Here is a 72,089-nt window from a genome sequence, read left to right on the forward strand (position 1 = left end):
AATTTTTGTGGACCATTTTATATTGGTCCAAGATTTCTAAATTCAACTTCATGCACTTATATGTTTAATTTCGTTGATTAGTATGGAACCCTTTTTTTAATATATATGTTCAAATCAACCATTATCCACTGAACATTTTGATACATATATGTTTAGTAGAGATAAAAGAAGAAATGAATAAAATGCATATATATATATATATATATATATATATATACCCTTGATTATGCATATTATTCATTTCTTCTTTTGATTGTTTAGCTCTTGTTCAACATATGCAGTGGTTACATATCTTCGGACTAGGTTTTGCACATGCATATCTCAATGAAGTCGGATATCTATAGTTTTGGTGTTTTACTATTGGAAATTATCAATAACTTGATCCACCTTAAACAAGTAGGGTACTCCCTTCATTTGTTAGGGCCTCTTAAGTTGATCAATTTACTGAAGTGTCCTTGCTTATTTGATGTTCATATTCTGAACATAGGAAATTAAGGTGCTTTGAAAGATATTCTTTATGAGGTAATTGTTGTCTGATGGGAGACCTGTAGAGTTAATGGATCAATCTCTTGGTGAGACATGACCATGAAACCAAGTTTTGAGATGTCTCCTTGTTATTTTATTGAAATTTAGGTTTTTATGGTTCTGCATTTTTTCATGAGTTTTTAGGGTTTGTTGTGCTATATTTTTGCTAAACTTACTAGAGGGGAGTTGAAAGAAATGTGAGCACCCATGTTCATTTGGTGCTGGTACTACTAAGTTGTTCTTGTCGAAAACTTTTGTTCCAGTCTTAGTGTAAGATACATGACAACGCGGGAAAATGTATTATATCCTATATTATAATGAATAGTACCCGACATCCACTATTCATGGTTATCACAAACGGTGGATGATTAACTATTGGCCAATTTTATAGCCACCCAGTTCACTTAGTTTGATGAATCCACTCCACTCAAAGCGTGGGTAGCAACTGTTAGGTAAGAGTGCCACATACGAAATATAATATCATGTTATAGACCACTTTTATATAAAATGACATTTATAGACCACTCAATTCTATTGGATTTTGAAGCAAGTCATGCATACTTGAAGCCAGATGATTTGAGATCTAGTGGCCGATAGTGAATATGATCACCTTGTATAAAAGACAAATGGTTTTATGAGATTTATCACCTTTTCAATTATTTTGAATCTTGATTACTGGGTTCAATATATATATATATATATATATATATATATATATATATATATATATCTATGCCTTTGAAATTATTTTTGTCGAGGTGATCTATTGATTGATTCTAATTTATTTTGTTGACAGATTGAGTTGCTTATGCTTTTGTGTTTGTTTTCTTCTTATTTTTGGAAACTATTTTTAATAAGTAATGATCCTATGAGACCCTCTCCTACCCAAGTGTAGGCAACCCCACCTTATGGCCGTAGGATCCATATCCACATCTTGAGAAAATGGGCTGGCAGTTATCACCCGGATAACCCATATAGACAATCTTTCTCTTTTGAGGCACACCTTACATCTGTAGTATAAGGTCGGCACGTTATACGAACCTCACCCCTTTTTTAATGAACTAAAAAACTTCATGAGGCTATCCTTCCAAACGGTTCTTACCTTCTATCTTTTTATCTTGGCATCCGAGAATATTACAATTTTTAGTACATCAAAACTTGTACCTAGATATAGAGGCTGAAGAAGACAAAACTCAGATAGACCGAGTCTTTCTAAGCATTGTCTCTTTCACTCTGTATATTTGAGTCTTTCTATCTCTAAGAAAAACCTTTAATTTTTGTTTGTGAAGTGCACTATCTTATGTACCACAATTTTTTTTGATTGAAAAATCTGTTGCTAGACTATTAATCTTTAGGGAAGTATTTAATGAATCTAGCAACACCCTCAATTGTACGAAAAAAATTAAATCTTGGAACACATTATCTAGACCGTCCATTTTCAAGATTTACATAGGCTTAGGGATCTACTTGATTTTAACCATTTTTGGAGTTTAAAATTTTATAATTGAAAATTTAAATAGATTTGAGATAATCTTAAAAAAAAATTACACCAAAATTTCATATTATGATAAAATTTAGAGGGGCATCTTAATTAAATTGTTTAAGGTTGTTATTTGTAACCTTATAGAAACCGCACCCTATACAAAATTAAGCCTTTTTGGTTTTGGAATTACTATAGGAAAAATTAAATGCCCATTGCTGGCATGAATCACCAACTACACTGAACAAATAAATAGAAGTAACACCCTCAATTGTACGAAAAAGTTTGAATCTTGCAACACATTATCTAGACCGTCCATTTTCAAGATTTACATAGGCTTAGGGATCTTCTTGATTTTACCCATTTTTGGAGTTTAAAATTTTATAATTGAAAATAAAAATAGATTTTAGATAATCTTAAAAAAAAAAAATCACCAAAATTCCATGTTATAATAAAATTTAGAGGTGCAACTTAAATGGATTGTTTAAGGTTGTAATTTGTAACCTTATAGAAACTACACCCTATACAAAATTACGCCTTTTTTTTTGGAATTACTATAGGCACAATTACATGCCCATTGCAGGTATGAATCACCAACTACAATGAACGAATAAATACACATGGAGTCAACGTTCGAGTTCCAAAGGATCGCAATCTAGGATTTCATAAATCGAGAACCTTATACTTTCGGGATCGAGATCCACTTTCTTCGTGAGCGAGCTCCATAGATTATAGGATCAGAGTCACAACCTTATTAGGTTAGGCTCTAGTTCCGAGAACGTCAGGATCGCGATCTTAAAAGTTTGGGAGCGAGGATCTAATTTGTTCAGAAACCACATCTACAATGTTACAGAACGCGTTCCGTGAGACAATGGGAGCGAGATCCGTGAAGTAAAAGGAGTGAAATCCTTTGTGTATGGGATCGAGATCCATGCTATCGCGGGAGTGAGATTTGTTTTGAATGGGAGCGAGATCCTGAAGTAGAGGAAGCGAGATCCCTGAAGTAGAGGGAGCGAGCTCCAATGTTAATAAGATCGAGAATCTTAAAAATTGGAGCGAGATCCCAAAAAAAATTAAATGGATTCCGAGCGAGATCCCAGCTCGAGAATATCGGAGCAAGATTCCGAAGCGATCTTGGTAACTATGGCTAAAAGATAACCTGCAAGGGCAAATAGAGATCGCACTCAAAGCACCCATCTTCCCCTACAACTATATCCTCTTGAAAATATGAGCATCAAAATGGCGAACCATAAATCATCATATTACCTCTGAAGCTGGATAAAAACCCTAGAAATCGAACCTAAAAGGAAGCAAAAGATGCCCTAGAAAATGTGGAGAAACTCTTCCTGAAAAGAAAGAGAGACCAATGGATGAGACCAGATATATACAAATCATTGAACCAGGGATCACTTACCTTCTTTTGCTGAAAATCAGAGCTTGTACCTTGTTTTTCTTATAGGGAAAACTACTATGGGGTGGTCTTTCCCCGTGACAAGGAAAACTGTGGAAAATTTTTTAGGCTGCTTTCACCTCTTACAGCTGAACTAAAAAGGAGAAAGTTCATGACTTTGCCGGTCTTTTAGAGATTTTCAAATGTCCCCAAGTAGATCTCATGTTAAAAGATTATCCAATGTCCTCCAAGTAGATCTTGTGTTACAAATTGATCATGAGAAGATGGGCAACCATTACTTCTATAATAAGAAGCCACTAAAAGGGTAAAAATAAGGCCCAAAGGGATATAGATACAAGAAGTGAAATGAGATAAGATTTACAGTTTGATTGAGGGTATGACTATTGATAGAATAGAATGGTATAATGGAATTTGTGTATTCGACCCAAATAGTTTAGATAAGCTTCATATGATGATGATTCTTTGTGAAACTAAAATCACAACATTAGTAGGTGTCAAATACAAACATCAACATCAGTCACAATACACGGTAGATGTGATTACATTTTCTTTCGCTTCTATTTTCTTCTTAGCATCCAATTAAATAACAATCAATTCAGAAGAATTGAGGAAAAATAAACTAGTCAAGAGAGGGAGAGCAAAAAATATGTAAAATTGGAGAGCTACAGTAAGCAACAGAGGAATAGTTCTTATCCGTCAACAATGAATGTTCTAAACAAAATGAAGAAAATCGAAAAGAGAGAAAGCCTTTAAATCTCTCATCAATCTTTCGATCACTGCATAACACGCAGGACTGGAGGAAGAGGGGCTTCAAGAACTCGAGACTTGCAATCCACCACCGAAGAAAGCAGCCGATCACTCAAACTCTCCTAAACAAAACCATTACTCTCAGAAGTGAATTCTTCCTTCTTTTCATTCTTTCTAATAATATTCAGAAGCTTAGCCTCAAGTTCTCCTGCGTCACTCCATTCATGAATTGTGGCTTTGATGAGAGAGGGATTGGATTGTAAGAGGTCCCAAAATGGGTAGAGTTTGCGGGGCATGACGTGATCACCATGGCCAAGTTTTAGAGAGGGGCAGTAGTCCCCTTTGCCGTCGCCTAAATACACGATACAACGATCACTGCCAACTATTTCGCTCTGAATTCGCTCTATGACCAAGCCCTGAAATTCATAATCAGGGACAAGTTGAGAGAGAGAGAGTTTTGGACAAGTCCAAAAGATCTTAGAAGAAACTAAGGGAGAGAGAGAGTTTGTTGCTCAATTGTTTATATATATATATATATATGGAAAACACTGTGCAACGTCTATAGGTGAAAATAAACAGTGATTTTGCCTACTCCCATCACCGTCCAAAGTTTATTGCGCAGTCACGATTGTTCGGTAGTATTTCATTTTTCATTTTTTTTACAAATCAGATTGACTTGAAATTTAGAGCGTGTATTCATCAAAAATATAGAAATCTTATAAAATTATAAAAAAAATATTTTACATGAAAAAAATTGACCAAAATACCCTCAAAGTCAATTTATTTACTGATAATGTTTTTTATATTTTTATTAGATGCGCCTCAGCAAGATGTACATACCCTCTAAATTTCAGGTCATTCCGACTTCTAGAAAAAAAATGAAAATAAAACACTACCGGACAAAAGTGACTACGCGATGAAATTTGGACGGTGATGAGGGTAAGCAAAATCACTATTCATTTTCGCCTATAGGCATTGAAAAGACTTTTCTTCTGTGTGTGTGTATATATATATATTAGTACAAGGATGTATACAATGACCTTTAATACAAAGATGTCAAAATTACGTATAACCATACGTGGTGCAATTTGATAGCTTAGGTGTGTCATATAGTTGAGAATTTTTTTTAATTTTTTTGAGTTTAGTAAATAATGTAAATGTAGCTACCCAATTTCTTATTTAATAGTCAAGATTAAATCTCACCACCTTGTACTAAAAGTAAATAATTTCATTGTATATTTTTGTAAAAAAGGTTACCTACTTAAAAACCAAACGGCAAATAGTAGTCCACATCACCAAGAAGACCATTTGGGGGAAATGATTGAAATACCGAAGGCCCTTTCTTTTATTGAAGTCCTATTTTATATTGTCCTTAGATGGTGTATTAAGTTTTGATGTAGATTAAGAGTTGAAGAGTTTTACATGGATAAAAGTGTCACAAATAATTAGGACTAACAAGCCTTGTGGCTTTGCTCGGCCTAAAAACTAGAGACTACTATAAAATGTGGGTCGAGGGCCCAAGCCATGCAACCATGGCCCAAGAGCTCGAGCTTGGCTCGGGCCACAACACAGCTTACAAGGTCCTTTGGCCTTTGTTGGGCCAACACCACCCCTATGATGGACAAGGGCATGTCTGATTCTTTGGCCTGTGCCAAGCCTATGCCAACCTTATGGTGATAAGGGGCTGCCCGGTTCTTTGGCCTGGGGCTGGCGTACAGGCCTAGGCCAGCCCTCCGGGGACAAGGGCCCGGCCAGGGCCAGAGACCATAAATACAATTCTTTCAAGAGTGTAGTAATATACCTTGCACATGTTGGGAGGGCAGATTGGGCAATTGTGTGACTTGTGACAAGGGCGGATGTTTAGCCTTCCATTATCGTCAATAAAGGCCGGATTTGTGTTAATCTCTGTGAAGCAATGGAGGAGACCATGGTGCTCCAATATACCCACTATGAAAAACGTGTTTGCATCGCTCACGATCCTCACATCGCACCTGAAATTCCATAATAAAAGAAAAATGGCCAACGTTAGTAAACATTAGAAACAAAAATAAATAAATAAATAAATCCCCAAATCGGTTTCACAAAAAACAAAGATCGACTTTTTACCCAAAAGAATTATGAGAGCGAAATATAGAATTAGTTACTCTAGGCCATTCGAGGGTGATAAATAAAAAATTTTGTTATCTCTTTATTCATTACAAATAAAAATAAAAATTAAATTGAATAAAAAAATAACCACAATACTATGAAATATTTAGGAGTTTTTAGGACTTGGAAAAATTTCTCAACCCGGAATTTATTTGGAGGACCCGTACCCACACTAGAAGGATTATATAAAAAATAAAACATTAGCTAAAAATAAAAAAATAACCTAAAAATTGATATTATTAAAAATTACCAAAAAAATATAAATATCTAATAAGAAGATTTGGGCAATAATTTATATATGAGGTGGATAAAGCTATAAAATGAAGAGTGCCGAATGAAAATAAGTGTATAAATTACTATATTAATCTTTATAAATTTATATATAAAAATTATTATATAGTATTTTAAAATAACTGTATCTGGTCTGGGGCAGCACCATATGGACTCGGACCCAACCCGATTTACTATTCGAGTCCAAGATCTAGATCCGAACCTGTCAATTAGTCGGGTCTCGGGTTGGGTCCTGGGAACCCAGCCCGATTCATGGATACCCCAAAATTTACATCAATAAAATTTTAAAAATAAAAATAAATGACAAAATCAATTTGGAGGATAAGAACCCTTCAAACAAAAAGAAAATCCACAAATTCAGGAATTACTCTGTAATTTTGAGTCCTTTTTCAAACCGAGTAAATGACAAAATTGCCTCTCTAATGTAATATGCGTCGGTTGCCCTGACGGAAAGCCCGAGGAAAGATATCACTCTTATCTAAAAAATTAGATGCATTAATAGGCCCGCCCGGATTTCATATGCGAGCTTGGGTCGCATTGAAACGGGGTCCATAAAAAATTTGTCAAAATACCTCTAAACCCGTATAAAAAAAAATTAGCTCAGTAAAAAAATTACCAAAATACCTCTGAACCCACATAAAAAAGACAAAAGGACCGTAACGAGGGTGTTTCTCGTATTAATTTAGAAACAGGGGCCTTCTAACAAAAAAATACGAATATTCGGAAGCTTTTTTGTGAATTTTGTTTTTGATTTGCCATGAAATATGAGGCAAAAACAGCTCGAGTTTCCATTTAAGAAACGGAATTTTCTTTGAAAAGAAACGAAATAACGGAATATGTGAATACCCCAAAGCGTGTGCAGCTTTAATGGCCGAAATAACGCGAGGATCGAATGGGGCCCTCTTCAAGATTTCTGCGATTTCTTCAATTGTCTTTCCCCTTGAATGGAGCTCCCCCATCATCCTATCCTGTAAATTTTACATAAAAAGAGAACCCAATGTAAATAAACGAATGCTGGCCGACATTTTGTGAATAAACAAAATTTAAAAACAAAACAAGTTAGATCCAATACATTCATAAAAACTCTTGAAAAAAAGCAATTTCAGTTTCTTGGAGTTAAGTTGACCGTTAGCAATGTTAGGCTCCATTGTGCTTACCAAAATTTTAGAATTAAAATTCGCATCTTGAATTTCAAATTTTTATATTGTTGTACACTATTAAGATATTTTTGTTAAATATATCTCTAAAATGAAGAGATTGGATCTTCTTGTATCCTCTCAATCCTCACGTTTGGGTAATACAATTAATTATAAAAGTTCTTCCAACCTCTTTTTACTTAAATAGGGTTGTTTAATAGTGATAATGATAGCATTATGAGTAATAGTTTTTTTCAAAAATGTTAATGGTTCCTCGTAAAAGCCGACTCTAAATAGTCTCCCAGGGAGGAGAGAAAGAGACAGGTGATAATATTCAAGGGAGAGGGAGGGTAATGTTCAAGAGAGCAGTGTTAGAAAGTGCTACTCGTCCAAGTAATCGGTCTTGGCCTGAGCAGAATTGCAGCAAAAAAATTTCAAAAAATTATAACAAATATAAAAATTTTCAAAAAAATAGGAATGTGCCTTCAAAGTAATATTAAAGAAAACACAAAGTAAGATTAAGAAAAACACTACAAATTAATGCTAAAAAAAGTAAGAAAAAAATAAATTTTAAAATATAAACTTGTTACTGAGAGTATTTTTTAAATAATCTAAAAATAGAACAATAAATTCTATGGCTAAAACACTTTTCAATTCGTTTTATGATGGAAAACATAAAATAAAAATAAATAAATAATCCCAAATAAATTTTTTATTTTTTATGGTGATTTTTTTTTTTTTTTAATATTTTCAAATTTCAGCTCGACAAGGTCCCAAACCCCGAGTAACTCAACGGAATAAAAACTACTCGGCAGATTTTCCTAGCCCAAGCAACTCAGCCGAGTAGCGGATTTTTCAATAACTGAGATAGAGAGACCCACATTTCGTAATCCCTAAAGACAAGGATTACAAAAGAACTGTATACCTCTTGGCAAACCAGTATATATAATAACCAGCTTTTCTCTAAAGCCAAGAACCAATACATGAAAAACCCAAAAAAATCCAATAAAAATAACAAGAAAAACAACCAATAAACAAATAATTAATAAACAAGAAAGGGCAATTACCATTGTTGGGTTCAAAGGCATGGTGCGGAGAAGCTCCTTAAAGAGGTCGTCAACACCCATCTCCTCAACCACCCAATTATCGCTGTCGCAGTCCAAAATCGTCTCGTCGAAATCGAAAACCACTACTGCCTTGGCCATTGGAAGTTTTCTGGTGATCAAAAGAGGTTTCCAGGCCACCAAAATAGGTTCTCCTACCAAGAATGATGGTTTCCAAGCTTTCTAGTTTTTGGAGAGGGGCCAGGCTCCTGAACCTGTATTTATATGTGAAATTTAATAAGAAAAATTAGAGGAAAATTAGGGGGTAAGAATATTGGGATTTTGTTGATTGATTATAGAAAGAGATTAGATAAGCCTCCCAGAAAAAGAGGAGGATAGCGAATATTAACAGCCTTAGAGCTTTCGAAAATTTGTTCCATAATATCATCACATATATGAAATACCCTAAGGGGTGATATGTATGTTGCATGTAATATATATATATAAGGTGCAGTTGGCGTTGACATACGGAAGCATCCGTAGCTGTAGAGAGGTAACGTGCACTTTTAAATTTTATCATGGTATGTAAAAATGTTTTTAGAATTATCTCAAAATCTATTTTATATCTAATTATAAAATTTTAAATTTCAAAAATAGTTAAAATCTAGTAGATCTATAAACACATGAAAATCTTGAAAATAGACGGTGTAGATAATATGTTGTAAAATGCACTATTTTTGAGACTTAAAATCTTTTTATTTTTCATGGTCATACATCTCGATGTTGAGATAATCAATCACAGGGTTTTTCAACATTAATACTACCTTTTCCGATGGATTTTTGAAGTGCATCCGTAGTTCTACATGTTAAGGTTGCAACCTTGTATAAACATTTTCCATATATATATTGGGAGAGCTTTCATGCCACCCTATCTTTTTGTAATATAATGGAATAACACTTCTATAAAATCATATTTGTGATATTTGTATGACATCAAATACTACGCACACCCTCTCTTTATCCCAATAATAAATCTATTTTTTGATAATGGCTTGGAGCCTTGCCGGTAGTATTGCCAAGCCCTATGGGGAGGTCTTCGACTACATTCTCATCAAAGGGTAAGGACCCAAATCTCCACTGACATACCACCAAAAAAAAAAAAAAAAAAAAAAACAACAATAGGTAAAATAGTTTTGGTAAAATTATAGGGATATTTATGTCAATATTCCTTATAATTGTGGAATTAAGAAACTATTACTAATATTTCATATTTTACGATCATGTCATTTTTCCTATTTTTCCCAAAAATACTCCGATTAAGAGCTTAAGTTCCGAAAAAGGGTTTTTTTTTCCCTAGTTAAGATATAAAAATCAAGGATAAAATTCTTATTTAAAGAGGTATTTCATTTGGTGGAGGTCTACAAGGTGCTTCTACAAGAGTTGATTATAACTAGTTTTTTATGCTAAAAAACGTAGGACATGGTTTTTATGAGTCCATCTGAGTTACCCCTTAAAAGTATAGGTTCGAGATGGATTTTTTGACTTAATTTATGAGGACATGTAATCTTTAACATGGGATCATGAATATGAAAAATAAATAAATTTTAAAAATTGAAATAATAATTTAATTAAAAAAACATTTGGACAATTGGTTTCAATTGCTTTTAGATGGACCACCTGTTTGTATCCATCTTGAAGATGGATGCTTTATACTTCCAGAACTGCAAATGTAGAAATGCAATCCCCACCGCATGAAATAATTTTCCAAAAACACAAGTGTGAGTTTGGTCAAAACTTGAATATTAAAGCTGATCCGTAACGTCACTTTTCCTAATGGCACGTCCGGGGTTTCCACGAACTGTAGTGCCAACATTTATTATGAGGGAGTAGTGTAGACACCCATTTTGAAAAACTAACAATTTCAATAATTTTTCTAAACCCTAGACTGCCTTAGGACCATAATATTTCAGTAAACCCCCATACCATAGATCACCATAGTCCACACTGCCTGACCTATAAATCCATAATCCTACAAAACATCATTTTTTAGTAAAAAAATCAATAAAAATAACAAAACTCTTCATTTTGACCCAAATTTTGGTAGACAGCACCACAAGAGCCTGTAAATCACCCCAGAACTAGAATTTGTCAATTTTGAGCCGATTTGATCTAGACAACACCAATGGTGCAGCCCAACCCAACTGACCAAAAATGACAATTTCCGCATGCCAACCATTCCCGGACCATTTCTGGGCAAATTCATTCAATGTGGACCCTTTTGATATGTTGACCCCAAAACAACTATTCGGGGTGGATAATCCATATGAAATTGGCCGTTACCCACTACAGCGGATTTTCAACATTTGAAAGATCATTTTAGGATAATTTCTGGGGGTGATACTTTTAGACTTCTTAGACTTTGATAAAACCGGAGAAAACCCCAATAAAACCTGGCTTTAAAAGAAACATTAATTTTAGGCCATTAAACCTACAACCTTTTAAGTTAAGAAAGCCATCTAGCCAAGCCAAGACTTGGTCAAAACCTAAAGAGAGACAAAGTGGACATACGACATAAACTCTGCCGTCCTGATACGGGCTAGGCCTCGAATCCCCGGGCTAACTATAAACACTTTTTTAAAAAAGAATAAAAATAGCATTCTCAAGGATTTTTCTTAAAAAAAAAAGAATTTTGGGTTGTCGACTTGGGCCTCCTCTCTCTCTTGAACAGATTTTGTTGTTTTACCATCTACGGCAACCATTACCATGGCCCAAATTTTCTCAAAAAAATTTCGCAATGCCCAACCAAATCTCTCTCTATCTAGGTTTTTTTTCCATTTTTCAAATTCTTTCTCTAAGCATTGACAGTGACCCACTGTTCTATCTGACGGTCTCCCTTTTTTATTCCTAGAGGCAAGGTTAGCCCTTGCTTTGCTAATCGTAGCAGTTTTGTTTTTTTATTTTGTTAGTTTTTTTTTTTTTTTTTTTTAACCCCGTCACCCAGCCACTGTTTTTTTTTTTTTTTTTCACCCCTTTGCAACCACTTAGTTTTCAGTGGGATTTCTTCTAATTCACGGATTTCCCATTAACCACAAGTTCAACAATTCATTCTCTCTCCATCTCTACCGAACATCGGGGACAATTTAGGTTTCCACTGTTCGGTAAAAAAGGAGGGCTTGTTTCTTGGTAAACCGATATGGGTAACTGTTCGGTAAGAAGGAGGGCTTGTTTCTTAGTAAACAAGATTTGGGTGTTTGTTACTAATTTGTAAGAAAAGGCCACTTCGTTTCTGTTGTGGGAATTGGTTTAGAGTTAGTTATTTTCATCTTTAAAAAAAAAAAAAGAAGCGTAAATTAGGCCTACAAATTCCTTATTTCTTGTTTCCTCTTACTTATAGATTAGTTCTTTAAATTCTTTATCTCTTGTTTTATCTTTACTTGGTTAGATTTTTTTTTTTTATCCATATCCTGCACAATTAGTACTAAATTTTTGCTTTATCCATATCCTGCACAGTTAGACTAGATTTTATCTTATCTTATCTCTCTAGATTAGACTTAAAAACTATAAAAAAACTAAAACTTTTTGTTTTATAAGGAAATAAAAATCTTCTCTTTTACCAAAAAATAAAAAAAAAACCTTTCTTATAAATATCTTTGTTTCTAAAAAAAAAAAAAAAAAACCCTCTTTGCTTAAAAAAGAATAAAGAAAAAAAAGTGGGTGTTTAAGGTCATCTTTCTTATTAAAAAATATTCATCTTTAGGCATTTTCATTAAAAAAAAAGAAAGTAAAAATTTGCTTTCCTAAAAAAATCAACACTTTTTTACGCCTCTTTGTTAAAAATAAAAAAATAAATTTTTAAAGACATCATTTAAAAAAAAAAAAAATATTACTTTTGCTTTAAAAGTTGCTCTTTTAAAGCAACTTCATTTTCCAAAAAAAAAACGAAGAAAATCTCCACTCAAAAAAAAAAATCACCTTTAAGGTCCCTCCCTCTTTTCACAAAATAAAAAGACTTGGTAAAAAAATCTCTTTGAAAAATATATATATATCTTTCACTTATGTGCTTGTAATTCAGCATTTGCCACTTCTTTCTCTTTTCATTAATGAGAAAGGGGTTAAAAATAAATAAAAAATAAAAAAAAGGTCACCTGCACTTTTCTCTCTAATTGTGCCCTGATCGAATCACCCTCGACTCAAGGGGCGCTCAACTTGGCACGAGGGGGCACCTGGTTTTACATTTATTAACATCATACATTCTTGGGGGGGGCTTACCCCTACACCTGAACTGTGCATTTGGTCGGTTAAAATCCGACTTGAAGCATACCTCACTTGGCACGACATGTGCCAACTGCTCACATTTCTTTCTTATGTGTTTGCTTGTTTGTCACGTTCTTTTCACTTGCAGGCTCTTTTACACACTACTGCATACTACTAGACACAACGGACAGGGGGAATCTATGAAACCAACAAAGAAATTTCGAAATCCCCCAAAATTCGGCATTAACATCATGAGGGGAACCTAGCATTGAGAGCTGAAGTGGTTGATATTCGTGTAACTTTAACTGTGAGCTCCCCTCCGTAATCATTAGCCTCAAAGCAACTCCACATACAGTAGGACCTGGTTGATTTCTTTAACAGGTGGCCAGGACCTACGAGGGGACTTACTTAGCCTAGCCGCATTTGAATAGTTAGGAGCCCACTCAGACCTAGCCTACCCATAAATTTAGGGCAAAGTTTTCGAGTGCATTGCTTGTCTAAGATCTCAATCCGGGTCCACACCCGGTCTGAATTTGAAACCTTCTAGGTTTGAGTCCAAGCATGTGCCTAGCCTAGCCTAGGTCCAAACCAGGTTCACACTTAGGTCTGAAATTGGGCCCCTTTTGATCCGAGCCAAGGCTCGTGCCTTACCCAACCTTGATCTGGTCCGGGTCAACACCTAGTCTGATATTCAATCCTTCTAGGTCCAAGCCCAGGCTTGTGACTAGCCTAGCCCAGGTTTGAACAAGGTTTACGCCCAAGTCCGAACTTAGGCCCCCTCTCGGTCTTAGCCAAGACTCGTACCCAACTAGTCTAGATCTCAGTCTAGGTCCTAGCTTAGGTCTAAGTATAAAGGTATTTCTAAAACTAGACGAAGTTCGTCTTAACTCAGGGTTCAAACCGAAACCCATCGACTCTAGCAAGATTCATCTACTCTAATTCTAGTTTAGGTCTAGATTCAGAGTTGTACCTAGCTCTAGACTAGGTTCACCATGTTTAGGGTTCAAACCTAAGTCCATCAAGTCAAGACTCAGGTCTTTCTAGGTCTAGGACAAGGCTCATGCCCAGTTAGGCCCAACTCTTGAATAAGGTCCAAGCCAGATTTCAACTTCAAGTCGGTCCATAAGTTCAAACAAAGCTCACCCTTGGTCCAGGCCTCAGTTTAACCTGTATTTAGTCAAGGTCTAGCTAGGTTCGAGTCTTACCAACTAGGTTCAATTAGGTTCAAGTCAAAGCCTAGTCTAAGTCCAATCCCAAGCTAGGTCCAACCTTTCTAGGCTAAGACAAGTCTAAGAGTCATGGCCCAGGATCAAAACTAAGCAAGGTCCAATCGTACAAATCCAGCTCAATCTAGATCTAGGGAACCTAGTGAGTCGGAGAAGCACCGTCACAATGCTTTCTCACAAATCCAGAGCATTCATGTCAGTGAGCCGAGTCTCAAACCAAAGGAATCATACCTAGCGGTTCAAACCGCCCTTAGGGTTGTCATTTGGATGCCATGAGCTAGATGGTTAATAGGGTCCGTAACACCTTGAACAGTCAAGGGGTTAGGCCATGGGATTTCCTCCAAGACATGGGGGTAACCTCAAATCCAATTGGCACACCAAGAGTAAGGCCCTAGCTCAAATCTCTGAGTCAGCCAATCCCAGTCGGTTTAACCCTGATGTTCAATGAGCAGTCCAGCATTCCAGTCTTAGTAGCCAACCATTTAAGTGGCAAGTGGTTTCACACACCACTAGAGAAAGTCCACCCAAGCAACCCAGCACCAGTAAAAGTAAGAGCTTTGACCTAACAAGGTATCAAGTCAATCCTAGGGTGCATGCATACTTTCAAGACCTGTTGAACCGAGGGTACACCATCAAACATAGTCAATCCAAGCAGATTAGGTCAAAAGCTCAAGCTATAAGTCATGCCTAACCTGTTGGCTCAAACCACGAGAACCCTAAGGCTGCTAGCCTGCTAATCCAATCAACTCCGCCCATGGGTCTAACTCTAGTCATCACTCGAGTCCAGGATTACCTCAAAGGTAGACTCCATCTGGCAGTAGTTATGGCCTCCCTTCACTCTTCCAGTCCATTGTTGGGGCAAGAGAATATCCTAACCTTAGGGTTAGATCATCTAGTCAAGGTCAGGGACATGCGATCTCACTGCCCAAGGTTAGAGATCTAGTCATCACAGCAGCTCGAGTCATCCATCCCAGTTAAGTGGTGATCCTATCCTACAGGTCTTCTTGTGTGGCCACGTAGTCCAAACTCCGGGCGACAGGTCTGCTCTAACCCAATTCAAATCGGGTGAGTCTATAGGCCGACAACCGGCACACGAAGTTCAACACATTCCCCAGGCTCAATCCTTGGGGCAACCCACTACATGGGCCCAACAACCAATCTATACAAGCCACATATCATAAATCCAGGTTCAACATACCATGCAACCAAGCCAGGTCACCGTTATACCAACGACTCAATTCACCAATATGAAACACCTCTAAGACTCTTTAGAGAGAATGAGAATCTAGGATTTCTCAGCTCCTAAAGCCTATATACAAGACACTCTAGGACACCTTGAAGATCTACCTGAGGGTTTGTGATGCCACAATTCATAAACAAATTTTTTGAGAGAGAAGACCTTAAGGCACATGTCAACGCCTATATGTTAATTGTACATACACTATGAGACTTGCCTAACCAACTTAAGGTCATGTTCTTGCATAGCTTATCAAGAGAGCCCCTGATGTGGCACCAAAAATTCATGAAGAATAACTCTCAGGCAACTCTTGATGAAAAGCTCAGACAATTTTCTTCATGTTATTGTAGGGGAAGACCAAGGCCCCTCACCTTTGGTGAGTTAACATCCACCAAACAAAAGTCAGGCGAGTCTCCTTTTGATTTTATAACAAGATTCAGAGAGGCTGCTACGTGAGTCGTTGAAACTCCATTTCTTGAATCTACGATGGTAGGCAGATCATTAGAGAATATGACCCCTGAATTTATCACATTCTTTGGCAAGAAGGCGATCCCTTACTCGTTTGACGTTATGCTTGAAAGAGTATCGTGATATGAACAAGTCAAGGAGGATGAAGCCAGAGTCTTTCGTAACCGAAATGATAGTCTACCATCCACAAGAAGGAGAAGGGAATGAGGACTTGACTAGCGAGGAACCCTCTCAGGAAGGAGAGGTGAACTTGATCAAGGTAAACTTGATTGAGAAAAGCGATCCTTCTGTAAATCAGCCAAGAAGAGTCTAAAACTGTTTCATGCCAAGGAAATTCACTCCTATTAACGATCCTTTTAACTTTTCATTTCAAGTGAATGTGATAAAAGATGACCCATACGCGTGGGATGGTGAATTAAACTCAAAAGGGATCTGAGATTAACCCAAGCATATGCGTGGTCAAGGCTCCAAAACTAGTGATTCCTAGAATCATGGAGACAAGGGTAGTTCGAGGATAATTATTCACGAGGAAACAAAGAACAAATTTTTGAAGAAGACTTATCATGTCGAGAACCAAAACCACTAAGGAAAGATGACCTTCTAAAAGTTCTAATGGGACCTCTCGAACCACCTTTGCAATATTTTTTGAATTATCCACCAATTTGGATGAAGAGCTAGATATTAAAAATCAAATCATGTTACCTCCTCAAAAGGTAGACTCTCTAGAAGTCATTAATGACATAAGCACAACTCCAATAACCCGGGCACCCCCATATCAAGTAAGTTTTTCTCATGAAGAACAAGTTCCTAACAGAACAGAAGACTCTGTAGAGGCAAGTTCATCAAACTACTCAGTACAGGCAGTCTCCTCTCATGAAGAGAACACGACAAGGATTGTTGATGAAATTGAGCCTCTATTTGTTAACTCCCAACATGCCATTAGGCCATCAAATCTTAATTCAATCATTCTTCTTGTGCGAGAGTCTCACCTGAGCTTAAACACTGAGAAAGAGCCTACTATGGAATTAACTCTTGAAAAGAAACACAAAGTTTGCAATAAAAAAGACAATCGAAAAGGATTGGGTGATCACTCACCCCTTGCAAATAACCAAATGGGACATTCATGTCTCATACTTCCAAAGGCATTAATGCCTAATGAGTAACATAAATTATCCTATTAACAGAGAAAACTTAATGAGCATTTCTGTTCAAGCAAAAAATTGAGGGACTAGGAAACTGAGAGTGTTTCTCAATCTGAAAAGCAAGGTTCAAGTGGAGCAGTTCAAAAGAAGAGTTCAACAAAAGTTCAACAACCATTGTTAAAGAGATATTGGATGCCAACCTAAGGTAAGGGAAATCAGAAGATAATCGATATCAGAACCTCCCTGCCATTTGGAGAAGGGAAAGATGATTGAATTCCTACATGATCTTAGGACGAATTGCCAAAAAAAAAAAAACCAATGGCACCATTGACTCTTCTTCTTCCTCCTCCTCCTCTTCCTTCATCATCGTCTTCTTCTTCAAAAATAATTTAAAAAAAGAAATCCATTGGGCTAAAAATCAGAAAGGAACCCCAAGTGTTGAAAAAAAAAAAAAACAATCAGTCTGAACACCCAAAAGGGATCCCAGGGTGATGAAAAATAAATAAAAAAGAAATCCGCTGGCTGAAAAATCCGAAATAAAATGCTAAGCATTAGAAAAAAATGCTACTGGGCTGAACACTAGAAAGGGACCCTAGGACGACGAAAAAAAAGAAGAAGAAAGTCATGTCTCTTCATCTCTTCTCCAAAGTCCTTTTCTTGAGTCAAAATGGTCTTAAAAAAAAAAAAAAAAATGAGCATTAGCCTGATAGAACATGGTTAATGACCTCGATCATCGAAACTTCGAAAAGTAAGTGGTGGAGGGACGAAATTGGAAATCCAAAGATATTCTAAGCACTCAGGGGCAGTATCATATGTTCTCTAAGACTTTGTTTTGCTTGAAAACTCCAGAGAACTCTCATTTGTATTGAAATACAAGAGCTGAGGTTAGAAGATAACGGAACACTTGATGATTCCTCGTCCTGAAGATTCAAACAAGAACTTGACATGCTCATTGTAGACACCTCATTTTAAATATGGCAAATTCTATTGTTTTCTGAACCCTTAGGACCACATTATCCTAGTAGTTCCAATTTAATTACCCCAAAACTATCCAAATCCTATCGCAATTTGAAGTAGAGCCCAAGAGCTTTCCAACGGTCCAAGAATTGCCTGAATCGGACCTACGGATAAAACAATATAATAAATGACAATTTAGTCCTTATGAGACCCAACTGTCGGGCCTCGAGCCGGGCAGTAACAGACCCGACAGACCCATACGTGGGCTAATGATGCATTCAACGCATCGGATGATGCAGTAAACGTGTTTTTTTTAATTAGATAAGGCTAAAACTTCAAGATAAATTCAAAAAATTCCGAAAAAACTCCAAATGATTTAGGAAAAATCACTAATTGAATTTTATAAATCCGCCCACTCCCTAAACCAAAAAGGGAGAGAAAAAGAGACCAAAAAAACCTTAGAAAATTCCTGAAATTAAGAAAATTACCCAAAAATACCAAAAGATGTAAAACCCCTTAAAAAATTCTTAAAAATTTAGGAAAATTCCCAAAAAATTAGAAAAAATCTCAAAATTCATATTCAGCCTTTGGCGATCACAAAACCCTTAGAAAACTAAGGAAAATCTCCTCCAGACCCCGAGAAAGACCGACAGCTTTAGAAAAATCTATAGATTGAAAACCCTAGAGAAGATAGAAACCCTAACCTCCTGAAGTCGTAACCCCCAAGAAGGAGAAAACCTAGACCTAAAGCACAAAAATCCTAAATCAGAACTAGAATTAGGGCACAACAACCCTAGATCTAATCCCTTTACACCAGAGATTTGCTGGTCAATATCCGAATTAGAAAGGCAAAGATGACCGGTTCTGATACGAGTGACCCCTCAAAGGCTCGAGAATTTTGGGCTATCCGACCCGGTTTGGTATCATTCATTCCTCTCTCTTTCTTCTTTTTTTACTGTTTTGCTTCTTTTATTTATTTTTTATCTGTTAACTTGTCTTAAAAATCGTATTTTAATGCTCTGGATTATGCTGACTTTGCCACAGATCTGATGATAGATCTACTCATGTTAAGGCAAATCTGGCCTCAGAACTGAATTTGATATATCCCACTTTCTCTACAAATTTATTTATATATTTCTTATTATTTTAAGGTGTTAAAATTCGAGAGATCTTCATCGGAAGATCTGTCAGATTTTCATCATAAAAGGTTTGGCGCCCACCGTGGGGGCTATTTCGAGCTTGATCCAAGCTTCAAAATATGATTTTTATTCACTGTTTTTCATTGTTTTTAGTCATAAAAGGTCTCAAAAGTCTACTGTGACCAGAATCCAGGGTTTCGATGCTGTGAAACCGTGCTTCAATTCAAAGGTCTCAGAAACCTCTGAAACTTTGTGAATCTGTTCTAGGGACTCTTTTGTGATTTTACAAAAACATTCAGATCAAAATAAAATTTTTAAAACTACAAAAAAAATATTTTTCAATTCAATCTAGGCTTTTGTAGTTTTCTTTATTTTAATTTATTTCTTCGTAAATATTTTTATTTCTTGTTTATTCTAAGTTTAAATTAGTATTATTTCATCAATATTAACAAGATAAAATATAAAAAATATAAAAATAATAGTAATATTTTACGCGACACTAGCCGTGTCGCCCACCCTACAAGGGCGACACCAGTAGTGCCGCCTGGGCGACACCACCCGTGTCACCCATTTGCAAGTGTCCCAGAGAAATTATGGGACCCCACAGGACCATTCCGGGGACTTTTGACTCCCTGTTGATCAATTTTTTATCCAAAATAAAACTTTTAAAAATATAAAAAAAAAGTATTTTACTTCAAATAGATCTGTTCTGTTTCTGCCCATTTGATTTTATTTTAGTTTGTTAATTTTGACTGAAATCATATTTTCTCTGCTTTCACTATGCTTAGTTTAACTGTGTTTCATCAAAATTAAAAAGATAAAAAAGAAAAAATTACATTAAGGTTACTTACCCCTCCAAACTTAGATCCACTCTTGGTTCGAGCCAAGACTCGTGTACCATCTAGTCTAGATCGTAGTCTAGGTTCTAGCATAGGTCTAAGCTTAAGAGTTGCCTCTAGAGTTAGACTATGCCTACCCTAGTTCAGGGTCTTAACCAAAATCCAGAGTCAAGTAAGTCTAAGTTCCAGTCTAGTCTTAACTTAGGTATTAGCCAAGGTTTTTTCCCCTAGTGTCAGGCTAGGTTTGCCCTAAGCCGTCGAGTTTAGATCTTACCTAAGTCTAGATTTTAGAACCCAGCCAAAAGCAATCACCATGTCAGTCATTCAAGGCGACCATGATGACTGCTCCACGGCTAACTCTAGGCCTAACCTGCCCAAACTTAAGGACGACCAGTATGTTTCAATCCCTTGGAGTTATCGACAGACCTCAAGATAATCCATTATCCAATGCCCAAATTAGAGGTAGAGTCCCAAGCATCCACTCCTAATCCTGAGATGTATGTGGCCCGAAAAGCCGGCTTCGCCCAAAAAACCTTGAATAGTCAGGGAGTCCAACCAGGCGTCGTCCTATAGGGGATTTTAGGCAACCAAAGTAGAAGTCGAGTGAAGGAAGAAACTCATGCAACATCTAAAGCCAATTCTCGTAACTCGAACCAAGATAACTCTGAGGTGCAACCATCTCAAAACCAAGACCCACCTAGGTTTAGGGGATCTAACCCAACCTCGAGCGACCATAGCATAGCTCATAATGTCCTGAACACCGTACGAAGCAAAGGTGTCGACTCAAACCGCCTTAGGCGAGATAGGCATCCAAGCTGCCCTCAAAATTTTAGTTGACCTATTACAATGTTCATGCGTTAGCTTCAAGGCCGATCCCAAACCAAGTTAGTGGTATAGGTCAACCCTTAGCACAACCGATTCTTCAATTTTTCCCTCTGGTTCATCCGGTCCAACAAACCGTGCAATTTCTGCAACCGGTGGTGACACCTATGGGGTCAGTACGCCCCTCAGGCACCAATGTATCAAACCCCCGTCGTGACTGCAACTCATCAATCTCGGACCCATGCAGAACAACATATACCCCAAGTTTCAACTTATCAGTCTACGCTTGAGAACCCACCAACCAGTGGGCCTACTGTCATGCCAAATACTCAACAAGAAGACCCCTTAAAAGCAATGCAAGATATGCTTGTAAGAATGGGCAACCCCCAAAGGCCTATGTTCATGAGACCCTTGGAGGCATGGAAGACCTTCCCCTAGGATTTGCCATCCCAGAATTTAGAAACAAGTTCAATGGGAAGAGCGATCCAGATACTCACGTCAACATGTATCTCCTCTCCGTTCGAGCTTTGAAAGACAGGCCTAGCCAACTGAAGGTCATCTTTTCACAAACATTGACCGGTGAGGCCTTGAACTGATATCGTAGAATAATTTCCGCTCGACCACACATCACTCCAGACGAAATGTTCAACCTATTCGTCTCTCACTATTGCGGGTCAATACCAAGACCTCTCTCCCTAGGCTAACTCAGTGCAACAAAACAAAACCAAGGAGAATCCTTGGAGAATTTCATCGGTCGATTTCGCGAGGGGGCAATGAGAGACATATAATGCCTACTTACAGACCCAGCTAAGATCTCCATAGTCTTAAAGAATGTTGTTTCCGAGTACAGGACCTTCTTCAGCCAAGGTCTTATCCCCCACTCTTTTGACTCCATGCTCGAGCGAGTGGCACGACATGAAAGGGCCAGAGGAACACCCCTCACCACTGAGCCCGACAACAAGCCGATAACAGCTCCCCAAAATAATAACAAAAACAAGGGGAATGCTTCCGGTCAGGTTAATGAGATCGTCGTTAACAGATCGGCCCAAGGTTCAGCTGTTCAACGCAACAATCACAATCAAAATCAAAAGGATCAACTTAGAGCCAACGCTCAAAATAATAACCAAAGGCGAGAGGATAATTTTACCCCTCTCAAAGACCCATTAGAAAAAGTGTTGAAATTACTCTTAGCTAAGAATATGGTTTATCTCCCGCCACCATCTGAACCACCATTTCAAGTCACGGATAAAAGCAGGTGGTCAAAATGGAATCAAATCCATGCTCATGATATTCAAAACTGTAAATATTTGAAACGGGTGATTCAAGGGTTAATCAATAGGGGAGACATCATTATTGCACCTAGAAATCAACATGTCGAACAGCCTAATCAAAAGATGGGTATCTTCACAAATCCTCTCCCTAAAAATTATGATCACAATGACCGAAAAGCCCGGAGCTCAAGACAACTTGAAAGATAACGTTTTCATTCACATGATTGAGTGTAGAAGCGAAAAAGAGGATCCCAGTCAGTTCATATTAGGTTGTGATAATCACTTTCAAGAGCCTGAAGAAGATCTTGTGAGCCTCTTAAGAGGAAGCCCTTCATCTCCAAACCTCGATAACCTTCCCAAATGGGATCGATATGATGAAGATGATACACTAGAGATTGATATGGTAAGGACTAATGAAAATGCACCATCTTCCAAAAAGGGGCCAACACCCCAAAGTCTCTCATTACTCTTACTAGGGCTGCCTATCGAGCTTTAGGCTGGCGAGGTCAACTCCTTAACCCGAAGAGGCCGAGTGTTCAAACCCATTCAATGGATGGTCGATACTCTCGATGAAAGAATTTGAAATATCTCAAAAGCCAAACAACTAGTGGGGGTCGTAGATCACGAGCCGAACAAGGAAATTCAAGGATCTGCAACCAGCTACAATCTACCAACTCATCTCGGGAAGATCCAGACTCAAATCTCCATCTTGGAGCTACTCACGAATTCACCAGCACATAGAGCCCATATCGAGAAGGCCCTTGCCAAGACACACATCCCGAGCAACACACAGCTGGATGAGTTGTGTGAAATGGTCAACCAGCTGATGACACCAATGCCAATCATGTTCACAAATGATGACATCCCAGCTAGCTTCAACCGATTTTACGTCCAACCTCTGCACATCACCGTCTTCATACAAGGATATGAGATACGAAGAGTGCTTGTTGATAATGGGACATCCTTAAATATATGCCCTATGCAAACAGTGAAGCAGATAGGCAAAAGCTCGGATGACTTTGAGCCATGTCCACTAACTATCGCTACATACGACGGAACCAAAAGACAAGTTAAAGTCAAGATCAGCCCTACCGTCCAAGTGATAAAGTTTTATGTCTTGGACATAAAACCTCCTTTCAACATGCTGTTAAGAAGACCATGGCTGTATGAAAACCTCATGGTCGCCTCTACACTCCATCAATGCCTCAAATTTCCACCTAAAAACGGTGTCGCAAAGGTATGTGTTGCTTTTCTCAATCCTATAATACATAACGAGAAGCTAGTTGTAGGAGTCGAGCACAGAGAAATCCTGCTCGCTTCCTTCGGGCAAGCCGATTGTGCCACCTTACGCCTAGAGGCCGGTGACCCTGTTCCTCAAAATTTCAAACTTCTGCATCGATGGATGACATTATCCAACGTCAATATCGATACGGTTTCGAGTGCCTCGAAGCTTGGCACATGCTCTTGTCCCAAGGCTTCCAACCTGGTCAAGGCTTGGGTAATCAAGGGCAAGGCGTAACGGAGGCAATTTCTGAATCATTCGAAGCCAAAACTGAAAACCAAGATCGAAGAGGTCTCGAGTGTTCTCTCACCTTATTGCAAAGCCGGATGAAGCCTTCAAGCTATCCGGGCTTTGTATCTTGAGGTATTCAAAGCCTCGATCCTGTCGATGCCCGTCCTTCAAAACGGCCTAAGGTGATCCTTGAATCCCCAACGGGAAATAACTCTTCTTCCACATCTCAGCACACACAAGAACTAGGAATTGAAGACCTTTTTGCTGACCTAGATTTGAAGGTATGCACAATCAGCTCTAACACAGCCAAGCATGCTCATCCACCAATCCAAACCCAAGAACGAAATTAGTCGATCACTCCCCTATCTCGAGAATCGCTGGAAGCATACCAGTCGCACCTTCAAGTCCCGATATAGGTTGGCCATCTAACCAACCTGTACGTCAAGTCCCCAACATTTCTCTCGCGAGTCCCATAAGGGACACCTCTTGTTTTATTTCAAAAACCATTGAAAAATCAAAAAAGATAACCCGATAGCAGTGCACAATACCCAAGATGACGAATTGGATGACCAAGACGAAGATCAAGAGAGCTAAGAGTTTGAAGAAATCCCTCAACCCAAGGAACTCACTTCCCATATTGACCAATTCAAGAAGAGGTTCAATAGTGACCCAACGACTATCATCAAAGAGACGATCGACATAAACCTAGGAACTGAGAAGGACCCAAGGTTAAGCAAGATTGGAACTTCCTTATCTCTTGAAGAGTGGTAAAATATGATTTTATTTCTCAAAGAATATCGCGATGTCTTCGCCTGGTCATACAATGATATGTCAGGGTTAGATCCCACATTGGTGCAACATCACTTAATATTCAATGTAGGGGCCAAGCCTGTAAGGCAGAAACTCCGACGTCAGAAGACCCACCTTGAGCTCAAAATTAAAAAGAATAAATTGACAAGTTGCTCAAAGCGAAGTTCATTACCCCCGTCGATTACTCAGAATGGTTGGCCAACAAAGTGGTCGTACCCAAGAAAGACGGGAGGATCCGAGTGTATGTTGACTATAGAGACCTCAACAAGACATGCCCAAAGGACAATTTTCCATTTCCAAATATAGATGCCTTGGTCGACAACACTGTGGGGCACGAGATGTTGTCATTCATAGATGGCTTCTCAGGCTACAATCAGATCTTTATGGCAGAAGAAGACCAGACCAAGACTTCGTTCATAACGCAATGGGGAACTTACTGCTACAAAATCATGCCTTTCGGCCTAAAAAATGCAGGAGCAACTTATCAACGGGCAATGACTAGCATCTTCCATGACTTAATGCACACTATCATCGAAGACTATGTCAGCGACATTCTGGTCAAGTCGAATACTAGGCCTAATCATCTCACCAACCTGAGAACCATTTTCAAAAGGCTCTGAAAACATCAACTCAAACTAAATATGCAAAAATGTGCCTTTGGGGTTGAATCCGGCAAATTACTAGGCTTTATAGTAAGCCAAAGAGGCATTGAGGTGGACCCGTCCAAAATACGAAACATCATTGAAATGCCCTCTCCCCGGAACATCAGAAAAATTCGTGGGCTGTAAGGTCGCATACAAGCCATAAGACGTTTCATTTCACAACTAGCAGACAAGTACGTGCCGTTTAATAAACTACTCAAGAAAGATACCTCATTCATATGGGATAATGAGTTCCAAGAAGCATTTGATCAAATCAAAGAGTACCTCACCAAACCTCCCATCATTAATCCTCCTAGTCTAGACAAACCCATGTTCCTATATATTCTCTCACAAGACCATGAGGGCAATGTTAGGACAATACGATGACCATGGAAAAGAACAAACAATATACTACATCAACAAGACTATGGTGGATTATGAGATAAGGTATACGGATGTGGAGAAGCATTGCTTAATGCTTGTGTGGGCCATGCAGAAGTTAAGATACTATGTATTATCTCATTTAGTCAAGCTCGTCTTAAAAATAGACTCCCTCAAGTATCTATTGGAGACCAGTCCTGAACGGACGTTTGACAAAGTGGAGATTGTTATTGAGCGAGTTCAAGATCGAATATATTACTAAAAAATCGATCAAAGGACAAACCATTGCTGACCACTTAGCTGAACACACACTACTAGATAACACTCCCATTAATACAGATCTCCCTAATGAGAACCTCATCACAATTGATGCGAGAAGATTTTAATGCCAACAGCCATCAGATTGAATTTCCCATGTACCAATAACTTTGCTGAATATGAAGCGTTTATAGTCGGGCTCGAGAAAGCCATGGAAATGAAAATCCAATAAATACGAATGATTGGTGACTCCTTACTCGTCATAAACCAAGTTCAAGGGATTTAAAAGATGAAAGAATAAAAACTCAAGCCATATCAAGAAAAGGTGGAAAAGATGATCCCATATTTCAAGAAAATCACCTTTCAGCATGTAACTGGGGAAAATAATCGGTTCGTCGACGCCCTTGCAACCCTTGCTTCAATGGTTGATATTCCTTCAGAAATCATGACGCTGTCATTGTATGTTAAGAACAAATATGATCCTTCCCCACCAAGGATCGAAGAAGAAACAGAGCAAGAAAATGATAACGATGGGGAAGTATCTCTCGTGGCTTCATATGCGATAGTTATGGTAAAACCATGGTTCCACGATGTTTTGTTCTTTCTGAAAGATGAGTTGTACCCTGAAGGAGACACCAAAAAGGATAAAGAAGCCCTTCGAAGGTTTTTTATGGGATTCTTAATAAGAGGTGATCTCCTACTCAAAAAGTCCTTCGATTGCATCATTCTACGGTGTCTTGATAAGCCAAAAATTGACCAAGTACTGATAGAGTTACACAATGAAGTAGGTCATTCTGGCGCAGCCGCCTTAGCTCAGAAAATCAGGCACCATGGCTATTACTGGACCGCCATGGCTGAAGATTGTTGGAAGTCCCAAATTTTAGCTTTATGGAGACCTCATCCATGCACCGTCTGTACCACTCAACTCAACACCGCCTGTATGGACCTTTGCCATGTGGGGTCTTGATATCATTAGAATGATCTCCCCGAAAGCCTCAAATGGTCACCGTTTTATATTAACGGCTACATAGTACTTCACCAATAAGGTAGCGGCCGCATCATTTTTCAAAATTGAGGGACAACATGTTGCCGATTCCATAAAGAACAATATTGTATTCAGATTCGATGTTCCTGAGTCAATCATTACTGACAATGGATCAAATCTCAAAGATGAAAAGGTCTCTAAGGTGTGCAAAAAGTTTAAGATAACATAGAAATTCTCTACACCTCACTACCCTCAAGGAAATGGACAAGCAGAGGCTATAAACAAAGGACTTCTCAGAATTATAGAGAGAATAATATAAGGTGGCAAATATTGACATGAAAAGCTAAATGACACGCTATGGGCCTACCGGACAGCTGAGAAGACTCTTACTGGCATGACCTTGTACTCATTGGTGTAGGTATGGAAGCAGTATTACCCATTGAAGATGAGATATCGTCTCTTTGAGTGTTTATTCATAAAGATTCAGATGATTAACAAAATATCGAAGCACGAATCGCTGCCCTCATTAATTTGGATGAAAGACGACTATGAGCAACACAAAATATTGTTGCTTATCAACGTAGAAGCAAGAGGGCAGGAGACATGGTATTCAAGAAAATCTTCCACTCCTGCAAACCCACAGCCGTTAGGTAAGTTCAAACCTAATTGGGAGGGACCGTTAGTGGTCACCCGAGTGCACGCAGGCAATTCTTACAAGATCAAGAATCAGGAGGGGTGTGAGCTCAATGACCCTATCAATGCTATGTATCTTAGAAAATACTACCCGTAACGAGCTCAAAAGAGTAGTGAAACCTGAAAAGGCATCACAAAAAATAAAAAATAAAAATAAAAAACATGGACTTAGTGAAAACCTAAAAGGGCATCACGGGTAAAAAAAATCACGGGTAAAAAAAAAAAAGAAAAAAAAAAAAAAATCTCCAAGAAGGACCTTCTGATTAAAAATTGCTCAAGTACAAACTAGTACTTGCAAGTTCCAACAATACGGCACAAGCAGACCTTGAGGACGAACAGTCCTCCTAAACCCTGCAGGTTCCCAACAGAACCAACTCAAAAAGATGCGAGAGCGTGATATAAATAGAAAACCGAAGTGACTTCGACGAATCCTAGAAGAACGTCGAGACCTCTTCAAGATGGAAGCTCAGCAAGAATCTAGAGAACTCTTCATAGACCCGCGAAGCACAGGATGAAAGCTCCAAAGGTAAAAAGACAACTTCGAGACTTTTGAGTTCTCACGATCCCACAAGGAAATCCTGTCATCATCTTTGGATAAAATATAATAAAGAAAATGACCACCAAAAGGGCCATAGCTGGCAAAACTGTAAGGCCCGTCCCTTTTAAAAGCATTTTTTCAATCTGATTATTAAAACCCTCCATTTCCAAAACCCTTTTAGAAAGAACTTCCTCCATCCCTAAAAGAGGTTAAACTATTACTCGATCTGGCCACGTTCTCGAAGCCAACTTCCAACGCCTGCTATAAAGGCTTGAAACTAGCCAGTCACTCCATGGTTGTATGAGTATAACTATCAACTACCACATATCGGAGATGGGTGAACCTCGCCAATGACGATATTAGCTAGTTTGGGAGCGTTTTTCTCTCGACTGGATTCCCTGAGGCGAAATGAGGCAAGCTCATCCCCTTGTATGCATACCATGTCCCATAGTCCAATTCGGAAAGCTCAAAACTCGTGCGATGTTAAAAAGCCGAGACAGGATAAAAACGTCAAACTCATGCGACGTAAAAAAGTCAAGACAGGATAAGCGTCAAACTCGTCTGATGCTAAAGAGTTAAGACAGGATAAACGTCAAACTCGTGCGACATAAAAGACATGAGACAGGAAAAAAAAAACATCAAACTTATACGACGTTAAAAAGCTGAGACAGGAAAAACGTCAAACTCGCCCGACGTTAAAGAGCCGAGACAGGAAAATTGTCAAACTCGTGCGACATAAAAAGAGCCGAGACAGATACCGTCCAGCCCCGTATGACATGAAAGGTCGGATGTATCCAGGGCACAACCACCCAATTCAATGGAAAAACCTCAAACTCGTGTGATGTAAAAGAGCCGAGGCAGGTACCATTTATCCCCGTATGACGTGAAAGGTCGGATGTATCTAAGGCACAACCACCCTGTTTGATGAAAAAACATCAAACTCATACGACATAAAAGAGCCAAGGCAGAGACCGTCAAGCTCCGTATGACGTGAAAAGTCGGGTGTATCCAGGGCACAACTACCCTATTCAATGGAAAAACATCAAACTTGTGCAACATAAAAGAGCCGAGACAGGGACCATCCAGCCCGTAAGACGTGAAAGGTCGGGTTCATCCAGGGCACAACCACCATGTTCAATGGAAAAACATCAAACTCGTAGGACATAAACGAGCCAAGACAGGTATCATCTAGCTCCGTATGACGTGAAAGGTCGGGTGTATCTAAGGTACAACCACCATGTTTCAATGGAAAAATGTCAAACTCGTGTTACGTAAAAAGAGCCGAGTAGGTACCGTCTATGCCCTTATGACATGAAAGATCGGGTGTATCCAGGGCACAACCACCCTATTTCAATGGAAAAATGTCAAACTCACGCGACGTAAAAGAGCCAAGGCAGGTACCGTCTACCCCTCTATGACGCAAAAAGGTCGATTTATCTAGGGCACAACCACTCTGTTCGATGGATTCATCTATCCCCGTCTTGACGTAAAAGGGTCAAGTGTATGGTCCATTGCTGCATGACGCTAAATTGCTTAGAGGGCTCTATTGTTGCAGGAGTTAAAACTACTAACCAACCTTGTTTTTCAAAATATCTTTCTCTTTTCAAAATTTTCACTATATGTCTTGTGTTTTCCAAAAACTTTAATTTCTTTGTTAAAATCGTAATTTGTCTTTGCTCCGGGTTCTATTTCACCCTATTTTCAAAAATTCTAAAAAACAAGTCTTAAAAAAATGAAGGAACTTGGATAACCGTATATGATGATTACCGCGTTGTCGCGATTGCCGTATTACCACGATTGCCGCGTTGTTACCTCATCTCTCACTCCGGATTCAGCTAGACCAGTATCTTCCTATAGAAAGCCTTTTCCTATAGACAGCCTTAGGAAACCCCAAGGAGATCAAAGAAAATGCCAGGGTTAAAAATTCAAACTGCAAAAAACCCTGAAGTTAAGTGGCATGGCTAAAAAATCCAACTCGAGTTTCAAGCTTGTGTAACTCATCGACATCTCAGACCGAAAATACTAAGAGGAAAAATGCCTTAGGTGGGTGAGCTCCGTGAGCGCAATGACTTGGAAGGATAGTTGGTGTGCATCTTGACCATGTGACCTCAAGAAGAAATTTAAAATGTCAGCTTTATCTTTGACGTTCACCTGTCCCTCGAAGGACAGGGAATGCCAAAGTTTCTACTTCTTTATCACTCACCTGTCCCTTGAAGGATAGGGAGTACTGTAGATACCCCATTTTAAATCTGACAAATTTTATGGTTTTTTGAACCCTTAAGATCACATTATCCTAGTAGATCCAATTTAATTACCTCAAAACTACCCAAATCCTATCCTAATTTAAAGTATAACCCAAGAGCTTTCCAACGGTCCAAGAATCGCCTGAATCAGACCTACAGATAAAAAGATATAACAAATGATAATTTAATCCCTATGAGACCCAACTGTCGGGCCGCGGGCCAGGCTGTGACAGGCCCAGACGCGGGCTGATGATGCATTCAACGTATCGGATGATGCAGTAAATACGTTTTTTTTAATTAGATAAGGCTAAAACCTCAAGATAAATCCAAAAAATTTTAAAAAAGCTCCAAACAATTTAGAAAAAATCACCAATTGAATCTTATAAATACCCCCTCTCTCTAACCTAAAAAGAAAGAGAAAAAAAGAGATCGAAAAAACCTTGAAAATTAAAAAGAGATCGAAAAAACCTTGAAAATTTCCTAAATTAGAAAAATTACCCAAAAATGGCAAAAATAGGAAAAACCCTAAGAAAATTCCTAAAAATTTAGGAAAAATCCCAAAAAATTAGAGAAAATATTAGAATTTATATTCAACCTCTGGAGATCACAAAACCCTTAGAAAACTCAGGAAATTATCCTCCAGGCCCCGAGAAATACCGACAGTTTTTTAAAAATCTCTAGATTGAAAACCCTAGAGAAGATAAAAACCCTAGCCTCCTGAAGTCCTAACCCCCAAGACTGAAAAAACCTAGACCTAGGGTACAAAAACCCTAGATTAAAACTATAATTAGGGCACAATAACCTTAGATCTAACCTCTTTACACCAGAGATCTGCTGATCAACATCCGAATCAGAGAGGCAAAGAGGACCAGTTCTGATACAGGCGACCCCTCGAAGGCTCGGGAATCCCAGGCCATCCGGCCTCGTTTGGCATTATTTCTTCCCCCCTCTTTCTTCTTTTTTTACTGTTTTGCGTCTTTTACTTATATTTATCTATTAAATTGTCTTAAAAATCGTATTTTAATGCTCTGGATCATTCTGGCTCTGCCACAGATCTGAGAGTAAATTTGCTTGTTTCTAGGCAAATTTGGCCTCAGATCTAAATTCGATCTGTCCCTCTTTCTCTACCACTTTACTTACATTTTTTTAGTTAGTTTAAGGTGTTAAAATTCGAGAGATTTTCATCGAAAGATCTGTCAAATTTTCATCATAAACACTCATATAGGGTCCAACAAAGGGGTCATTAGTGGTTAAACTGTAAGACCCACATTTTGTTAAGAGTTCCTGAAAATTACTTTGAAAAGAAGCTTTTGTTTTAAGCTCTTTTCAAAAACCTTTTTTTAAAAAAAAAATTTCAAAAAATGCTCCTCGGTGGCATGAGTCTAAACTGCCAACCAACTTCAAATGATAAGTCATTCAAAACATCTAACCCGTATGATGTAAAAGGTTGGGTGTATTAAAAAAATGCCTAGCATTGTATGACGTAAAAGGCTGGGTGTATCCGTCTAACCTCATTTGACGTAAAAGGTCATGTGTATTTAGAAAATGTCTAGCCCTGTATAGCATAAAATGTCGGGTGTATCTGTCTAGCCCCGTATGACGTAAAGGGTCGGGTGTATCTGTCCATCGTTGCATGACGTTAAACTGCTTAGAGGGCTCTATCGTTGTAGGAGCTAAAACTGCTAACTAAAAATTTGTTTATCAAAATATCTCCCATTTCAAAATGATTCACTATATGTATTGTGTTTTCAAAAATCTTAATTGTTTTGCTAAAATCGTAACTTGTCCAAAGCTCCTGGTTCTATTTCAAAACTCTCCCTATTTTCAAAATTTTTAAAATGTCTTTTAAAACGAAAGAGCTTTGACACCCGTATATGATGATTACCGTGTTGTTGCCTCATCACTCTCTTCAAAATTGACCAAGCAAATGTTTTCCTAAACAAGTCAAACCTATATAAGACTTTAGGAGACCCTAAAGAAATCAAAGAACATGCTAGGTTCAAATTTTTAAAAGTGAAAACCTCTGAAGTTAAGTGACATGGTCAAACAATCCAACTAGAGTTCCAAGCTTATGTAAATCATCAGGACATCTCACGCCAAAAGCCCTAGGATGAAAATACCCAAGGTGGGATAGTGGGGAGCGCATTGCCGTGGAGAAAAAGTTTGTGTGCCCTCTAATCACGTGATATCAGATAAATTAAAATGTCATTAGTGTCTACTTCTTTGATACTCACCTGTCCCTCGAAGGACAAGGAGCGTCAAAGATAGGCAACTGTAGACACGTCATTTTGAAAAAATGGCAAATTCAATGGTTTTTCTAAACCCTAGACAGCCTTAAGACCCCACTATCCCAGTAAACCCCCAAATTGTAGACCACCAAAGTCCATATTGCTTGCCATGTGATCTAGAATCTTGTATAACACCCGGTCTTAGTAAAAAAAATCATTAAAAATAACAAAACACCTCATTTTGACCCAAAATTTGGCAAGTAACATCACAAGAGCCTGTAAATCATGCATGAACTGGAATTTGCCAATTCTGAGCTGATTTGATCTGGGCCACACCACTAGTGCCACCCAGCCCGACTGTCCTAAAATGGAAGTTTCTGCATGCCAACCATTCCCTGACCATTTCTAGGCAAATTCATTGAATCTAGACCCTTTTGGTACGTTGACCCCAAAACAACAATTCGGGCTAGGAAATCCATTTGAAATTGGCAGTTGCCCACTCCAACAGGTTTTCGACCTTTAAAATATCATTTTAGGATCATTTATTGGGTGAGACTTTTATACTCCTTAGACCCTTAAAAAACTTGAGAAGACCCTGTAAAAATCTAGATCTAAAAAAAATTAGCTTTAGGTCATTAAACCTGCAGCCCTTTGGTTAAGAAAGCTATCAAACCAAGCTAAGGTTTGCTCAAAACCTAAAGAGGACACACGATATAAACTGAACCGGTCTTGATATAGGCGAGGCCTCAAAGCCTCGGGAGTCTCGAGCCAACTGGTCCTGTCAGATATTGTCTTACTCTTTATGCATTTTTTTTCTTTTATTTATTTATTTTTATTAGAATTAAATCAATTTTATTACATTTTATGTTGTATTTTGTATTTCGAATCAATATTGGCTTTGCCACTGATATGAGAGCAGATCTTCTCATTTCTGAGTAGATCTGGCCGTAGTTCAAAATTTGATTGTCCCTACTCTCTATCACCCTTAAAAAAACGAGTTTGTGGTTTAGGTATGAGCTATCCCCATTCGAAGATCGCTCCGATCTGCATCGTAAACAAGTATAAGCTACAATTTGGAACCTGCAGCTGCCGTCATTTATTACGAGGGAGTAGAAGCTACAATTTGGAACATGCGGCTTCCAACGGGCCTAAAAATGACATCAATTTGACATTGTTTTTAGGAGCCCGCCCCTTCCATGGAAACGTATGGAAGGGGACGAATTACAAACTTTGTGGATATCTCTTCTACAAAATAAATGTGGGTTCGAACTTAAAGTACCCCAGTTATGAAAAAATTAGATTGGAACTTCAAATTGATCTCTTACCCCCAAAAATAAACAAAAAAAACAAAAAAAAAAAAGGTCAAAGACCTCGGTTCGAAACCTCATAGGCTTTATGGGGAAAACAAAGTTCTAAAAAAAAAGATATGAATGTAAAATATGAAAAATTGAGGATATCTTTTGATTTCACAAATTATCTAGGATATTTTCATCAAGTTTTTGCAAATATATTGCTTCTTTCCTTATTAAATTGAAGAATAAATATTTTTTGCAGGGAGAGCATCTTTTAAAAGCAATTCAAACTAAAGTGTCCTTGAACTCATATCCCTATTAGTGTATAATATGTAACCAGCCTTGTACTCTCTCTCATTGTAGAGTCCTATTCTATTAGTTGATGCCACCGGTCCCCAGTTCTTTAATTAATGTAAAACTAGAAGTCAGGAAAACAAGAATAGTTCAGTTCCCCTAGTGGGTAACTTGGTAAGAGGAAACTGTTATAGCCATCCATTACATGATTCATCAATAAATCATTCAAGACACCTTTTTGAAATAAGTATTTCGCTTATAGCTCATCCAAGATATTTACTTGAATATAAATGATTTGGATTGTAAATTCATGTTCCAATTATTTGTTAATCTCTCTCTCTATGGTATGTTTTTTTGCAAATGGCCTTCTTTTAGCATGTATCATAGTGCAAATGTTACTCAATGAATATTAATCTTGAAAGGAAATGCAATAGGGAGATAAAGAAAGAGAGAAATAGCAGTCAAAAGTAGATAAGCTATACGAGAATCACATGAAAAGAATTAATTGCCTCATTTTCAATTTCTTCAGCATCTGACCTCCTATATCTTCATCTGATCTTGCATTTCATAGCATTCTCTTACCTCTTTTTATCACCCCCTCCTGAAAATCAAGTTTCTCTTGGGAGCATTGCGCTCTGCTACTGTAGATATAGTTATGCAATATGGATGCAGTGCGTTCAATCTTGACTTCCGAATTCAGCACATTATCACCTATTTTCACCGAAACTTGAAATTGTAGTGAGCAGACTTAAACTTGTTTGGGACATTCAGAAAATTCAGAAATGTGGATTAAAGAGAACTATGAAAACTCAAATGGAACTAAACACAAAGTAGCCTAATATATTCATCAAATTCAGGCAAATAGCATTTGAGATGAAGGTCCAATAAAATTGGAGATAAAAGGGTTTCCTGGTTTCTCCATTAAAATTAGGGCTAAAAGAAAACCAGCAAGGGCAAATGGATTAGACACTCAAAGCACCCATCTTGTCGTACAACTATATCCTCTTAAAAATATGAGCATCATGATGGTGAACCATAAATACTTATATTAGCTCCAATTTCCATTAAAACCCTATAAATCGAACCTAAAAAGAAGCAAAAGATGCCCTAGAAAATGTCAAGAAGCTCTTCCCAAAAACAAAGAGAGACCAATGGATGAGACCAGATATATACATATCATTGAATTGTGGAAAAAGAAACTAGTCAAGAGGGGGAGAGCAGACTAAAGTAAAGTTTGAGAGATTCAGTAAGCAGCAAAGGAATATTTCTTCCCCTCCTGCAAGCTCTAAACAAAATGAAGAAAATCCTAAAGAGAGAAGGCCTTTAAATCTTTCATCAATTTATGATCATTGTGTAACACGCAGGATTGGAGGAAGAGGGGCTTCAAGAACAGGGCCTGTGATCGATTCAGACTTGCAATCCACCACAGAAGAAAGCAGCCGATCACTCAAACTCTCCTCAACAAAACCATTACTCTCATAAGTGAATTCTTCCTTCTTTTCATTATCTCTCAAAATATTCAGAAGCTTGGCCTCAAGTTCTCCTGCGTCTCTCCATTCGTGAAGTGTGGCTTTCAATAGAGAGGGATCGACTTGTATGAGGTCCCAAAGTGGGTAGAGTTTACGTGGCATGACGTGGTCACCATGGCCAAGTCTTAGAGAGGGGCAGTAATCCCCTTTACCATCACCCAAATACACGATACAACGATCATTACCAGCTATCTCGCTTTGAATTCGCTCAATGATCAAGCCCTGAAATTCAGAATAAAGGGATAAGTTGAGAGAAAGAAGAGAGAGAGTTTTGGACAGGTCCAAAAGATCCTAGAAAAAACTCAAGGGGAGAGAGAGTTTGGTTCTCAATTGTTAATATTTACTTAACCCTTTATATATATATATATATATATATATATATATATTTTTATTTTTATTTTTTTTATTTTATTTTTTTATATTTTTTTAAAAGAGCTACCTTCATATATTTCATATATTAAAAGCAGATTATATACAATGAGACCGGTCACAATTACTTATAACCACCCGATGTAAAATCTAATAGCTTAAGTGTGCCACAAAGTTCAAAAAAATTTCTTTAACTTGGAGTTTAGTCAATAGAAAAAATGTAGCCACCCAATTTCACATTTAATGATCAATATTAATTGTGACTATCTACTACTGAATTTCATTGTATACCTTTCTTATTGAAAAAGTTCCCCATTTAAAAACAGCCAAATAATAGTCCAAATGACCAAAAAAACCATTTTGAGGAAATGATAGAAATATTGAATGCCTATCTTTCATTGAATTCCTATCGGATATTATCCAAGGATGGTGTATTGACTTTTGATATAGATTAAAAGTTTGACATAGATAAGAGTGTCACAAGTAATTAAGACTAGCAAGCCTCGTCGCCCTGCTCGGCCCTAAAAACAAGGGACAACCACAAAATGTGCCTTGAGGGCCCATGCTAGGCCACCATGGCCCAAGAGCTCGAGCTTAGCTTGGGCCACCAGTTCCTTTGGTGTTTGTTGGGCCTACACCAGCCCTATGGGGGACAAGGGCCTGCCTGATTCTTTGGCCTACCCCAGCCCTATAGGGGCAACAGCCTGCCCGAGCCTGGGACAGGCCTAAACCTGGCCTCTAGGGACAAGGGCAGGGAAGGGCCGGGCCGGGGACAGACACCGTAATACAATTATTTCAAGAGCATGGTAATATACCTTGCACATATTGGGAGGGCAGAGAGGGCAATTGTGGGTGTTATGGTAAGGGCGGATGTTTAGCCTTCCATTCTCATCAACAAATGAAGGGTTTGTGTTAATCTCAGTGAAACAATGGAGGAGACCATGGTGCTCCAGTATCGTCACTATGAAAAACAGGTTTGCATCGCTCACTATCCTCACATCGCACCTGAAATTTAAAAGAGAAAATGCCCAAAGTTAGTTAGTTAACCCTAGAAACGAAAAAAATGCCCAATTTAGTTTCACATAATACAGAGACCCACTTTTTACCTAAAAGAATTAGATGACAGAAATATAGAATTAGTTAATCTAGGCCATTCGAGGGTAATAAGTAAAATTTTTTTAATCTCTTATATTCATTACAACATCACATTGAGAGCGTACATGCATACACATAGGGAACACTTAATGAAATAAAAATAACCATTAAATTGAATAATAAAAACTAACCAAAATGCTATGAAATATTGCGGGAAAATTACTAAACCCGGAATTTATTTGGAGTACCCGTATCCATACCCACAGATTATATAAAAATAAAAAATTACCTAAAATTAAAAAAAAAACCTAAAAATATTTACCCAAATATTATTAAAAGTTACCAAAAAAATATAAATATCTAACAAGAAGATTTTAATTTATCAATTTTCTTATTTTAAGACTAATAAGAATATTTGCAAAAAAAATGATATATATATATATATATATATATATATATATATATATATATATATAGGGTGGAAAAAACTATAAAAAGAAAAATGCCCAAAGAAGATAAGAAAAATATGTATGTATTACTATATTAATCTTTATAAATTTATATATTAAAGATATTATATAATATTTTACAATAACCAGATCGGGTTATGCATAAATTTATTATATAAAAATATTATATAATATTTTAAAATATACAAATATATTATATAATATATTCTTTATAAATTTATATATATAAATATTATATATTGTTTCTAAGCAAGATCTTAGTAGGGATGGGATAGGCTGGGTTGGGCTGCAAACGGGATTATGCACAAAGTAACTGACTTGCGCTGGCCACTCGAGCCTTTTTTTTTTTACTGTCGGTACAGCCCCTTTTTGATTTACTATGAAATACGATACAAAAATAGTTCTAAAGTTTTTTTTTTTTTTTAGGGGAATTTTATTATTATTATTTGCCATAAAATATGAAACAAAAATATTTCGAGTTTCGGTTTAAGAAACCGAAACTTCGTTCAAAAGAACCAAAAATAATGGAATACGTGAATACCCGAAAGCGTATGCAGCTTTAATAGCGGAAATAACGCGAGGATCGAGTGGGGCCCCCTTCATGACATCTGCGATTTCGTCAGTTGTCTTTCCCATTGAATGCAGCTCCCCCATCATCCTGTCCTGTAAATTTTACATAAAAAGAGAACCCAATGTAAATAAACGAATATTAGCACTAGAAAAAGGGAAAACACGGGGTCTTCTAGGTAAGGAAGAGCATTTTAAACGAAGCACCGATATATTCATAAAAGCTTTAAAAATAATAATTTTAATTTTTTTTCTAAAAAAAAAATTTTAATTTTTTTTTTGCCGGCATGTGTTTTCAATGTTTACACACCAACTTCAAGGGAAATTTTCAAATAAAAATTCAATGTCATCAATGTTTACACCCCACCTTCAAGGGAAATTGTCGAATTAAAATTCAATGTTACTTCACAGTTTGTTTCCGCTCTAACTAGAAGAGGAATTTTCGAATTGAAATTCAAATCTTGATTTTTGAATTTTTAAATTACTATCTTTATTAGATTGATCCCCGGAGATGGTATATCTGGCATCCTCTCCCAATATCCACTTTTGGGTAATGCAATTAATTGAAAATCTTTTGACGTAAATAGGATTGCTTAACAGTGATAATGGTATTACTCTAAATGCTTAGATAAGGATGATGAAGTAATTTGTGATAAATAAGATAAGGAAGAGGAAATTGTTTTATATATGGAATCAATGAATAAGGCCCCGTTAGTTTTAAAGATAATCTTCTTCTTTTTTGTCCTAGGGAGAAGAGAAGAGGTGTGATAATATTCAAGAGAGAGGGAGGGTAATGTTCAGGAGAGGAATGTTAGATAGTGGGATTCGATTCGAACCGAGTAATCGGTCTTGGCCAGAGCCGATTAGTTGGGCCCGATTAGGCTGAGTATTGTAGCAAAAACTCATAAAAATATAAAAAATTGAAAAATAGGAATGAACTTTCGAAGTAAGAGTAAGCAAGACACAAAGTAAAATTAAGTAAAACACTGCAAAAAAAAAAAGCTAAAAAATAGAAAAAATATTAATTTTAAAATAAGATTGAGGTATTTTTGAAATAATCTAAAAATAAATAAAAATATATATAAAAATAAGTTTTATGTCTAAAACACTCTCCAATCTCCTCCAAAATTATACAAACATAAAAATAAAAAATAAAAAAATAAAAAATATATCCCAAATAAATTTTTTTGTTTTAAAAAAAGTTTTATGATGGTCATTTTTTTTTTTTTTTAATATCTCCGAGTTGGGTCTGGACAAGGACCCAAGCCCAAGTAACTCAGCCCAATACAAACCATTTAGCTGATTTTCCGAGCCCAATCAACTCAGCCGAGTAGAAACTACTTCGCGGATTTTTTAATAACTGAGATAGAGAGACCCACATTTCGTAATACCTAAAGACAAGGATTACAAAAGAACTGTAAACCTTTTGACAAACCAGTATATATAATAACCAGCTTTTCTCTAAAGCCAGGAACCAATTCATGAAAAACCCAAAAAACTCCAATAAGAAAAACAAAAAACCAACCAACAAAACAAGTAATAATAAACAAGAAAAGGGCAATTACCATTGTTGGGTTCCAAGGCATGGTGCGGAGAAGCTCCTTAAACAGGTCATCAACACCCATCTCCTCAATTACCCAATTATCGCTGTCGCAGTCGATAATCGTCTTGTCGAAATCAAAAACCACCACTGTCTTGGCCATTGGAAGTTTCAGGGTGACCAAAAGAGGTTTTCAGGCCACCACAAGAGGTTTTTTTACCAAGAATGATGGTTTCTAAGTTTTCTAGTTTTTGGAGAGAAGCCTGGTTCCTGAACGTTTATTTATAGGTGAAATTTAATAAAAAAAGTTAGGGGAAAAGTAGGGGTAAGAATAGTGGGATTTTGTTGATTGATTATAGGTAAAGATTAGAGAAGCCTCCTGGTAAAAAGGAGGATAGGGAATATTCAGAGCATCAGATGCCGGGATTCATTATCTTTCCCTCGCCTTTTGGAGAGTGTGGGGAATTGAAATGGAATATGCTTAACAAATTGAGAGATGAATTGAATTTGGGCCACAATGATGGGGGAATTTAGTTAGGAAACTGGGTCGAATTTACACGTATGTGTTTTTTTTTAAGGGAAATTTGACAAAATAATAATTAGGACTGTGTTATCTAACATGGTGCACATTTGTAACTATGTGAAATCATTATCTATTTTGATGAGTATTTTGAAATTAAATTCAATAATATAGGGGAATATTAAATTAATCATATCTCAAAGGTATTTCGGTAAATAATCATGGGGAATGTATATCTAACATTTTACACATTTGTAGGTATTTGTGATCATAATCTATTTTGATGAGTTTTTTGAAATTAAATCAAATAATACATATGGAATATTAAATTATTTATTTCTCATAGGTATTTCGGTTAATTTTCCCTTTTTTAATATTAAGTTTTTTGTTCATTTATTTCAAAATATCTATTAAAAATGTAATTTAATAACATATTTCCTTTTAATGGATTTTTTTATCTTTTTACTTGCACCGGGCCTCTTGTCAAGCCGTGTACTTGAGTACCAAGGTTAAATAAAAAACTATAAAAATATATAAAAATTTATTTTGTGTGTAGAAATTATATATGTAATTTTGTTGTTTTAATGCTGATTTTAGAGGTTTTCTTATATTTTCATATTTTTCCTTTTTTTTGAAATATTTTCATATACAAATCAATTTTTCTAAATCTATATTTTTTTATATAATCTTTTACCATCTTATTTCTTATTTGGATTTTTAAAGTTATCTATAATCTAGTTTGCGTTAGCCTACCGGATTTTAAAAACATGGTCCAAAAATAACTAGCAATGATTTTTATACTAGACTATAGCGATGATTTTGAACTATATAATCGAAAAAATCACCGCTAATTATTTTTGGAATTTTCAAGTTGTTTATAGTCTAGTTATTATTTTCAAATCCATCATCCCTAGTTGGATTTTATAGTGTTATCTTTTACCCTTTTTGTTAATTTTCTGGCCCTCTTTTGGTTCAAGTGCTTCTCAATAATTCAATTGATCACCCTCGTTTCTGGCCCTCTTTTGTTTAAAAATTGATTTTTTTTTTTAAGTTATGTTTGTTATTTATTTATAGGGTGCGGTTTCTATAAGGTTGCAACCTTAAACAATCCAATTAAGGTGCACCTTAAAATTTTATCATAACATGTAATTTTTTTGTAAAAAAGTTCTTAGTATTATCTTAAAATATATTTTCATACCTAATTAGAAAATTTTAAAATTCAAAAAGGGTTAAAATCAAGTAGATCTATAAATATATGAATATCTTGAAAATGAACAGTCTAAATAATGTGCTGCAAGATGCAATATTTCCGGTACTAAAAAACTGTTTGTTTCATATTCATACATCCCGATGTCGATATGATCGATTAGAGGGTTTTTTCAACATTAAAGCGACATTTCCGATAGATTTTTGACGTGCATATGTGATTCTACGTTTTAAGGTTGCAACCTTATTAAAACTTTTCCCTTATTTATATTCTTACTTTTCTAATAGTTAGTTTCTATATTTATAACTTATTTTTTTAAATAACCTTTCAAAAAATGGTGAGCTTTTTCCTTTCTTTCTTTTCTCTTTTTTTTTTTTTGTTTGACCAAAATTGTTGGAGTTGTATTTTTAAACCATTTACTTTAGATATAAAAAGGTCACAACTAAGTTTACATTTACCGATGATTTTAACCTTCTTAGTTCTTGCACCTTATTGATACTTTTATTTGTAAATGTTACCTAGTTTCCAACTTGTTATTGCAAATTAGTGTAAGTACGTCAAGATCATAAATGGGAGATATGTTTTTTTCTTTTTTTTAAAAAAAAAAAGGCCAAAAAATATTATACTCCCTTGGAAGTATACTATTCATTTACTCCCGCAAGGAAAACTCCACTTTGGATTGATTTTAGGACCTAAACTTTTGGGGATACAACGTCTTCAACCTATAGATTAACCTCCATAAAAACTTTTCTTAATTGCATCCTCTACACACTTGAAAAGAATAATGTCTCAAGATTGAATAGAGACCGTCCAAATTTTTTACAGTGTAATATGTGTTAGAAAGCTTAAATTTGGAATGCTTTCTTTTGAAAATAATCATCTAATGATTCTTAGGTGGTCTCCAAAATTTTAAAATAAAAAAAATTCCTCCCAAGGAGGTTTTCTGACTGGGGGAGTAAATGTTTACTATCCTCATGTGGGAGCATAGTATACGTGCCAAAAAATAAAAAGAAAAAAAGAAAAAAGGTTCAATTTAGGTATTCAGTTATATCTTTAAGAATGGAAGGATTACATTTTTTTCCTGTATTTTGTAAAACATGCATATCTTTGGCATATTCCAAGGTTTGATTCTTATCTTTCCTTTCCTACTCCATAAAGGAAAAGCAGAAAAAACAGACGAGCCTTCTCCACGTTTCCGAGAAAAGATATCACACAAGCCAGATAATGGAAATGCCACCCATTATAGCAAAACAGTTTTATACTCTCGAGCTTACTGTATCTTTACTATTAGGCAAAACTCTAAGAATGTTTTTAGCTGGTCAGATTTTGGGGATGTAATACCCCCAACCTATGTATTATACTCAATTAATTTTCTTTCGAATTGCATTTTTTATTAGCTCAAAAAAGATAACACCTCAAGATTGAATAATAACTATTTAATTTTTAAATGGTAAGATCTAAGAGCTGAAAAACTCAATGAAAGGTTAAATTCCGAAAATATTAGAGAAAAATATGGTATCCAACAATTTTGAGATCCAGAAGTATTTATCACTGTCCATCATTAGGTGAATCCAAATTTGAGCTCAGGATCAATTCTTTTTGTTAAATCACTACCAAATATAAAAAAAAAAAAATCAGAAAGATGTCAATTTTATATTATAGAAGTAAAGACTACATCAAAAAAATTTGCTCTGGACTTTAGAAAGCACTCCTATTGATCATCTCAACTTTAAATAATACATTTTCTAACCGTACACGTATGTGCCACGAGCTTAGAATCGCCGTCCATGTAGCATGGTCCAACAAGGCTGGCACGAAATGCTGGTGGGAATTGGTAAAAGCTAAAAGCGGCATATCACGTGGTATTGTGGACAACGGTTGGCATTTGTCTAACCACTAAAGAAAAGAAAGTTTGGTATTGTGTCGAACAATCAAAACAACCCTTAAACCTTTTTTCCTGCCAAATATTTTTAATTGTATTTGGCCAATATCAAGGAGATTTTTTATGTCAAAAAAATAAAAAATTTAGATGAAGCTTGTTTTATCTGAACTGTTAAAAAATGCTTGTGCACCTGTTTCACATCTAGAATATATGTATATAATACCACCCTCTTTTGTTTATTCTTTCTAACTAATAAAATAGGCCCCTATCTATTTTTTCAATTTGGTTGAGAGATTAGGAGTTATTTTTTTAAGGTATTATTGAGGTGGTGTCATTGTATACTTTTCCATCATATAATGACCATTATGATGTTAGTTATTACATGTACCTTTTTTATAGCTCAAAAAAGTCATTTTTAACCACTTATGTTGCAAGATTGGCGTGATAGCCTTGCAGAAGCATAGTGTCTATTTACTTCTACAGGTGATTGAGAGAATTACTTCGGAGGAATTTTGAGCTTGGAATTTTGGATCCGCTTAAGAATCATCCTAACGTTAGGTTTTAGAGCTTGTTGGATTTTGAGTTCTTTAACACGTAATCTAATTGTCAAAAAATCGTATGTTCTATATTAGGCACACAAAGACTACATTTGAATTTTTTTAAAATTGGCACTGAGTCGAAAAAATACATCTTCAAAATATCATCATTATCATCATCGTAATCTTTTTTCAATTAATTGGGGTCAGCTACAAGAATCCTTGTCTGTCATTCTGCTCTACTAATGATCATATCCTCACTAAGGTCATAAGTCCCCATATTCCCCTACTAAGGATCATATCCTCACTAAGGTCATAAGTCCCCATATCCCCTTTCTCTCTGCTTTCAACCGTGTCGTTTTGGGCTTAACCCTTCTATTTTTTTAAGAATATATAAAAAGCACACTCCGGCACGAGTGCGAGACCTTTTGACTTAAGATACAGAGATGGAAATGTATGAACGAGATTATTTATTTTTAGCATAAGGATATCACAATTATTAGTGGTTGTTAGATATGAAATCAAGTAGTTGAGAATATATCGTTTTTTTTTTTTAGATAAGTAAAAGTAAAACAAGGGGCAAAACTAGCACATACTTTTTTAAAGTGCAACACCTTAGCCCTTCTAGATCAGCCCATCCCAAAACCAGAAATAAGTAAGGTGAGGATGTATCATTGACTAGGGGAAAAGTCCAAAATAAATTATTTGAATGTTGCTAGATATTTCAATTTGTCGGACTTCCCGTCCAATGGCTAAAAATAACTGTAACATCCATATACTTAATAGTATACAATCCCTTAAAAGAGTTAATTTCCTTCGAACCTTTCCAAACCCTTCATCCCCAAAACATGTCCTCTCTTTTTTTTAACTAAAATGACACCATTGTGAAATGTACAAGAGTGGATGATAGATTAGAGAAGAATATAGAAATCTTGCCTTTTTTTTTTTCCGTTGGTTTTGGTTGCATGACTAGGAACCTAAGCTTTTGGAGTTCTTTCATCATTCTTTTGGGGTTCATTTAATAATCTTGGTCCTCACGCTTTTGAATCACGACAAGTTCAATGCCTTGAAAGTGGCTTTGAGGGTCCACGTTGCACCCATGTGTCCAATTTGTGATAGTCATTTGTGGCCATAACCACGCAATAGTATTTGAATGTTGCCCCAAGGGAATACAATCCCTTTCTCTAGGTCCAAAGGGAACCTCATTGTAGCGTCGAGAAATCCAATCTTTGTGTTTAGGCCCAATGGGAGCATTCAACCACCCATCTCCACACAATAAAGATAGGAAAAAGTTTGTATACGGTTTGCAAATATAAAATATAGAATTAAGGTGCACTTCAAAACTCCATAATGAATGACATGCTATTTTGAAGTTGGAAAACCCTCTTAACCGTATATTTTAACGATTTTTATACGGGAAAAAGTTTATATAAGGTTTCAAGCTTATAATGTAGAACTACGGATGCACCTCAAAAATCCATCGGAAAATGTTGTTTTAATGTTGAAAAACCATTTGATTGATCATCTCGACATCGAGATGTATGACCATGAAAAATAAAAAGAATTTAAGTCTCAAAAATAGAGCATTTTACAACCTATTATCTACACTGTCCATTTTAAAGATTTTCATATGTTTATAAATCTACTTGATTTTAACCTTTTTTGAAATTTAAAATTTTATAATTAGATATAAAAATAGATTTTGAGATAATCCTAAGAACATTTTACATCAAAATTATATACCATGATAAAATTTGACGGTGCACCTTACCTCTACATGTAAGGATGCATTCGTATGCCAACTGTACCCTTTCATATGTTTATAGATCTACTTGATTTGAACCACTTTTGAAATTTAAATTCTTATAATTAGATATGAAAATGGAATCTATATATCCTACTAACTATTTTCGAAAAATTTCTCGATATCCCCATTTTTGTACTTATTTCTTAGGAGAACCAAGGATTCAAAATATTTCTGGTAGAATAAGGTCCCAATCTTTTCTATCTTACAACCCCGTGGACTCCTTTGACCTTATACTATTGACCCAAACAAATGATGAAATGACATTTTTTTTTATTTTATGAATTTACATATTTTATTGATTTTTTTTTCTTTTCTTTAGTTTTATTTTTTGTTGAATTTTATTGAGCAATTTATTCTTGGTTGTCTTAGGTATGGTTTAGACAAAACCTAAGTCAATATTTGTACTGCATTGCATTTTTTTTTGTTTTGTCAAAAATTTCAAGGAAATCAAATGTTTGTTTACGAAATTTTACTATTATCATTGGTTCTAGGTTGTCTTAAAGTAGGTTTTAGATTTTTTTTTAATAATGTTTGCATTTATTTTATTTCCGAAAAATTCTAAAATTGGAAATTCTTGTAGATCAGAAACTTAGAATTTTATTATTTGTCTAGGTTGTGTTGGATGGGGTTTAAGATACTTTTTAAATTAAAAAATGTGTATGCATTTAAATTTTTTTTTCTCAACCTAGGACTTCCCTAAAAATGTTTGAGAAAATATGCATTTTTTAAAAAAAAAATACTATGATAATGTTTTTGATGATATTTTTATTCACTTTAATTTTTTGTTTTTCTTTCAAGTTTTCCAAAATAATTTTGAGAAAATCTAAAATTTTGATATTATGTTAAATTTTTTGTCAGTTTATATTAGGTAGGATTCAGTTAGGTTTTTCTTTTTTTTTTTTCATATTTACAGCATTTTAGATTGTGAAAAATGACTGTGTGGTACATAGATAGGAACCAGACTCTCAATATTCTCACCTTCATGGATAATTTAGTTAAAATATGCAACAAATTCATTAAATTTTCAGTACTGAGTCGATCGTATCACCCGTCGATTAGGAATCAATGGGTGACTGGTTCACGACTCTATCCAATTCTTTTTAACGCCAACGGCAATGAACCCCACCCACGAGGAATTAGGTTTTGGGCTTGAGTAGTTAGCTGCTGATATTTAACAATGCTGCATTTTAAGTTCAATTCCTACCTCTGAACTACTCAACTCCAAAAAAAAACAAAAAAAAACAAAAAAAACAAGCATATGTTCCCATTGTAAACTCCGCGTGCTGTCTTTCTCGGGTATCCATGTCTTGGCACAATTACTTTAGGACTCTAGGACCACGCACAAATACTAAGTATAGAATTCAGAGAGAGTTGGTACAGTTATTTTTGGATTTTAGGGCCCACTAACTACCAAGGATAGAATTCAGAGGGAGAATGAGAGGTGCTTAGGACTTTGTGAGAACCCCAAATTTTTTTTTTTTGTTCTTGTTTTTGGATTAATTTAAAAGAAAAAAGAAAAAATTTATATAAGTGTGAGGCTTTAAACAATCAAATTAAGGTACATCTCAAAGACTTCACTAAAAGAGGTTCTTTTGATACCCAAATATCCTTAAATTGATCATCTCGACCTCAAGATATATGGCCATGAGAAAAAAAATGGATTTCAAGCTTTGAAAATAGTGCATCTTGTAATGCATTTTTGAACCGCCAATTTTCAAGATTTTTTAGTTTTTATAAATCTGCTCAATCTACACTATTTTTTAAGCCTTAAATTTTATAATTAGAAATGAAAAAATATTTTCAGGCTATCACAAAAATTTCTATTATTGAAACCACATTTCTCAACATACTTAAAAATGTATTTTACTTTGATTGTTTAAAGCCTCGGCCTTATACAAACCACACCCAAAAAGAAAAATTAAGCTTCTCTAGGACCATGAACTTGGCATTAGTGGACAGAACCATTCAAAGAGAAAGAGCCGGACCACCGATCAAACCGGTAGGCTGGGCCTATAGATACTCATCACAAGTTGGAGCACGTTTTTTATTCTCCTCATGGTTTACGTGTCCGATTTTGCTCTAGTCCTAGTCACCGTACAAAACTTGCAATATTTCGCATTCAAATTTTACGGACCACAAATCTTTGAAATAGATAGATAAATTTTTATGCATTACAAGCAACCGCTAGCGTGAAAGCTGTGGGTTAAAATTTCACAAATCACCAACTTTGAGACTGACAAATTTCTATATATTGTAATGCATCACACCACATGCACTCCATATGAAATGAGGGAGTAGGTCCCTCTATTTGAGACGACTAGTCTATTCATTTGACAATTATTTCATGAATGAACCTGCACTTGGAATGGATGGTCATGGTCCATGGTCGGCAACATAGTATTCTTTGTCTCACATCGCAGCCCTTAGTGTCCAGAGAACGAATTTTATATAAGGCTTAGGCTTTATGAAAACCAAATAAAGCCCCACATCAAATCTTTATATGGAAATTACTTTCGATAACGGAAATCTCCATGATGGCTTTGAAATCAATTTTTAATACTGGCAATAAATTTTGAAACTCAAAAAATATATAGATCTTGAGGATATTTGAACACTTATTTTTAGGGCGAAATGGACAGTGTAGACAATTTGTTAAAATATACAGTATTTTTAGATTATGAAATTCTAATTTTTTTCACAACCATAATGTTCAAGCCGAAATGATCAATGTAAAAGATTTTTAATGCTTGAATTACAATTTTCGATAAGTTATAAGGTAAGGCTTTACTTATTTTGATACAGTCCTATCAAACCATTTTCTTCAGGTAGCCAGAGAAATATAAGAGCACATATAACATGCTCTTGTTGGAGCAAACTGTATATTTACTCCCTTGAGTAAGAAACCTGATTGGCACGATATATTGAATGGGAAATTTTGAGATATATAGTAGAATCACCAAATGAGTATTGAAATATATATATATATATATATATATATATATATATATATATATATATATATATATATATATATATATATATATATATTATTTTGGGTTCCTAATTAGTTGGATCTGACCAACCAAAAAATTGGATGGTCTCTATTAGATATGAGGATATTATTTCATATACTCATACAATAAATTTCTTTTTTCCATCCCAAATTTTGTTTCTCCTAAAAATGCTCCGAGATAGAGTTTTACCATAGATAGTGAATCTCTGAAATACTCCCATGGAGCATAGAATCTTATTACAAAATATAATGCCCACTTAATGTTGGGTTTATGTGGCCTTTAAACGCCTTATGAGTGCTTGTAAAATGAAATGATATAGTGGAACATGAATTCAATGGGAGTGTGGTCCCTCATGGACCATACTAAGCAAACAATGGTTTGCAGATACCGATCTGTGCTTAACGATCTATGCCAGTTGGTTGGGAAAATCCATGCTACCTGGGCATGAAGAACAAACCGATGAGGGTTTATAAGTTAGCCCTTGATGAGGTCGGAGAAAACATGCCTGGATAAGTGAGCCGAGGGATTGTATGACCCTTATGTGTGATTGTGGCCTATTGAGACGGGGGTCAAAACCTCATCCATGCTCCATCACATGGCATGCATATTGATAGATCGTTCGGGAAAGCCAGATATCCACCTTTCGATGAAGTGTATGCATGTGCGAGAGATACCCCTATGCGCTATAAAGTTGTGGTCGCATCAGGTCGTGGTAACCTTGACTTGTCTATGGGGAAGGACCTGTAATCCACAGACTGGGATTGCGACCCATTGATTCATTGATCTGACTTTGGTGACCCGCTAATGAGCCCCTGCTTGGACTGTGGGTTATGAGAAATATTGGGTCGGTTCGATAAAGCTAATGTAGTCTGTAGTCCACAGTTGAAGGTGGAGTATCCTATTATTACAGATTGAATTCCTAAAACCATATGGATTATTTTCCCATCATATTAATTTAATTGTGTTCATTTTATTGTTGAAATGATTTTAGTTTTATTATTTGAATTTTTATGAATCTCTCAATATTTTATTTGTGATTTTTGGACTTATAAAAATACAGTTATTGTTCTTACAAAGTTATAAAAATTCAAATTTATATTTTAAATTGTTTTATTTAATTTTAAAAATAATATTTTTTTATAATATTCCATAGGGGCCCATAGTGCATATGGGCCCACCATGTGGCATGTGGGTGGGGGCCCACATGTGCCACAAAAGGGTTGCACACCCCACCCTCTTTAGATTCTCTTGTTTGCTTTTAAGATAAGGTTAGTTTGATTTGTGGCATGTGGTCAAATCTTGGAAGGGATATATTGACCATAGCTTTATTTATTTTGTAGCAAGTTTGTTTTAAAGAGATATGATCAATTTGAATTGATATGGATCTTATTTTATTTAAATTTGGTAGTATTTATCTACTTGATATTAATTGACATATCCTTAAGGAATATGTGACATGAATCGTGCAATTTTATAGAATGCATGATATTTACATATCCTTAAGGAATATGTGACATGGATCGTGCAATTTTATAGAGTGCATGATATTTATTTTATTTAAATATATTGATGGTAAAATAGTTTAAGAAAGGGGGATAATGGTTCATACACCTTCCATAATGTTGATGACCCATTTATAGAATGGATGGCTCAGATCTCTCACCCTACAAGTCACCCTTAATCGACGGTCTATGTTCAATCTCACAAGAAAATGCAAGCTAAGGAAAACCCTAAAAAACCCTAATCTTCTTAACCTATAAAAAGATATTGTCTCTACCCAAAAATCTCTTACCTTATCTCTGGTACCTAATTCCCATCTTGCTCTCTCATATTCCAAAAAGGGGGCACGCACCACTCTCTCATATTTGATTTCTCTCACATTATGAAAGAACCTAAGGGTTTAGGTTATAGAGTTATTCTCTCCTATCTCTCAAGTATGGATTTACGGCTAAGGGTTTTAGGGTTTAGCAAAAAGAGAATCCATCTCTCTCAAACTAGATTGCTAAAAGAATTCACCTAGGAATTGAGTTTGTGATCAAAGGGGTTCATGTTCCATTGGTGTGGATTGATCCCGTGCCATCAGATGGTGGTGACTCAGTGTGGGGTGTAATAAGCCCGATTGAGATAATCTCCGGCACTTTTCCTTTTTGTTTCTTGCAATCTTTTCTTTTATTCTCAAGCATAGTGCACAGTTGTTTCAATGGCATCAAGTTGTTAAGATCTTGGTTTTATTGTTATGTTGATTTTATTTTAAAATTTATCTTATTATAATAAAGATCACTTGTAAGTGATCTTTTGCCAAAAGAAAAGGGTGAAAAAAAAAAAAAATGTATTCTCCGATAAAAGATCACGTAGATCTTTCTTTCACTTAACACCCATCAATTAACTTATTGCACAAAGCTTCATATAAAACTTCATTTCCAATAATTATTAACATTAAAAGAACTGAGAATTGGTAAAATGGTATGGAAGAAGATATATTGCTTCTCTTTTTTTCCCATCAATTAACTTATTGCACAAAGCTTCATATAAAACTTCATTTCCAATAATTATTAACATTAAAAGAACTGAGAATTGGTAAAATGGTTTGGAAGAAGATATATTGCTTCTCTTTTTTTTAAATCAGAGAAATATATTTTACAGGGAGAGTTCCCTTTATAAAACAAAAGCTCACATTAAAGAGAGAATGGAAAGATGCAAAAATAAAAATAACAATACTCGATTAGAGACTATATGAAGAAATAAATCCAACCTAAACTGCTTGACGGACACCTACTTTAAATTCTCTCCAGGGTCCTATTCTAATAGTTGAATGCTTGAATGCCACGTGTCTTCCTAGAAATTGTGGCTTAATAATGCCGAATAGATGAAAACTTTTCTCCCACTATAGTTATAACATGCGAGACCCATTACCACTTATTCACTCTGCTTAAATCAGTGATTTAAAAACGAATCGATGATTAGGATCGAGCAACACAAAAATTGGTATGGATCTATGAATTGGTGGTCTAGATCACTGTTTTTCTGAGCAGAAAAAATAATTAACCGGTGAAAAAGCATGTGCAAAAACAGTGGATCGGCCAAGAATCGGTCCAAATCGGTGAATCGGCTTTTTTATTGTAGCAAAATGATATTTTTACTGTAGAAAAACGTCGTTTTGCTGTACCAAATTGCAGATTCTCTTTTAAACCCGGACAATTTCTTATATATTAATAGAATCGGTACGAAGTGACCGATTCCCTGGTCGCACCTAACAATGCCATGCCGACATGACGTTTTTTAAATCATTAGTATAAACAGAATTGAACCTAGTGAAGATGGATAAGTTGCATTCGAGGTTGTTTCATACAGTGTTATAGGATTCGGTCAAGTCCATTCAAAATCGTTGAGTTACTCTGCCTCCCCCTTATGTGCCAAATCAAGTACCCACAAGTTGCATATACAACTTGAGGTACATAAAAAAATATTTAAGAAATAGAAGGGGTCCCTGTTGTTGTGCACGGAAGCTTTAAACTCAATGGGTTGATTTTTGGCAAATAAAGTACAAAAAATAAAACATGAAATACACACCACAAGAACACATAGATTTACGTGGTTTACCCAAAAGGGCTACATCCACGGGCATGGCAAACATAAATTCATTATACCAATAAAAGTTATATCAAAGATTTTGGAACAAACCTCGACAAAAATACAGTCGAGCACACCCTTTTTAAATATGTTCTTCCATAACTAGACCATTGTTTAGGAAGAGAACAACTTAAACCCTTCTTCAACCTGTTATTCCATAACTAAACCACTCTCTAGGAAGAGACTACAAGAAACATACCTCTCACTCTGCCGGAGTCTTCAGGAGGCATCATCAATGTTTCTCTTAATAGAAATATCTCTTCTCTCTAAGAGAAAATTGCATAAGCTTATGTATACAAAGCTCTATCTCCATCTCCATCTCACTAGAGGAACCACCATTCTCATGTAGTAACCCAAATAGGACACCCAAATTCTCTTCACTTTCATCCCATAGATATAAGATTAGGAGTCCATAGTAAATAGGAGACTTCCTATTGATGTTACATATATCTCAAAACTACGAGATAAATCCAAGAGTCTTAATCTTTTTGGATTTATATTTTCTTTAAAAAACTTATTAATACAAATCTCAATCTCACAAAATACGTGAATACCTCAATCTCACAAAATATGATATTTTCTTATGTTGTTGATGTTGAATAGTACCAAATCCAACACCTGTTTTATCTCTATTTGAAAAATATTTAAAAGTTCCTCCTAGTGCTCCATTGATTCTAGCCTGTTAGATGGGATAATGTCACCCTTTACTTTGGCCTTCTATCAGAGAATTATCCCGGTCTGTTGGTCCTTGGTAAAAAACCTGTCGGAGAGAAAATAAAGAAACAAACACTATCTCCAGTAAATTTTTCATCAGAAATAAGATTTTCCTTTATGGCAAGAACATGTAAAACATTCTCTAATTTGAAACTTAAAATTGGAAGTTCTACACCATTGCAAACCATGATTTGATCCTGGCCTTGGTAATCAGATTGTGATAAGCTGGTAAGATCTGAGGTTGGTTGATTAGTTGCACCAGAATCTGGATACCAGCGATCATCATATGGAGATGATGAGCTCATTCCTGACAAGGATTGGAGAATATTATTAGACTAAAATTTTTGGTTCCACCGATTATCGCAATTGCAAGCAATATGTCCTGGATTATTGCATATCTGACAAACAATTGGATTAGTTTGTGGATTGCTTTCAGTAAATGAATCAGTTCCAATAAGACTTCAGTGCCCCAATTGTCATCCCCATCCTCAATAACCACCACGACGAAATTAACTATGATGTCTAGGCTGTTTAAACTCACATTTAAACAATGCGGATAGCGCGACAGTCTACTTCATCATAAATGTCTTCCACTTACAAAGGACTAAATTAAGCGAGTTTCATGGATGTTCTTGACTATCACTGCTATCATACCCAAATAAGAAGTCAATAGCCCATTTCATATCATCATATCATTTGCTCATTAGAACTCTTTGAAAGAGAATATCTTAGATTTAGATGGTTTGATACATGTTACGTCGAGCAGAAACACATCTCAAGTTACCTAGATTGATTTTACGATATTTTCTTCGCATTGGGAAACTGTCACTATCAAGAGATAGTTCAAAACTAGCTCTAGGGTTCTCAAATTTTACAATGGGGACCTAAATTTCATAAATTTAGCCTTGATTTTCAAACACTTCATTTATCTAGCAAGAACTATCTGCAAACATAACAAATACACTAGATTATAATGTGCGTGTCTTTGCATTTAACCATTGTAGGGAAACATTGAATACCACAACATTTCTGATTTAAGCATGGAGATTTAGGCCAATTTGGACAGACCGCTGATTACCAATATTTTGTTCTTTCCCCCTTCATTCATGAGTAAAAAAGGAAATGTTTGGTGCACTAAATATATGTGGTATGGGCTCTTTCTTTTCCTTATTTATTATGACAATGCCAGAAATTAGTTCTTTCTAATTGGCATCATCATCTTAATTTGGAGTGGAAAGGAATTAGAATATGCCATGCAACAAAATGTTGACATGATCAAATTACCAAAGAAAGCAAAAAGAATATTTGTTGACGTGATCAGTCTAAGCATGTGAGATTGTCTACAAAGAAACCTTTTATTTTCTGTACATAGATGTCACAATCATTTTTGTCCCTTAAATTTCAAAATGGGTGATTGTAAGAGCGCCATTGAATAGATACAAAGTTCAAAAAAAAAAAAATCAAACTTCATGACTCACTTCAAACCATCCAATTTGACATCTAATGAGTGGGAATGCTTGTGATCTCCATGTACAGAAAATAGGCTTGTGAACACTTTCTTCCAGCTATACATTATAAAATCTTCTCACTGGGACAATATCTCTTATGATATATTGCTTTTCACAGTTCAATTGCAAAAAAAAAAACAAACAAAGTTTTTATTTTAAAAAATGTAAAAAGAAAATTTTATTGATGTTTCAAATTTTCCCTAAGACATTCTTCTATCGAATATTACCATTACAATTCATGTGAAATGAGCAAGTTGGTCCTACATTTACTACATAAGTATCAACACTAATTAATGTACAATTGGATTTGGGTGCACCATAACAATGGATTGCTTAAATAGTCCCCAGTTGTAGTGATGGTCACCAATTTTAATGGCAACATAAGTATGAAACAAGATTATATGGCGTAACCAAAAAATCAAGCACCTCATACCATTTAGATGGTATTTTCCTTGTCCAAATCATTTCAAATTGAATGTTGATGGGGTTTCATTTTAAAATCTTGGGTTTGCAGGTGGTGGAGACATTATTAGAAGTGTTGATGACTCCTTCATTGTAGCATTTGGAATAACATCAAATAACTATACAGAGTTTCGTGCTCTTACAAGCAGGGGACATCCAGTTAAACTGTTTTCCACTACAGATTGAGAGTGATTCCTTATTGTTGGTTGATGTAATTAATGATCGATGAAAAGCTCCATAGGAGCTCATATTGTTGTTACTAGCTGTCGCTATAAGCTTTCAGGTCATATTTAGTCCTTAATCCATATTTATCGTGAGACAAATATGGCGGCTGATATTATTGCCGATATTCTTGCCAAGAAAGCTATCGCTTTCTCAAACGTCACTGTTTAGCTATCCAATTTTCTTTCTCTCACAATACTCTATGATGTGGCACAAGTGTCCTATTCTAATTTGTAAATTTATGAGATGTATTTCTTCGTATTATTAATGAAAAACGAGTAAGGAGCTTTCTCCCCTTTTGATTTACCCCAAAAAAAAAAAAAAAACCAAAAACTATAAAACCAAGAAATTAAGGCCAACCTTCATTGAATCCTCATTTTCTTCAAACAAATCAATGGTCGTCCAACATATGCATGGCTTATGCTTCTTGTTATGGATGTGCATTTTCCACAACCAGCTCAATGTATGGCACCCCTGGCTCTGGCTCCACAGCTGCTCTCTTTCTTGTTTGCCAAAAAATATGGGCCGAGAAAACTAAGATGGCCACGGCGAAGGCAACGACTATCATTGCGCAAGCAATAATGAGATTTCGCCCTTTCAGGCCAAAATCATTTTCTTCCGGCAGTAGGTCAGAACCGCTGTCCATTAATCCAAAGAAATACTACATATTTCGAGATTTAAATTTTAAACGTTCGTAAAACAGCTGGAGCTCGAAAGATTTTTTCTCACTAAAAGGAAAAGTACCCAAAATACCTACAGATATATCCTCTGATCATTAAGGTTTACCGGCAGGAGGCCCCTATCTCTGTCTGTAAGGACGCCTGGTCTCTCTCACTAGGAGGATTGCCCCGCCTCCCCCCCCTCTCTCTCTCTCTCTCTCTGGAACGATCTCCGTGTCTTGCTGTGCTTGAGGCATTTCCACCTCTTTTTGCCTTTCCCCTCCATGACTCGATCTCCGTGCCTTGCTGTGCTTGAGGCATTTCCACCTCTTTTTGCCTCTCCTCTCCATCACTCAACGCACCCGAAAGCAGTGGAGATGACCGTTACTATGAGCCAAAATAGAGTCAGTCACTCCATCTCCCCCTCACCGTTGAATTATTGGAATATTAGTTATATTGTTATCAATAGACTCGAGAAGCTCTCTCTTAATTTTTCCTCACAATTCACGTACTCTTTTCTATTTTGGCACGAACAATGGCTAATGCAAATTCTTCCTTGAGTTATGTAAATTTCAAGAGGTGAATACATAAAGTGTAGGGTTCTCGTGAACCCCTAGCGTGTTGAATCGAGATTCCCAAATAGCGAGATCTCATTCAAGATCGTGTACCTAATTGGCTAAATGCAAAGTAGATGAATACAACTATAAATCGAATGCGAAAAATAAAAAAACATAATAAAACACACCACCACAATACATGATTTACGTGCTTAACACGTCCACGGTCTTGTTGGATTTGGTGCTATCCAAAATCACCAACATAAAGAAATCCCATATTTTATGGGATTCAAATATTCTCATATTTTGTGGGATTAAGATTTATATTGATAGGTTTTCTAGAAGAAATAGAAATCCAAAAAGATTAGGACTCTTGAATTTATCTCGTAGTTTTGAGATATATGTAGCATCAATATGAAGTTTTCTATTTACTATGGACTCCTAATTTTATATATATGTGATGAAAGTGCAGAGAATTTGTTTGCTCTATTTGAGTCACCGTATGATAATGGTGGTTCCTCTAAAGAGAGAGAAAGAGATAGAGCCTTTTGTACATAAGATGCAATTTTCTCTTAAAGAGAAGAAAGCTTCCTATGAAGAGAAACATTGATGATACCTCCTAAAGACTCCTGTAGAGTGAGAGGTTGCCTCCTAAAGACTCTTGTAGAATGAGAGGTTGGTTTCTTGTAGAGAAACGGTGCCTATGGAGATTTTGGGTTGTTTCTTTTTTTAATGAGATAAAGTCTTGTATGCTCTCAAAGTAATTCTCTTCCTATACATTGGTCTAGTTATAAAATAGAGATGAAAGAATCGGCATAATGCCGTTTGGGTGAGCAAGTTTAAAAAGGGTTTGCACGACCGTATTTTTGTCAATGTTTGTTCCAAAATCTTTGATATAACTTTCATTGGTGTAATGGATTATTGTTTGTCGTGCCTGTGGATGTACCCCTCTTTGGTGAACCATGTAAATCTTTGTGTTCTTGTGTTATGTATTTCATGCTCTATTTTTCGTATTTTATTTACCAAAAATCAACCCATCGGGTTTAGAGCTTCCGTGCACAACAAGTCTCAGTAAATATAAATTCACTATCACAATGGAGGTTACAATTTTGGGTTATAAGAGATAATACCTGTCTCTAAACATCGATAAATAAAACCCTCACTAATCTTCTCTTCTAAACTCTCTCCCGATCGAACAACACCGCCGATCAACATCTTTCCCACTGCTATACCGCTATCGAAAAGAGTGCTTTGGAAGCAACTAATAAACTTTCTTTCTCTAGAAGTGGAAACTTAACTAACCCAAAATCTCATTGGAATATCTCTTCTTGGATGTCATCTCTCACTCTTGGATACCCATCTACATATTGGAGGTCTCTTTCCATAACTCAAAAGGGTAACCCTCAAATGGATGGGTAATATGTATTTATTGAATTTCTTTTATAGATATCATTTTCTTATTTTTCAGAAAAAACCCTTTTTTTTTTACAATAATACCTTTTTTTAAAAAAAATATGGGTACAATGGTTTGCCTGTCACCATACCCAACACAAAGTAGAGGCTCAAAAAAAAAAAAAGTTGAAAGTTCCCGTTTTTAAATATTGGAAGTTCCAATTCATGGTAGCACTTTTTTTGTTTAATAATAGGAAGTGCTACATGACGCTGACTTTAGGAAGTTTGAGTAGCCAAAAAATGCGAACTTGTAGGTTTCATCCCCCATGGAAGTTCCTTTGTCCTATATTTTATTTTTTAAGGAAGTTTACCTCTTGTCCTACCCATGTCCTTTCCTTGTACAACCATGCACTTTCTCTCCCTCTAAATCCCCTCTCTCCAATCATGCCTATCCAATATCTAGCTGATCCCTCTCTAACTATGCCCTTTCTTTCTCTCTCTAATGCCTTCTCTAACCCCTCCCCTCCCTCTCTAACTGTGACCTTTATCTCTCTCACTCCCTCTAGCCACATCCTCCTACACTTGAATCTCACCCTCCTAAAATTAGAGGGGCCTATTCAATCGCGAGACATTATCTTTTTCAAGTACATAGATGGTGAAATCAAACCGAAAAAAAAAAAAAGACTACTAATTTTTTTCAAGTACATACACGGTGAAATCGAACAAAAAAATACTTCTAATGTTATTGAATGGGATGGACTTCACAAACGGACAAAAATAAGACTCCATCCATCCATCCACATATGTCCACAACCCGGGCCGGGCCGGGCCGGGGCTATGCAAGGGTTTCCATCACAATCACAAGCATATCCAACCAAACCTTTCAAAAGTATCAAGGGGCCTTATGAATGGCCCAGTGCATGTTGCAGGGATCACGTCCGAGTGTGCAATACTTCCCCTGCATGGCACACTTACCCTACATATGCAGGCTATGCAGGGGAGAGGGCATGTGTAATTGTCTGAAGAGAGAGCAATAGGAATGAAACTACTGGCATTGTGACTCCCTGTCACCTCGACCATCTATCTAATCCTTAGGCCCATTTTTTAATCAGTGCATGCATGTCAATATTAGAAAAATAGAAATAGCACATGGTATTGTGTGCGCGTGCAAGAAGAGAGAGAGAGAGATAGGATAGGTTCTCAAGCATGTCTCAAACCAAGAGAGCCATAAGAAAATAAAGAGAGATCCAAAATACAAATCGAAGACACTCCTCCATATGATATATGTCACGGGCACAACCACTTTATTCCCCACAAAATGAACTGGGATTATGTTACCAATCCCTCCCCATCTTCCTCAAACCGGATTCTAACGTACATATCTACAACCAACGAATAGCAAAACAATCAAGAGAAGAGAAGAAAGAATTATTGAACCCCCAACCTCACAGAACACCAACATTATACATTTTTTTATGGTATAATACACCTCTAAACTAAACCTGGAATTTCAACTCGTGTCTTTATAGGCTTGAGCTTCAGGCCCAGGCTCTCTGGTGAAAGAAGCTCAGGAGATATGCACAATGGGCTTGATGGGCTTTTGGTTGGGCTTGGGTTCACTTCACTTGGCCTGTAGAAGCCAAAGCCCATCAAGAAATACTCCATGGGGATCAGCATGGCATGTGGTTGCTCCTCAGTCACCAGCGATCCACATGCTTGAACCTGATCAGAACCCACCAATGTCACTCTACATACATATTGGCATTTCTTCACATCCATACATACATACATATATGACTACAAATACAAATCGCACATACACATATGCATACATATATCAACATGCAAGAGAAGTACATGATCGAAAATATATTCAGTAGCTTTAGATTCACCAACGAATATATAGGGATAATATGAATATGCAGAGAAGGTTCTAAGCACCTATGACAAATCCCACACCAATACATACAGACGCTGCACATGCCTTCACAATGTGTGAATGTTGCCGATGCATAAACATTATATTGATGTGTACATAATGGATGCACATTGTGTGAGTTCATGCGGGACATGGAATATGGTTTATGATTTAATACCTCGACTAAGGCCGTATATCTCTTGTCTAATTTGGAGGTCATGTAGAGGCCCTCGGCATGGAAAGGTGAATTCTCTCCGACAAACAGAAGTGTTTTGCACCTCAGTTTTCTCAAACCATCAGTTAGGTCGTGCCTCCTGCAAATATGAAATCACAGGCACTTAAGACACAAAGAACATCTCTGCCAAATAAGAAATATAGCCACACTTTAATGTACATTATTTTCTTAATAACTGGTATAACTAGGGTTACTGTAACAGTGTAATATCTCATTGCAGTTCCAACAAAACCCACAGAAATTTCACAATTTATCAATAGAGTTTGCTAACTTCCCTCGGGGAATCTGCTGCCAATGCAAATGATATACCACTATTCCCCTATAAAACAAGATACCAAAGTAGAAATTTCTTCATTTCCTAGCATGATCACACAAAAATGAAAAAAATAAAAAAAAAAGAGAATGTACCTATTTATGGCCTGAAGGAAGTTGAGAACATTTGCACTCTGTCTCTCATCTAGCAGCTGTTACCAAAATAATCATTATCCAAAAGCAACTGAAGCTTTGGTATGGACGCACCTAAAAATTTAACATAAAAGGACGACGAGAAGGGGCTTACCCTTCGACATGCCTGTACAATGTCGGATTCAGGAACATATGTACTACCACGAACCTCCTGCAAGTCAAAAATGGCAGATATTACAAAATTGGGCCATAGTGATAAACTAAAAAACAAAAAAACAAATCTCACTCATACTAAAAATCTTAAGGGGCAAGATCTAGTAGTGTGAAGGTCTTATTTAACTATGATAGGCTTTCATAGGTTTGCAATTCTTTCCATTGACTGTATCTTGAGATAGAGATTAAAGTATCCTACGCAACCTATTTAATTGTTCTCTTTAAACCCAAATAAAAAGCCATAGCTTCAAAAAGCGCTAGGCGGATTTTGGGCGTAGGGGGATCCAAGCCGCCCAACACCTAGATGGGCGCCCAGCGCCTAGACGGGCGCCCAGAACCTGGGCGGCCCAAATGAATTCAAATAAGGATTCTGACATTCTGCAGTTATGTCAACATCAGTTATATGTATTGTAGTACATAATTCAAATTATACTACATATAACTTTGCAAAACATCAAAAAGTAAATATAATATTAATGGGTGATGTTTTGATCAATTTTTGTTAACGTTGAGTAACTCTTCAATCCTAAAAAATTCACCGCCATCTAGTTTTTTGGAGGCTTTCTCTCTCTAACTCCAACAAGCTTTAGGTTTCAAATGAACCTAAAACCCTAATTTTTTGCCCTTAAAAACAAAAAAAAAAGAAAAATGCCTTCACCGAATGGTTTTTCCTCCCCTGGGCAAGGCGCAGGCCCTGGACGGCCCGCCCAGGACTGGGCGCTAGGCGCCCGCCTAGGCGGGTTCCGTACCGCATTGGCGGCCGCCCAGGGATCGACCTCCCAGGTTGGCCGCCTAGGCCAAGGCGATGCCCCCAGGCCTTCTGGACCATCTAGGCGGCCGCCTAGGGGCTAGGCGGTTCGCTTTTTGAATCACTGTTAAAAGCCAAATGAACTTCCCATTGTCGTGACCCATGGACAAAACCTCAGTATAATGGTTCATAGCGATGATTTTATGTGAAAAGGGAATAATTTTTTGCACATAAAGGTCAAAGGCAGATTCATGGGGCGTTCATTTCCTTGGATAACTGGTAAAACCCAATTTCTTGGAACACCTCGATCGCATTCTCGACAAGGACATTAACTCAAATGATTGTTGAGGCTCCATCTCAAATAAATAGACTGCCACAGCATTAGAACTTTTTCCCAAAAACTAACAGTCATCATAATCATCATCATCATCAGTACTTTTTCCTAACTATTTAGGGTTGGCCATTCTACTCTATCAAGGACCATTTCCAAAACTAGTAGTAACAAGAAATAACATAAAACAAGGTTAACAAAAACAAAAGTGACAAAAATGCTAAATCCATGGAGATACCCATGTTGGAAAAGCTCACTACCATCTATTTGCATCTATTGCATATACATCTTTTACTTATTAGTAACACAGGCCCATGTCTATTAAATGCTTCTTTTCATATGCTATCCAACGAATGCCTCAATAATATATAGATTGCATAAAGAGGAAATTCACCTTACTAAAATACCGCTGAAGCAAGAAATCCTTCAATAGCCCGCACATTCCATAGAAGTATAGCAAATTAGACAGAACCTGCATGCGCAAATTCAGACGCAAGATCCAACAAGCATAAGTATTTGGCTAAGAAACAACTACAACCCCTCAGAGAAAAGTGAGCAGAAAAAGACCTTATTGTATAACCATTCTGTCCAAGAAGGTGCTCCACATAGAGGGGACACAAGCATAAGCCCAAGTACACGCTCCTTGTACTTCATCTATAAGATTTAAAAGGAGATGAATACGGAAACTGATAAAATAGGATAATCCAGATTGCAATAGATTAGGTTGTCAACAAAAATGGAGGTCAAAATTTCATGGTTGGGAGTAGACATACAGCAAAAAGGGTGAGGATATAAGCTCCTGCTGTGACCCCCATACACATAACTGTCCTAAGCCTGATGAGAAGCAAGATAACAATAATGAGTCAACCAAGAAGCTTTATATAGGAGGATGGATTTTACTAGCATGCATAGTCCATAAATATTAAGAACAGAATTCACTAATTATACCTGAAGAAATCAAGGACTTCAGCCACCTGGTCGGCAAGATCATCTACTGTAACTGCTGAGACATCAGAAGAGATGGAGCCAGCAGCTTCCAACTGCAAAAACTCTTAAAGCAAAGGGAGAAAATTTTTACATGAGCATCATGCATATTCTAGTGCAGCAATCCTGAAAACGAACATGGTTAAATGGTATGGCTTTAATGTTAAAACACTGGCATTGTGCCACTAACCTGGTGCCTTGGTGGATCAATATGGTATATGCAGAAGTTGTGAAGCAGCAAAGAAGCTGCTTCTGGACAAAAGAAGAGTCCTTGAAAGCATGACATAACTGTTCCAGTTAACATAAGAAACAAAATTTGGGATCAGGAAGATGACTCACCTAAACACGACATCAAACACTTGGGTTACAAGTTACCAAAATTAAGAGAAAAAAAAGCTTCTGAGCTTTTATCCTTGCCTCTGTTTATTTTTGGGACAATATGCAAGTCAAATTTAGTGTCAGGACAAAGGTTCAAAATAAATGATTGCATGCGAAAACGAGAATTACACTCTGCTTCATACTCTAGAGAACCATTCCATCGCAATGCATTTAAAACACTTGCAATCAACTCTCAGTAGAATATGCCATTACAAGCAACCAACTTAAGGGGCACATGGAAGGGAGAGAATAATGTCAATTAAAAGCAGGGCATGTTGAACTGGTTTTTAGCAGAAAAAGCAAATGACCATTCCAATTAACCAAGCATTCCAGAAGTTTTAGAACACCATACTGGTTGTTCGCGATTAAAACTTTGGGACAGCGCACACTAATAACCCATATGATCAAGTCAACAGCATGACACATGTCATCACCATCCAATCACTGGGAGGGATGATGTTGGGGGCCTGCAAAGGGAATAATGATATCTCTGGCAGGATCAGCCTTGGCCCCACCACCTCCAACCCATTGGTGGAACAGTGGGGACCCATGTGATAAATACTGTCGCCATAATCACATGGGTTGTAGAATACTTTACCATAATTATCAGGATCCTGTTTTTCACGACTTGGAATCATGGAATATTACTCAAGTTTAACACCATTACGTCATTGACAGCAACTAAAACTAAAATTATTCTAAATTTAAAAGTTCCAACCAGTAACATAGGTGCACGAAGAAATGTTCTCCAAATAAGATTAAAACACAGACTGCAAAGGTCCAATCCAAAGCCAAATGGAAACTCTTGAAATAAATATAGAGATTGATCTTCTTTATCAAATGATGATATACCTAGAGTCCTAGAGACTTTTCTGCAGAAGGACAACTTGCTGGACAAAGTTAGAAGCACTGTTCGAAAAATCGAACTGGCCTCGGAAACCGGCCAAGGGCTAGTTCCTAGTGACCAGTAAACCGGCCATTTCAACCGCCCTAACCGGGAAAGTCCTGACCGATCAAAAAATGTTACAAAAATAAAAAAATGCAAAAAAAATCTAAAAAAATATGAGAAGTATATTGTAATTGTAAAGGATTATTAAACAAACCACATCCAAATGAAGTTGAAAATTAGTGAAAAAAATGGATTTAAAAAAATCTGTTTGTGCCAAGAGGTATTTTTGAAATTTTTCAAAAAAGATGGGAAAAATGTAAAAATAAGTATTCATCGCCAAAAACTTTCCAATCTTGGCCAAAATGATAAAATATATATATATATAAATGCATTACAAATGAATCCCTTATTTTTCGAATTTTATATAAATTTTTGAATTTTTTTTAAAACCCGGCAAGATCACCCAAACTGGCCACTAGCCGGTTCCGATCTAACCGGCCGGTTCTGAGTTGAACCGGCCACTATTGCATTCACGGGTTAGGATTTTACGAGACACCTGATTTCTGAAGTGAAAATTTCATCACTTTCATGTAAGGATGGAGGAAACATTAAGACTATGAAGTATTTTAAAGAAATAAGCTGATGGGTCTAAAATACTCTTATAAGAGTCTAGAATACCAAAGAGTCTAGAATACCAAAGAGGACTCCTAAAGTTCTTCAGAGGCTAGGACTAAGAAACTATCGGATTCCCCATGTGCCCGATCCAGGCACTCAAAGGCCGTCAACCTTTATCCTAAGATAGCCTCTTGTACGAGAGACCTTCTCATATAGAAATTAAGCGGTTGAATGATATACATGGATTCTTAGGAAATCTCAGCAAGTGTTGGAGATCAAATTCTTGAAGTCAACTTTTGAGGGGCAAAATTATGGCCAAAGGAGCACAAAACATGTGACCCATGTTAGAATTTCAATTGCGTGTTGCAGTTTTACTTTAAACTAAGGAGCAAAAGCTTTCCATGACTTCTAGTTGCAATGCGAAGTGTGCAATTACCACAAATGGGTCCAGTTGTTGCCAGGGTTCAATGATCTTCACCCAATTTGGAAAGTCATACACCAAAATTCTTGTAGTGATAAGGTGCCCCACTCCCACTAGATAGGGCCTTCAAGTCATATTTAATAGGTCGTTCACAACATGAAACTATATGAAGATCAGCATATAAGTTGCTCTATGGTAATAACATGCTAGGTTTTCCTAGTTCCTTTCAATTAAATGTACCTTTCTTTGGCTCTTTATCCACATATCGAACTTGAACATTTGAAGGCCACCCCGCCACCACCACTAGAGAAAAGGGTTTATAATAACATCAAACCTACAAAGGGCATCAGGAACATGGAAGGTTCGGATGTTGAAGAAGCAAACAATTCTATGAGGTTCTCAAACTAAATATCATCTTTGTCAAAAACACTGAGCTTTTATAAACTTCATCACGTGCTTTAGTTTTTTGAAGCATCTAGGCAATAAACCTAAGGATGGATTACTACAAATTAAATATTGATTTGCTCTTCAACCCATTAACGATTATAGGAAGAGTTTTTATTCTCATTTCATAGCAAATAACTCTTCAAATCCAAATTCAAAGTTATTTAAATCTCAGAACCTCAAGTATTTGCTCGATCCACAGGACCTTTACACCTTCTTAAATATCTCATGCGTAAGAGAACATACTTCCCAAGATCTTGTTATTTTTAAACATTGTTTTAGCAGAGTGAGAACCCATGAATGTGTGGTTGCCAAGTGTATCCCAAAGTGTCGACCTTCATCTTGAGGATCCTCTTTACGCAATTTCCATATATTTAGGAATGCCAGCTCTCCAAAAATGCAGTAGTCCCGAACACATGGCTTATATTATATAAATACAGCTAGTCTAAATTACTAAAATTCCCTAACGCGAAACAGAAGGCTTATTACATTCTATACAGTCATAAAACTGACCTTCTGCACTTCTACTGTATAATATAGTGTAAATCCATGTTCCAGTATATGGCCTTTAGAGAGTTCTCATGCCCAACAAATCCAAACTCGAACTCATCAACAAATCAACACTCTTTAGATTGGTTGACCACATCCTCCAAACTTCTTTCATAGCCTAATTCCACACACCGTGACAAGTACAAATCAATATCCCTAACTGTTCCCTTCCTTCCAAAGGACCGTAAAACCCCATAATGAATCAAGAAAAGATGTCTATCCACTTCACAAGCTCCATGCCTGGAACAGTCACAGGAATCGGCATGCTAAGCAACCAAACCAAATCACAATCCCTCATTGGGGGGGAAAAAATAAATTTGCCCCATTGCATAAAAAATTTAGGGAATTCTTTTACATGAAATTGCCTGATTTCAGCCCTAGCTTAAGCTCTCAACTCCATATCAACTCTCACATTCTAGGTTATGTTTTTTGCTAGAAGCTTAGCTGCTTCATTAAAATATGAGGGCTGACGACATCCTTTTAGTTTACTCTGAATTCAAACAAGATATTTATTCAAGGGATTGTATATATTGGTTTGTGCACTCTACAAACAGTAAACTGCAGTGCAACATCGCATCAACCTCGGGACAAAATGACATTCCCCCAGAAAGTGGATGGCGTGCAGAGGAACAGTTCACATCAACTGTCCATTGTCAATGGTAAACAGTAGATGTAATCTGCAGTTTATCGTTCATAAACCGCAATACTTCTCAGTATATTTTTAATTTTGTTAAACGCTTGTTTCAGATGTTATTCCATATAAATTTCTCATTTAAGTAGTAAACCTTACAACAAATAAGCAATTAGAAATGGAGGTCGAGTTTATTCCGTTCAACAGAAAAGCAGCTGAACCAAGCATTTGCAAACAAGCATCTTTCGTTTAAAAACCATTTTACATAATCCCAGTCGAAGGCAATGATAATTTGAAAATGGAGAAAGACGCCCAAACAGGAAAAAAAAATAGAACAGCAGGATCATTAGGTGTCGAGCATACAATCCAGAGCGACATCAGGATATGTGATGAGTGCTGGCTTCTCTTGATCTCCGAAAACATTAACAGATACATAGCCATGGCTTGTCTTTATAATGTGTTCCTGCAAACATATTGCAATAAAATCACATACAATGAGCGCCACAAACAAGGACTCAAATGCCAAAGCATATCCAAAACTAGACCGCAACCCAATAAAAGCCAAAGGGTGGAGGTGCTGGTCCATGAAGATCAAAAAGAAGTCGAGGACAAAAAAAGGAAATTAAATTCCAAAAACCAACTGGCTGTGATAAGAAAATAAAAAGAAAAAACAGTAAAACAAGTGAATGAAACAGCAGCTTTAATGTATGATTTTTTAAAATAAATAAGATTTCAGATTAGTAAACAGGATTTTACTCTCAAAGATGGGCCGACTAACTAGAATTAGTCAATAAAATGAAAAATCAACTTGAGTTTAGCCAAAATTAACTCGAAGTGAAAATATTGAATACTATAAACAAGAAAATTAACAATGATGGAAAACTATTATGGCCTTCTTTACGTACTTTAAAAAACAAAATCCTCTGATAATATACGGTGGTCTATGATAAGATAAAAGACACTTGATTTGCATAAGACAGGCCTAAAGCTCAATGTTGGTTCTCATACATAACTTGCTCAAATAATTGTAACTCCACAAATTCATTATATGTAGAAAGGGTATTATATCCTCCACATAGCTTGGAAATATAATTGTAAATCTTCTAAAAAGAAGTAATCTCAAATCTAGTATCAAGAAAGACATAAAAAAATGTTCTTTAACTTGAGGACACCAAAAACCAATATTCAGGACACCGCCATAATGAACTTAGCAATGAAAAGACGCAGATCTTATGTAAACCGGTAAAAGACACCAGATATTACAAGAAAATCAACAAATAAAAGATATATTTTAGTTTTTATGAGCAATCCAAGCAAGAAAAGGGAAAAGTCAACAAGAGTAAAAAATTGAAACTTAATTTTAATATCATAGCAATAAAATAAAAATAATTTGGAAACGCCATGGCATGTAATGTAAAAAGAATCCAACAAAAACTTATCATAAGAAAAAATAACAGAGTTAGTGATATGCAAGGGTAAAATTAAAAACTAACTGTAATGGGAATTAATAAGGCAAATGGGTGCCCAGCTAATGAGAAAAACAACCTCAATGAATCTCAATAAAGAAAATCAAAATTCTGTTTAGACATTCAGACTGAAAGGGTTAAAAGACGTACAATTGACCAGAAATGAAAAAAATGGGACCATTTAATCTGAGAAAAGAGACAAAAAATGGCAGAAAAAAAAAAGCAATCATTTCCATCATACTTCAAGAACAAAATAAATAATACTAATAAATTTGGAAGACTTCAAATGGAATCAGAAATATATGGCATCTTAGAAAAGAAAAATCACAATGATGGTTTTAAAAAAGAAGCATGATAATATGATAATGGATGCACATAAAATTAGATGGAGAATTCATAGTTGACTGATATTTTCAGCCGGACATAAAGGAAACAAATTTTTGTCAATATAAATAAGACATTTTAGGAAACAAACGAACTATTCAAAACTCTTGGAAAACAATAATAAACAAAGTTGACACTTGAGAGGAATTATAATGCAAAAATAATACGCTGAGAAAATTTCAATCTGTCATGACCTGAATCAACAATAAAGAAAGTTCGAATCCATCACATACTTCGATTCTAGAAAGAAAGTGCGCAATGTGAAGCAGAGATACTCAGTCTCTAATGCAAGGAATTTAGCAAATGATCCTTCAATTTTTGGAGAATTTGATCCTTTCTTGTTTTCCATTGCCAGAGTCTTTCAAAGCAATTCATTTCATAAATCAAATTACATAGAAATTTCAAACAAGAGAGAATCAACTCCAAATATATTAGCAATAAAACAGTGAAGATTTCAATATAAACTAGAAGAAAAACACAGAGAAACCCATGATTTTTTAACTAATCTGAATAGCAGTTAAATGACCACATTAATCATCGAGAATTAGATTGCTTCACATATTTTAAACCATACATATTCAAATATAATAGCAAATGCATTAAAATGAGATAGAATGGAAGAAAAACACAGAGCGATTCATATTCAAATCCAGAAATTATAGCGCTAAGCCGTTCACTAAGAAAGCAGAATAATATACAAAAATACAGAGAAATTAGGGGGTACGAAGAAACCTGGCCACCAAGTGGAATGGTCTGAATATCGATGGAGATAGAGCCGTCTGAGTCCGCCATGGTTGCGTCCATGTTCTCCCACTTTCTCTCTCTAGACTTCTAGAGAGAGAACGGAAGAGGAAACAAAAACAGAAACGACAGAACCGCAACAAAAACACTATTCCCATAATGCCCTTAATATATCCTCTCGAAACTTAACCAGGGCTTAACTATGGTTAACTCCACCGACGCCTTAGCGCCAGCTGGAGGCTGACAGTACAAAGTGAGCAGCAAGGATCCTTGACCCATGGTTAAAGACAGGTTAAGACCTGAAAATGACCAAACTACCCCCCATTCCAAGAAGAAGCGGAGAGCTCGCTGGTCAGTCAATAAGAGTCCGACTTTATTAGTGGAAAAGTAAATGAGTATAGTTTCATTTCCCATGCTAAATGACCAAAATAACCTTTGAATAGATTGAATTCTTAATTAATTGCGAAAAGTCTCACGTTTTTTTTGGAGTATACTGCCTATTTACTACTTCGGGTAAAACCCTATATTAGAAAAAAAAATTAATAGAATTCAAAATTTATTCATAAAAAGTACAAATTACATCAACGAATCCACATTATCAGCGATTGCCAACGAATCCAAAAGAATTTTATTAGCCAAAGAATCAGCCCCTATACACATGTTCTAGAGATAAAGACAATAATGATAAAAAATCGAAAATCTGCAGCCCCGATCAGTTTAAATTGCCAAGGAAGCCATTATTCTTTCTTGCAACATCTAATAACATTAAGCGATTTCCCTTCAATAATAAAATCACCTCCAAAATTCTTGTCCACAATAAGTTTCAAACCATTCAAAACTCCAAGTAATTCAACATAGTTAGTTGTTGTAATACCGCAAGGTTCAACATATGCAAGTAAAACATTCCCTTATCTGATTACTCCACCAAAATCAACTAGACTTGGATTCCCCAAAGAGCTACCATCAAAATTCAACTTTAGGACTCCCTGATTTAGTAGCTTTCATCTAACACAGGACACATCCAATTGAAAAAGATTCAAAAGATTAATCATAACATCAGTTTTGGAATACCCCAACCCTCTTTAGTAACTGATAATCATGACCAGAGACTTAATTTAATGTTATTGATCACCCTTTCAAAGCTAGAAACCACCCCTTCAAAAGTTCTCATGTTCCTTTCCAACCACACTTCCCACATAATAGCTCCCCGTAAAACTTTCAAAATTTGTCCTCCAACTTTTAGTAGAGCTACATCCATTTGAACAATCAGATCCAAAACATTTTGTGGTAGTAATAATTTATCCCCATCAATTGAAAACACTACCACCAAATTTTAGACACAAACCAACGGTGAATAAACAAATACACCCCCATCTCTCCATCATCCTTACACATTAAGCACACATTTGTAATTATCTTCCCTCTCTTAATAAGATTATCTATGGTGAGGACTTTATCTTAAGCTGCCAACCAAATAAAAACTTGCACTTTAAGAGGAATATACCATCTCCAAATCTGGAGAAATCTTAGGAAGACTCCATTCGGACTTTATCAAATAAAAGAAGTTTGTAGACAGATTTTATTGAAAACTATCCAACGTTATCTATTTCCCATACCAACTCAGCCTCTTGATGCTGCCTAATATCCACCTGATAAAGATCCTGTAACAAATTGATAAACAGCTGATAAAGATAGTTATAGATTCGATCATAAGGGAAGGTGACATTCAAACTAACCTTATTACCTATCACTTCCACATACCAGACCTATCCACATCATATTTAGAGGCAAGTACTTTATACCACAACCATTCACATAACAGCGCTGCATTCATAAGTGGCAATCATCTCAAACCTAAACCCCCCTCACCCTTTGGGGGACAAATCCCATTGAATGAGATAATATTTCCTCAATTCTTCAAAAGAACACATAAAAAATTATGCATCATAAATTCAATACGCATTGCCACTGCCTTTGGCATGAGCATCAAAGACATTTGATAAATTGGTCGATTTGTTAAGCAAGAAAGCAGCAAAGTGACACGTCCATCAAAAGAGAGATACTTAGGCTTCTACAAATCGAGCTTAAATTGAACTCATTGAATAATATTATCCTAAGCAGCAACATGCACATTCCCTATCGAAATAGGTAGGCTCAAATATTTGAACGGAAAAATATCCACCCTACACCCAAACCGAACTGCTAAACTTTGAACCACTTGCTCATCATAATTCACCCCAATCAATGTTGTTTTACCAAACTTCACCTTCAATCCCATAAGAACCTCACAACAATTAAGGAAAAACTTAATATTGTCAACTTGATAAACATTCTGATCACAAAAGAGCGACGAGTCATCAGCAGACTGTAGATGGGAGATCCATAAGCCATTTTGAGTAGCCTTCAAGCCATTGAAGTAACCCTTATCCACAATATTACAGATCATCTTACTGAAGCACTCCGCATACAAAGTAAAAAAGAAATGGTGAAAGGGGGTCACCCTGTTTAAGGCCCCTGAAAGCCCTGAAAAAACCTTTTGGGCTACCATTAGTTAGGATCGAAAAGTGAGCCATCGAGAGGCACCCAAAAATCCAGCTTCTCCATTTAGAGCCAAAACCCATATTTTTAAGAACCTCTATCAAAATACACCACTCTACCCTATCATACGCTTTTTCTATATCCAATTTTATCACTACACCCGACTCCCTACTTAAACAATTAGAATGAATGCTTTCTTGTACGGTGAGCACACAATCCGAAATCATTCTATTTTGGATAAAAGCCGACTGGGTTTTAGCGACCAATAATAGGAGGATTGTCTTCAACTGCTTAGTTAATATTTTGGCAATGATTTCATACAGACTAGTAATGAGACTAATGGGTTTGATATCAGAAAAGGAATAAATAATGGATCTCTTTGGGATTAATGTTATAAAAGTAGCATTGAAAAAATTTCTAATTCAATCTTTATGCACTAAAAAATAACATCTTAATAAGTACTATATACTTTAAAATTCAAAATTTTTTCTTTTAAAATAACCATCT

The 72,089-nt window shown here is 36.3% G+C and overlaps 3 protein-coding genes and 1 long non-coding RNA gene across 7 annotated transcripts; all 4 read right to left on the minus strand.

The window, feature by feature from the left end:
* Positions 1 to 4,086: 4,086 nt before the first annotated feature.
* Positions 4,087 to 9,032, minus strand: LOC18443769 (inorganic pyrophosphatase 2). The gene is made up of 4 exons (XM_006853951.3): positions 8,806 to 9,032; positions 7,449 to 7,570; positions 5,965 to 6,154; positions 4,087 to 4,579 (listed from the first exon to the last, which is right to left on the minus strand). The coding sequence occupies exons 1-4, from the start codon at positions 8,941 to 8,943 to the stop codon at positions 4,286 to 4,288; spliced, it is 744 nt and encodes a 247-aa protein (XP_006854013.3). The 5' UTR covers positions 8,944 to 9,032; the 3' UTR covers positions 4,087 to 4,285.
* Positions 9,033 to 34,902: 25,870 nt separating this feature from the next.
* LOC18443768 (thiamine phosphate phosphatase-like protein) lies at positions 34,903 to 40,084 on the minus strand. Its single transcript, XM_006853950.4, has 4 exons — positions 39,608 to 40,084; positions 38,017 to 38,138; positions 36,726 to 36,915; positions 34,903 to 35,763 (listed from the first exon to the last, which is right to left on the minus strand). Exons 1-4 carry the CDS (start codon positions 39,743 to 39,745, stop codon positions 35,359 to 35,361), a joined length of 855 nt encoding a protein of 284 aa, XP_006854012.1. The 5' UTR covers positions 39,746 to 40,084; the 3' UTR covers positions 34,903 to 35,358.
* A 12,050-nt stretch (positions 40,085 to 52,134) lies between these two features.
* LOC110008064 (uncharacterized) lies at positions 52,135 to 56,654 on the minus strand. Of its 2 annotated transcripts, XR_002282526.2 has the most exons (3): positions 55,445 to 56,237; positions 53,078 to 53,199; positions 52,135 to 52,938 (listed from the first exon to the last, which is right to left on the minus strand). It is a non-coding gene; the product is annotated as an uncharacterized LOC110008064 (long non-coding RNA). The 2 variants fall into 2 exon arrangements; XR_016055840.1 differs by having other exon boundaries at positions 52,135 to 53,199; positions 55,445 to 56,654.
* Positions 56,655 to 58,945: 2,291 nt separating this feature from the next.
* On the minus strand, positions 58,946 to 69,185 carry LOC18443767 (protein NDL1). 3 transcript variants are annotated; one of them, XM_020673183.2, is made up of 12 exons: positions 69,036 to 69,185; positions 66,817 to 66,916; positions 62,717 to 62,814; positions 62,491 to 62,582; positions 62,316 to 62,376; positions 62,110 to 62,196; positions 61,937 to 62,014; positions 60,405 to 60,461; positions 60,254 to 60,309; positions 59,789 to 59,924; positions 59,195 to 59,414; positions 58,946 to 59,074 (listed from the first exon to the last, which is right to left on the minus strand). In XM_020673183.2, exons 1-12 carry the CDS (start codon positions 69,105 to 69,107, stop codon positions 59,022 to 59,024), a joined length of 1,110 nt encoding a protein of 369 aa, XP_020528842.1. In that variant the 5' UTR covers positions 69,108 to 69,185; the 3' UTR covers positions 58,946 to 59,021. The 3 variants fall into 3 exon arrangements, with proteins under 3 accessions (XP_020528842.1, XP_088723428.1, XP_088723427.1); XM_088867302.1 differs by lacking the exon at positions 66,817 to 66,916; XM_088867301.1 differs by having other exon boundaries at positions 58,946 to 59,414.
* Positions 69,186 to 72,089: the final 2,904 nt, after the last annotated feature.

This window comes from Amborella trichopoda, chromosome 5, assembly GCF_054954075.1.
Source record: "Amborella trichopoda isolate Santa Cruz 75 chromosome 5, AtrichopodaSantaCruz75HAP2 v2.0, whole genome shotgun sequence".
In the NCBI taxonomy this organism is placed as follows: domain Eukaryota; kingdom Viridiplantae; phylum Streptophyta; class Magnoliopsida; order Amborellales; family Amborellaceae; genus Amborella; species Amborella trichopoda.

Coding starts and splice junctions, on each gene's coding strand:
- LOC18443769 (XM_006853951.3), bottom strand. CDS start 8,943: ATGGCCAAGGCAGTAGTGGTTTTCGATTTCGACGAGACGATTTTGGAC. Junction 7,571..8,805: donor TGCCTTTGAACCCAACAATG/GTAATTGCCCTT, acceptor TAAAATTTACAG/GATAGGATGATGGGGGAGCT. Junction 4,580..5,964: donor GCCCTCCCAACATGTGCAAG/GTATATTACTAC, acceptor TATGAATTTCAG/GGCTTGGTCATAGAGCGAAT.
- LOC18443768 (XM_006853950.4), bottom strand. CDS start 39,745: ATGGCCAAGACAGTGGTGGTTTTTGATTTCGACAAGACGATTATCGAC. Junction 38,139..39,607: donor TGCCTTGGAACCCAACAATG/GTAATTGCCCTT, acceptor TAAAATTTACAG/GACAGGATGATGGGGGAGCT. Junction 35,764..36,725: donor GCCCTCCCAATATGTGCAAG/GTATATTACCAT, acceptor TCTGAATTTCAG/GGCTTGATCATTGAGCGAAT.
- LOC18443767 (XM_020673183.2), bottom strand. CDS start 69,107: ATGGACGCAACCATGGCGGACTCAGACGGCTCTATCTCCATCGATATT. Junction 62,377..62,490: donor GAAGTCCTTGATTTCTTCAG/GTATAATTAGTG, acceptor GCTTCTCATCAG/GCTTAGGACAGTTATGTGTA. Junction 59,925..60,253: donor TTCCTTCAGGCCATAAATAG/GTACATTCTCTT, acceptor TCATATTTGCAG/GAGGCACGACCTAACTGATG.